Source organism: Zea mays, unplaced genomic scaffold, assembly GCF_902167145.1.
Source record: "Zea mays cultivar B73 unplaced genomic scaffold, Zm-B73-REFERENCE-NAM-5.0 scaffold_313, whole genome shotgun sequence".
Classification (NCBI taxonomy): domain Eukaryota; kingdom Viridiplantae; phylum Streptophyta; class Magnoliopsida; order Poales; family Poaceae; genus Zea; species Zea mays.
The window spans coordinates 17501-68340 of NW_023366941.1; the positions used below are offsets into that span (position 1 = coordinate 17501).

Genomic DNA, 50840 nt, shown 5'->3' on the forward strand with positions numbered 1-50840 from the left:
TCAGTTACGCAAGACGGGAAGAGAGTTTCCTTCTTCAGAGTCCTTTTATCCCACCCAATATTAAGGAGAATGTGTGGGCCTTTACTGAAAGAAGATTGTTGATCCCCTTGCCGACTCATTCCATCCTCCCCCCGGTGGGTCGTCCTCTTATTCACTCTCGCGAGCAAAGAAGAAGAGAGACAGCATTCAAGCCAGCAATGGACTGAGGTATGAGACGATAAAGGTAAAGAGAAGGGGCGGGCCGTCGTTGGTGCATAACAGATCTTTCCTATCTACGATCTTTCTCGGTGCATAAGCGGGGCTTCGCGGTCGAAGTACCACATAAGCAATAAAGCCAATAGACCTTGAATAGCCTGTACGAAATAACTTATGAAGAGGATTTACTAAACTAAACTAAACTAAACTAAAGTCTCAAAATCTTGTAAGCAAGTTGGCACAGCGCTTTCAATCAATCTCGCTCATCTGGTCTGCCCTGCCCGGTCAGTAAGAGGTTTACTGATTGCACCGTACCTTTTTTATAAACCTTCTATAGGTTAGCCCGATAGAATTAGAAGGCTATAGAAAAGTGAAGCTTTAAATTATGACCTAGGAATCGGTTAGCCATACGTTTGATTAATTCTAAAGGTTAGTGAAATGCCGATCGATCCCTCGGTCTACCCACAGTACTCGCAAAGAACAAGTTATGCTGGTTTTGCATCTTATTAGTCTTTATCGATTTCAATGTAAGATAAGAAATGTTAGATTTGTTGATGGATGTACACAGATATATAATATACTGGGACTTTCGATACAGAGTGAAATGAACTACCAGCTTTCCAAGGAATCCCGTCGTTCTTCCTTACTAAAAGACTATTGCATGCACCTGCATACGCAGCTAATTCTTGTAAGTAGTTACAACGTTTCCTTCTTTTATATATAGGCATTTCAAGAGGCCCTTCTCATTTTCTTTGAAGGAGTTGCTCTTATTTATCTTCAGGCTGCTTTATCTAAGAAGGATTCTTCTGCTCTTTAAAGGAGGTTTTTTGATTTAGGTTGTTAAGAATAGCAATGTTAGGGGAAAGTAATTCATTGATGTAGCCGACTTTCTTGATGATAGGAATCTACATTCGTTCTCAACGTGAAATCCCGTCTTATCTGCTTAGCCGCCTAGCGGAGTTGCCTGTGTGAGGCATCAAAATAGCCTTCCCAGCGAGTGGATGAATGGAGCGAGAAGAACTTAGAATTGATTTGTTTTCTACCATTCCGGAACGTCGATCTATAAATCTTCCATGCGTGGATGGATAAGCCTGAAGGTGCTACTAAGTGGTCTAACTCTAATCCCTGGTAACGCTTTCCTATAAGGCCTTTCTTCGGACTCTTTTACTTGGGTGGGACTTTTATAAATAAATAGTGGAGACACTGCTGCTACAACTCTATTTCCTCGCTGATGGATTCTTTCCAATCTTCTGAGGGGCGAGGGCGTATGCGTGTGAACGCTTGGTTCAAGCTCTTCGCATAGACATGATCTCGGAAGACTCGTTTTTAGACCGAAGCGATTCTTTGAACCGAGTTCTTTCTCTTTCTTGCGAATGCTGATGGTTGGATTCAATGTTCTGGATCAGGTCCCTTGACCTTAGCGGCCTCGTTCTTTAAAAAAAAGAACTACATTCAGTCAGTGACACAGCTATTGACTCAGCTGTGAAGGAATGAATGGCGAATCGAGGGAGGAATATGGTAAAAGCTATGCTCAAAAGTAGGTGGTCGACAACATTGGTATCCCTTGCCAACTCTTGACCAGAGATACAAAGCACCTGCAGCTGAGGCATATCTCAGTAGCTTGCAGGAAGAGAAAGATGTACTTAAACACTATAGATCTTCGCGTGATCCGCATCCCCCAGACCAGCCAAGCCAATAGAAGAAATAGAAAAGAAAGGCTTCATATACTACATTAGATAGCAAGTGGAAGGATTTGCCAATGCGAAATTGAATTGAAATTGAGTAGTAGGCACTTTCTTAATATCATGCGAACGGAAGGCTGGTATCGATGCCCAGGCTATATATACGCTATTAAATAAATTCTTGGTGTAACGTCAGTCAGCAAAGAAAATAAATAAGAATTTCATAAAGAATGAAAGGCAGGAAACAAGGAGAAGGAAGCTAGCAAACAATATGAAGGAAGACTTTAAAGCCTTATTCGTACTCCACGGGACCACGTATAATAGTTTCTTCTGAATGGAACCGTACCGATCTACTAAACGAAGGTGTTCACGAGAGGGAAGGGCTTATCTTCAAATTCGGTATCAACTGAGCTCCAAAATTTCATTCATAACAAAGGAAATGGCACCGAAACAACTTATCTGCAACCCTGACACCAGCAAGCACGGGCAAATTGATCCTAAAAACCAAAGGGCGTTAGCCAAGTCGAGGCTTTTGAAAAGCCTTACCTACAACGCGAGTCTCCTATTATCAACCATTCTAGTTTCAAAAAATGTTCCCATCAGTGCTGCTACTCGACTTTCTCATCTCCTATTTCTAGTTATCTTACAATTAGAGTAGAGTCAGGTAAAACGAATTGTGAGGATCACTTGCTTACCACTTAAAAAGTAACGAACCACCCACAATTAGAATTAGAGTTATACTAAAATAAATTTCCCGGTTATTCTAGAAGTTAACTCTTAAAGTTGCGCGGGTAGCTCTCAGGCCTATTACTCCAGGCACACTTTTCTCAAACACTACGTTGCTATAGCTATGCTTCCTCAGACTCTGTTTGACTCCCCTCTCAAGCAGGTAAAGAAGCTCTTTCCATTCTTGCCTAGTGACTAAGATTTTAACACTTGTTGTGTCAAAGATTTTATCATAAAACACTAACTGAAGTGTTAGAGGGATTCACTTTCGATAAGAATCCAAAAGCAAGTTCCCTATACTACCTTCTTTCCCTCCTCTGTTTCTGTCTTTAAGAGGCAGTGCATCCGGCAGGAATCGAACCTACTTTTTTACCCATTTAGCCTTTCTAGGTTGGTGGGCGCTTTCACCATTCAGCCATGGATGCTTTAGCGAGTGAACTAGGTTTTTATTTGAGAGCGAACTAGGTTTTTAGTGGTATTACTTCTCGAGCTTCTATTTCTTCCGTTAAGGGAGATTCGGGAAAAGATGGAATAGGAAGACGTGTTTCCAGAACGAACAAGATACGGGTAGAGAAGGGGAAGTTAGCAAAGTTAGACAAGATTGGAATGGGCATAGGAACATGTATTGATGTACCAGATCGGCTAATGCTCCCAGGTTGATGCGATGTATTCCACCAGTTGACTGGAGACTTTATTATTGGTATATCGATCGGTCCAGCACGGATTGAAATAGGAGCCGGTTCGACAGGAAGCTTTTGAAAACGCAGTGCACCCAGGTAAATAAGGAACAAGATGAATACAGAAGTTAAACGAGCATCCCACACCCGAAAGGTACCCCACATAGGCCTTCCCCGAAACCCCCCAGTCACTAACGTAAACAAAGTAGAAAAAGCACCAATTTCTGTACCGGTTCCGGAAGAGCGAAGAAAAAGGGGATGTTTTGTTAATGGGAACAAGGAACTGTTTATAGCTGTCGCGATATAAATAACTATACTCATCCGAGCCGCAGGAACATGTACATACGAAATACGAGAATTTCCACCTTGTTGAAGATCTGGTGGTGCTACCCGAAGACTTAAATGAATAGCCATCGCTGTTAAGAACAACCGAGATCCAATGAGAATTTGCGCGTAGCTTTTTGTCTTTGACATAAAAAAATAAGGTTGTAATAACGAAACTGACATTTTATTTTTCCTTGCCTTGCAAGTGGAACAAGAAAGACTATATAGTGATTTTGATTCTATAAACAATCAAAGGATTTCGCATGCTTTCCATGGAATGCCGGAATTCCCCTTGCTTAGTTTTCGCTCCGCTCGTGCGTGGCACTCCTTGCTTGCGGAGCGGCATATCGGAAAAAGAAGGATTTACTTTCTATACGGGCCCGTCCCCTCTTACCCCTAACTAACGATTATGCTGCTCTCGCCTTTTTGTAATCTTCTCTTTCCAAAATTCACTACTAATTTTGACTACCTCCTTAGTCACCCTATCCACTCTCGTCCTGTTTTCGGGTTCCCTTTCAGGGGATGAGGATATTTCGATGATTTCTCCCTCCGTAGGTGGAAAACGCGTGGGTGAGTAGAGTCTGTGCTTTGCTTTGGGGGGCACCGGCAAGAAGCTTCTCGGCCACCCTACTCTGACTTGATTAGCTACTTACTAGTAACTAGGATCGTTCAAACAGTCAGTCAGCAATGCGTACTTCTTTCCTAGTTGAGTGGATCTGCGTAGCAGAGCCCAATCTTCTACCACAAGCTCTGACCTGACTTGTTGTACTTGATTCACCCACGTAAATAGACAAGGGCTTTCATCCCATAAAAGAGAAGTGAGTCCGCATGTCGGCAAATGATTTGGAATTGGAACTGGCCACAGAGGAAACCGAAGCCCTAACTCCCCATTCTTTCTATCTTACATCGCCATCGAGCCCTGGCTGTAGAGTCACAGGTTTCTAATCGCAATGGATTTCTGTTTTCTTTGGCTTTTCCATTCGCTTCGTTCAACCGATAGATAGCTCGGCTTCTATTAGCTGAGAATGGTTTTGTCAAGGAAAGGTTTCGCTATACAACAACAATGAACTCACTTCTGATCAAATTGGGTGAATCGGTAATCTTTCTCTGTCTTGTGAGAGAGAGTCACTTGCTGTATTGAGAGCGGGTGGGTGACATGCATTAAGCGAAATCAGTTGTTATGTTTTTGATCTTCTTTGCGCGAGAAGACCCTTGACTGAGGAGACGTGTTTGGCTTGGATGATACCGCTATGCTCCTATTCACTTTCAGAGACCGCTCTGAGTTTGCCGCAGGCAACCCTTTCACTAAGAAAATTTTCGCCATTAACGAAATGCCACTATTCCACAATGCTTCTTTGATTTATGTGTAGGAGCGGTAGTAGTGAAGAAAATGGAGGGAGAAGAAAGAAAGCGATGTGACACGAGAATAGATCACATCCGACAGCCAGCCATGCCATTAGATAGATCCGCTCTGAGTCTTCTGCAGGATGAGATCCGCTTGGTCTTGTGATAGGGGCTTGAGGAGGAAGAAGAGGGGATTTCTGAAAAAAAGAATGAATCTCCTTATTTATAGGGAACAGGACGTGTGACTTCCTCAAACGAAACGAATGTGGCTTTCGTGATAAGGCAAATCCTTCGTTCGGTACAATCAACATATTGAATCTACGCTCGCTCGGCTCGGTGCTGAATGAACTCCTTCATTGATTCCGGGCTGCTCGTAGGGGGACTGTGAAAGCAAGCGTAGGAGATCAAAATGTGAGTCCGATGGGTAAAAAAGGGAAGCAGGAAAGGGTTCTGATGTGAATTCTTCTTGTTTGTATATCTATCTGCTTGAAAACCTAAAAATTCTTCCCTTATCACACTACACTTTCTCTTCCTTATTCCATTTCACTGAGCTAAGCAACACTTTTTCACGTATTCACCTTAGATAAATTGGTCATATTGATCTGTCGTCTTGTTCTCGATAGGAACTTGCTGCTGTCTTGGTTGGTTTGAGAGCAGGCACTGTCTATATATCCAAAACCGGAGGAGGGATCACAGACGATCGGAGATTTTGGATTGAGATGGATGGTTGTGCTTGAAGTTACGAGTCGGGTAATGCTAAGTTGAATCGGCTGATCCGTTTCATCCTCTTTCGGCAAAGGAAGTTGGACTTTAGTTAGCTAAAAAAACTGTACCAGCAGCCTGTCTGTGCCCTTTGAGTCTATAGCCGCCAAATCTAAACCTCGTACGGCTTCTTTTTTCAATGATCGGTGACAATGAATGCTACGAATGTTCGCTTCCACTAATGTCGTCTAAGAATTGTGAGGTGCCCATAGCTTCCCGGACCCGGAAGAAGAAGAGTCATTGTCGTTTCCTGACCGATATGGATGCACCCCTCGCCTCGGGAAATACCACCAGTAGAGTCTGCGGAAGGTGTCGTTCAGGAGAGATGCTGGGCTCTAGATATGCGAGTGAGATACCCGCCCTCGGTCATGACCTGGGTTGAAGAAGGAATCTATGTTCTTGGAAGCAAAGAAAGAACTCCGGTATTCCGGCCTTAGATTTTTGCTCTGTAGGGGCTACCCTATGGGCTGTTATCTCAAGGTCCTGGTTAGGCTCTTCTTGTTGTCTCTTAGAGGCTAAAAAGAATTGTCTCTTGTGGGAGTGCCCAATAAGGATGAAGAGACCTGGTTACTTGAAGGTACCTTTATAAATGAATAGTGAAAAGGTTACCTAGCCTATGATCCTCCATATCCTCCAGAGATTGACTACGAGCCACGGGATACATATTGCCCAAATTGAACCTAAAAGATGGACCAAAAGAGCATTTGGCGAGGTTCATCGCTCAGCGTGGAGATACTTCTGGAAACTAAAACTTGTTATTTAGGTTTAACCCTCGTCGCTTACCCACATAGCTTTCTCTTGGTATACCTACCTCTGTGCCTCCTAATTCCGTGAAGTCCTGGGAGCATATGTGCGATTTATTCAGGCGGATTCCGACCTTCCAAAGAAAGAAGTCAGTCACTACTGACGACTTGAGGAAATGCATCCAGGAACCGACAGAGAAAGCCCAGGAGTTCATTGCTCGATTCAGACTCTTGGCGATGCAATGTTCGGAGCCTATTCCCAAAAAACAAGTCTCTATTTGATTGCATTATGAATTTCGAATTCCTCTTGCTCCTGTCGGGATAACGACATTTGCGCAGTTAATAGAACGAGCTTCAGAATTTATGGATATTGGAGAAAGAGGTGAAAGCTATCTCATTCCGCTCAAACTAAGTCGTGACAGACGTTTCAAAAAAGTTTGTACCACAACCACAGTAGATGAAGAATAAGGGCAAAGAACATAAAGAGCAAAAGAAGTACAATTTCTATCTCGTTCACACTGAAAAGTTGTTTGAAGTTCTTATGTCCTTTGGAGCTCTCGAGTTGCCTGACTCCGATTAAAAACCTTTTCCAGGTGCTGAAAACAATTCCTGCTACTGTCAGTGTCACAGGAGGATGGGTCACGGCACAGGCTATTGTGGAACACTGCTTGATATTATTCAAGATTAGATTGCTAATTAAGAATTAGACTAGTCCCCAGAAGGGTAAAAAAAAAGATCCATTGCCGAATCTGAAAGAGTACAGTCCAGAGACGGGCAAAGCTGTCCAATTGAATGAAGCATAGTGCATCTTTCATTAAGTGAGATTCCAATTCCATCTGTTACGGCTAGGAAGCGGATGAGTGGCCGTATTCGACCACCTCTTTATCTTATCTTACGGCTAGTTCCTTTAGATTCGGGAAAGTTTTCCATTAGATTAGGGGAAGGGAGAGAAATTGTTTGTTTATCTTCCCTTTTTTTTAACCATTCTTCTTCTCGATAGCCAGATAGCATAAGAATATTGTTACTAAGAAAGCAGCAAATCCCTTCTTTCTACGAAGAAGCTAAATAGACTTAAAAAAAAATTACCTTGCAACAGAAGTTTTTTTTAGTAGTCCACTTTGACTGATAGATCCCAGATCTTCAATTACCAGCCCCACCCTATTTTGGTAAAATAAGATATGCGTAGCGCTTCATATGAACATGCCTCTATCAATTGAGAGGCTCTAACTGAGCTCTTGAATGCTCTTAGGCTACCGTAACGAGAAGAATGAATTCCGACGCGAGCATTCCATCTTACAGTAATCCCTTCCTTTTTCCCTATTGATTGATTATCCGATTTGAACCAACAATTCATCCTTATGGGGATGCTACTTTCCGTGTCGTGCCACCACTTGTCCTTGTACGCGGTAAAATATATAGTATAGTATGCTTTCTATGAAAGCTCGTAAGATCCGCTGACAAAACAGAAAACCAATTCACTCGCTCAGTCTCTTTGACTAAATGGTTAAAGCACTTAACCGGCTTACCTTTTTCAGCCGTACCGTGGGTCAAACTCTGTATGTAGATAGAGCCCCTATGCTCCTAATGTAGAGCTGGAACTACAACAAACAGTTACCGTGGAATCCGCGATCACACATGAGTTACAGTTGTTTTTCCGGTGAAGCTAGTACTTTACTTGAGTATACCATACTTTTTGTGTTGGAAACACCATTGTCACACGGGTCTAATAAGAATATTGACTGGCAGGTGAGCTAAAAGCCAACACCTGAGTCAGTCAGTCTTCCACTTCAGTTGCTGGTTGGGTAGGTCAAACCGCGAGTACGAGATAACTCAGAGGCACTGTAATACCTATCGATGTTGGTTGTCAGTCTTCGGCATTGATTTTCCTTGAGCGGAGGAAATGGTGCTTTGTCGATCCGATTTCTCACTTCTTCTCTTACGAGATTTCTAGTTTCATGAAAAGAGCGCTCTTTCTATCAACGCAGGGCTCAGACCTTTTTACAGCAGTTGAATGGGTTTAGCTTAGAATTGAATCATGCCCCCGCAAGATTGGCTGGCCATTGAGGACTTGTTCCGATGAGTTTAAAAGTGCCGGCGAGGCACGGGCTTAGTAAGTGAATCGGCAAGTTGGTCAGAAGTATGAACATGAGAAATACGCAATTTACCAGTAGCAACTTGATCTCGAACGAAATGGAAGTCAATGGCAATGCGCTTCATACGAGAATGGAACACGGGGTTGGCGCAAACATAAGTGGCACTTACATTGTCACAATAGATGACTGGAGTGGGTGAGATTGGAACTTTCAGCTCTTGAAGAAGATTCATGATCCAATTGACTTCAGCGGCAGTGGAGGCAATGGCCCGATATTCGGCTTCGGTGGAGGATCGAGCAACTGTCTTTTGCTTTTTATAACTCCAAGAGATAGGATTGGCTCCAAGGAAAACAACATAAGCTGAAGTGGAAGTTCGATCATTAGGATCACCGGCCCAATCGGCATCTGCAAATGCGTGAAGAGTGCGAGGAGAATTCTTACGGAGCAAGAGACCTTAGTCAAGAGTGCCAACTAGATATCGGAGGAGGCGTTTTACAGCACACCAATGAAGTGTGGATGGGCAATGCATGAACTGAGAGAGCTTGTTGATGGCAAAGGAGACGTCAGGACGAGTCAAAGAGAGATATTGTAAGGACCCAAGAGCTTGACGGTATAATTTTGGATCAGCCGGTGGCGAGCCATCTGATAATTTAAGCACTTCAGTAGTAGCAATAGGCGTTGAGACAGCCTTGGCATCAGCCATGTTAAGTCGATGCAAGAGGTCACTGATATACTTCCTTTGAGATAAGAACAAGCCATTAGCAGTGTAGTGAGCTTCAACTCCAAGGAAATAAGAAAGCTGGCTTTATAGAGAATCGTTTGGCAAGAGTAGAGATAAAAGCATTCACTTCAGCTGCTGCGGATCCAGTGATGATTATATCATCAACATAAACTAGTATATAAATAACCTAACCTAAAATGGGGAGTTAAGTATAAACAATGAGGAATGTGAGGAATCCTTCATATACTAAAAAGGTACGAAGCTCGTTATACCAAGCACGAGTGCCGAAGGCCATAAATAGGCTTATGCAACTTGCAAACATAATCAGGAGTCAAAAAGTCTGAAAACCCAGGTGGTTGTTCCATGAATACTTCATCAGTTAAAGAACCCTGCAAGAACGCGTTATTTACATCGAGTTGGCGAATAGGCCAACTATTAGTCACAGCAAGAGTAAGCAATTTACCTAGATGCCATTGACTTATTAATATTAATAAAAAAACAACATATGTTGAATCTGACTCGATCCAGAGGTATTTCCAGCCCTTGGAGTGTGCTATAGCGATAGCCGTCCCCAACCCACTCTGCCTGATATGCGAATCCGCTGCCCAACGAAAGCGCAAAGCATCCATGTACACTCTGCAGTTTCGAAAGATTCCTCCGGTCCTGGCTGACCTCTCGAGCATCCATCTGTATTAACTTGAATCCATCCAGGAGGTGGAGGTTGCCATAGAATAGAGTGGATCACCGGAGCTTTGCGTGGTTTCCCTTTAAGCCCCAACGCCCGAAGTCTAAGCAGATCAGTCTGCGAAAGTGTGCTTCGAGCCCAGTTGAGCTTTCCAAGTTCTCACGTGCGGATGGGAGGCGCGAATGCTATTTGCCAACTGGTGACCCTGCCCGAGCAGTTCAGAAAGTTCCTCTTCCGTCTTCTCACGAGCAGACAAAACTTGGGTCAACTTCTGGATAAACTTCACTTTGCTTTTCAATTCTCTCGCTGGAAGAACCCACTATATGACAGGCAACTGCCACTGGACTAACATCGGAACCGAAGACCCAGGCAAGAATCTTCTCTGTAAGAGACCTTAAGAGGTTCTCTGTTCGCACATCCGTTTTCTTGCTCCTCGGCTAAGGGCCTTCGTCTATTCTTGGCAAGCCTTCTTGTCTGTTCTAGTTGTTACAGGCTCCCCGCTCCATCAAACAGTCCGGTGGCAAGGTCGGAAACATGATTCCTCTTTTTTTTCAAAGAAAAGGTTGTCGATTGGTCCATATTCAAATAAGGCAACAAGAGCTTCTATCGGTTCTACTTGATTCTTCCTCTCAACCAGTTCACTTCTCCTTTCCAGCTCGCTATCCTAGTTCTGGCTTTGGAAAAGCATATGTTGGTTGCCTAGTGATGGTGGTTACCTTTGCCAATAGCTCCCATCTTCTTGTGCGTAACCGAAGTCGCGATCAGAAAGGTATCTTTCCGGACACAGAGGGACCAATCTTATCCCTTACTTAACTTGCTGCTGCTAGCTCACATCCTCTAACCTATCCAGCTTTACCAGTGAGAAAAGCTACTACTACAAAATATGGTCCTGCCCTGCGGGGCTAGTTCTTGTTTTCGCTAATCAGCATCCGGGGCCTCAGCTCCGCTCCGATTCGACCTGCTTCCTGGAAATCCCCAATGCACCAATGTACCATTGGCAGATCCTTCTTTCTTTTAAATATCATATATGATCGAAACTAAACCGATATGACTTTCTCCGGAGCATCGCAATCCGAGTTCCTGGTGTACCACCCTTGCTCTCCGAGGCATATGACTTTTCCAGCTAATCCGTTAATCCTATGACCGGAGGGCTGCCTTGCCTTATCGATTATCCCCGTTCGAAGTCGGCTTTGCTTCTGCTTGTTTTAGCTTATACCCCTGATCCGTATATCTGCCTTGGCCCCGCTTTGCATTCATAAATGTCACTATTCGTCGAGTGCTTCCTTACCTGTTTATCACCAGCTCCCATTGCCAACTCTAAATTACATGAATTTCACTAGTCCGCCAATCCAATTAGGATTGTCCTCCCGTCGGTTGCATCGCTCCTGCTCGCAGTAGTCGTTTCTTTGCCGGTGAATCAATTTCATTTCTTCTAAACAGAATAAGGCCGGCATCCTGCTCTCGACTATCCCTACCTTGGTTGGTAAAGTTACTACTCAAAGGATGGCTTTTCTTTCCTACCTACTATTGTATTTGATTCACTTCTTTTCAAATACGAGGGTGAGGGATATTCCTCGACCGGTTCCAATACGAGGATTGTTCCTTCTTTACTAAACTAAACAGTACCTGCATTGCATCCTGTTAGGAAGAAATGGAAAGATATTTCCATTTCTCAAGTCTTCCACGAGCTCTCTCTCTTTCGTAAACCGCCTCTTAAGGTCGAAGATATAAAAATCATACTAAATATAGTAGACAGAACCAACCATTAGCCCTGTCTCTTGCTGTGATTCCATTCCGCCAAGTTAGCTCGAAAGCAAGTAAAGAATTAGCTCAAGTAAACAGAAACAGAAAGAATCAAAAGAAAAAGAGCAGCAAAGCTGGAATGAACCTTGTCTAATAGTATACCTTCTTCGATCTCACGACCCAGGTAGCAGTAGGCAAGTAGTGAATCATACCCCATTCTCTAACTAGAACTCCGGGTGAGCTTTTCAGGGCTATGACGAGGTGCGAAGCAAGGGAAAGCGGTCTTCTTTCCTTTCATGGACCTTTATGAATCGATAATATGAGGAAACGGATGCTCCAAAGAGACAGAGTGGCAAAAAAGTAAAGGTAGAAGGGGCAGTCGTCGCTGAGCACCTTTCTTTCCATTTTTCTAAGAAAGGGGTGGACATCTTCAAGGCGATTCCCGTGGGGCCTGGTCGCACAAAGGATGGTAATTGCACAATGGCCCAAGTCTACCCAATTAAGAAAGGGAGCCAGGAATTGTGGATAAAAAATAAGAAAAGAGAAGTGTTTAGCCGTACCAAGCAGGCACTTCTGCCGCCGACTCCCGCCAGGTTGGTTGGCTACCTGTCCATTCGGGGGTGGGTATATAGGGTGCCCAAGGACTCCGGTCTAAGGGCGGCCTTCTTCGTTTCCCGAGTCAAAGACTGGAATTCCTGGATGGAGAATCTGCCTCAATACAACGTGAGCTACTATGCCCAATGGGGACTTCCCCTGCTCTATCAAAGAGGTTTTCCACTAGCACACGACCAACTATCTTTTCAGACTGTATCGCCGTTTATCTTCCTCCGGCCACGAAAGGGATTTTTGCTTTTGGTGAAAAGAGTATTCCTTGGAAGCAGTATCGTAACTGCTCTATTGCGACGACAGAGAAGAGAGGTATTTTGGTGTCCCCACGACTTATATACGTTACGAATTAAGTAGTTGCATCGAAACTCCTTTTCCTTCCTCCTTCAAAAGAAATGCATCCTTAAGCTCTTTCAACGTTAGAACTATAAGATAAGGCTTTGACTATTTGAATTCGACATCAGTAAGTTGGACCAACCTTGAGGAAAGAGAGTAGCTTAAAGGAAAGGATGGAAATATTAACGTATCAATGGATGGAAACAGATACAACCTTCAAGCCAAGCAAAGAAAAACAAGCAGTTAGCCGTATCTGGAATGGTGTCCACTTACAAAGAAAGAGATCTAGATCTGGAAATATTCTCATCTCACAACTCCTTAAAGGATACCCCCGACCCTGATATGGAGATAGTAGTAGCACACACAGTCGAGTTCTCTTTTCCTTTCGAGTAAGCAGCACCGAGCCATACCTAAGCTAAGATATGAGAGGCTAGATGACCTTGGTTCTTACCTCAACTGGGAGAATATGATATCTTCTGATTCTGGCATCCGAGTAGAGTAGTAAAGTCCTATACCGCAAGACCTGGGCAGCATATAACCATAGCTTTCCAATCCTGCTTCCTAGCTTGAGGAGAGGATGTTTTCTACGATATATTTCTTCCCTTGCCCCGTGCAGATATGGAAGCCAAAAATGGTATATCCTTGGCGGTTTATTTCTCACTTTGTAGTGGTAACGGGTTCATTCTTCGCGGAGATGAGCAGAAGAGATTCTCCGTTGAGACAAAGTTCTTTATTTCTGGCCCTCCGCTGGCGGTGAATCAAGGATCTATCCAGGATAGAGCTGCATTTTCTTCCAAAAACACAAGCGCAGCACTCTCCTAATCCTAATTTCTAACTAAAACTACTTCTTCCTTTCCTTCTTCAAAAGATAGGAGAAATGACAAGCTAAGAGAAGTATTGGTACAAGTATCGGTAATGCTAGCCTGTAGTGGGATTGCTTCCTTCGAATAAGAATAAGGGATGCGGTATCAACTCTAATGACTCCTATCTTTTGAAAACCAACTAACTCCCAAATTCCTGTTCCTCTTCATTCTCGTAAAAGAGAGGATGGATTGAGATAAAGTCTATCTCATATAGCTGTCAAAGTAGTACTTGCTATTTTAGCTTGGGAAAGTGGATTTCTTTTTGAAAAATGTTTGTGCTGGAAAATGACTCAAGCCTATTTTCCACAGGGAGAAGAGAAGAAAAAGTCTATCTCCCCTAGTGGGAAAACCACGGAACCCTATTTTCGCTTGGGCGGCAGGCTCGATTGACAAAAAAGTGTATCTCACCTAGTGGCAAAAGTAGTACTTTTGACCTATCAACTCAGCAACTTCCCTGACTTGACTGGAATTTACGTAGATGAGCGATGCGTTTTAGTAAGATCTTCTGAGATGAGAATCGACTGCTTTCCTGATGAAGTGAGGGTATAGGGAAGTATATGCACAGCACACATACAGAGATCCCTGAAACCAAGTAGATGACAACAAAAAGAAGTCCCTGAAAGCAAGGAAGACTTAACCTACATGGCCAACAACACTTCCTCCTGAATAAATGTCAGCTCTAACTTCTTCTGAGGGGAGCAAGTGAAAAAGCGCAAGTACAGATTCGTAGGTTCAGCTTTAAGCAAAGTGCTCTCATTTATGTGTTTTGCATTGTGAAATGAGTCCTACTTCCCGTTCCTAATTCCTCTTTTAGAAGAGATGTAGCTTGCCTTTAGTGGCTGGTTCCATCATTTTGGGGCAGCATAAGATTTTAAAGATGGACTCCCTTTTTTTCTCGAAGGTTGATTCCTTGCGGAGAACGATAATAGCCTGCCTCACTCAGAAATGGATGGCATACATATAAAGGTGAAGCTTCCTCCGAAAAGAGTTCTTATCGTGGGTGCGGGTCTGTGTTCCCATGGTTGCTTGGTTGAAATAGTCTCTTTGCTTTTCAGCCGGTTCTCATCTAGCCAGTTCGTTATTCATTTCTATATGATCAATGGAGAAGGTCGGTATCCTTCTTCCTAGCTTGATTGGTCGCCCTGATTTGATTTCGGTAAGGGAGGCAAGGGAAAGGTTTCTTCCGGGCGGCTTACCACTTGATTGATCCATATGTTCCAGGAACTTCGGCTTGGCCGGAGGATCAGATTTCTTTTGAAAAAACTGAGTCTCAATGGGAAAATCGTCCATTATCGCTTTTTCCCTCGTACGAGTCAATTTCAAATGAAAAACTTGATGCTCACTATACGGCAAATGTTCATTCTCGCTTTTTCCCTCTAGAGAGTCGATTGACAATTCAAATTCTTTATCTCGCTATACGGCGAAAGTCCATTTTTTTGGCATGAAATCATCCCATTTCGCTAATAAAAAAGGCTTGAGGACGAAAATCCCGGGATTCCATACTTGATTCTTTTCTTCAGACTCTCGTACGAGGGAAAATCTGGTTGATAGCGAAAATCACGGGAAAACGGACTAGGCGGAGGTGGGAACTCTACTTTACTTTAATGGGAACTCATTATAGGAAGGATTGGTAGGAAGCAAGTCCATATTGGTACCAGTCTTGTTGCGATGAATGGGATCAGGATCAGTCAAGAGAGAGTTCTCTTCTAGCGAGTGCCGGTAGTGAGAAGCCAGCTCTATCTCAGAAGTGAGCTCCGTAGACACCCGGGGAATTCTATTTTTGTTGTGATAGTGGGAATAGGCCCTGATCAAATAAATACATATATAGGGGCAGGCCCGAGTCGATCAATGAGGATCAGTAGCGTGTCCATAATCCAAGAATTTTTCTGTGCCAGCTTAGCTTAGAACCCGCATAAAGATGAGCCTTAACAGTGTGCTTGCTATTGAATATGGAAATGAAATGAACAGTCTCGAGTGTGGGTCGTGAACGAACCCTGTAACGTATCCAATCCAATGACAAAAAAAGAATAAATGGGTCTGTGACTACTTGACTTTGTTTCACTTCCAGTTTTGAATGGAATCGATGCCATCCTGTCCTTTCAATGCTATGAGGCTGATGGTGGGACGAGCACTAGCAAATGGAGATTTCTCGGGCCAATCCAAGAACTGCTTGCTGACTTTGAGTTTCCGATGAGCAACTCACTCCTATAAAGAGTTCCCAATTTCCATACTTAACTTAACTTAACTTAACTTATATAGGCGATAGCGCACCGAGCGCGGATCTATCTTAGGTAGAGGAATATGAAAGTCCGGAATATGAATCATGCCACTGTCTGTCTACGTCTACTAGACCCGCACCTACTATTCTTGAGTCAAGAGAAACCTTAGAACGGCACTCCAGAAAGAGAGATACTAATAGTAAATATCCAGATCCAGATCTACTTCCGAGCGAGCAAATAGTCACCATAAGGTTCCAATAGAAGAGATGGCTGATTTCTTGCATACCATAGTAGATAGCCCGGCACCCCAAAAGAAGGACAGTGGGATTTGGTAAGAACCATTAGATGGCAGTAGGAGTCTTCCACAATCTTCAAGATCAGCTAGGCGGCAAGCAAGGAAACTCTATTCGAAATTAGATACCCCGCCTTTCAAGCAAGAAGACTAACCCCTCAACCTATGCAGAGGAAACTGTCTTGAAAGCAGACTGGCCACCCGAAGTAAGAAACCCCTTGTTTTTGGATGATAGGAGATTTTCCGTTGATAGCCAGGGAGAAGAGAAGATCCATTTCCATATGTCATTGCGAGTCCACTATGAGAACTAAGATCGGGAACTACCACTCAAGGTGAGCCCTTAGAAAGCCAGATTTGTGGAGAACGCGAACATGCGCGGGAGACTGAACACACCGTTTATCTCTCTGGCACACCTTTCAATGAATTCCGTGCTACCTTACCGTCTCTAGTACGAGATTCTGGAGCACATCATTCTTTCATGCTAGCCCAGCGGCTATGCTCAACTTGATATCATTTGATACCGTCACTCCTACTTGCTGGAAATACTTGTTCTTGAGTTGGGTCGACACCTATCTTTCTTTTTTCATGAAATAGCTCAGTCCATGGAAGTGAGTTCTGGCATGATTGCTAGCACGAATGCTTTAGGGATAAAAGCGCTCTAAGCTCTACTTGATAGTCTGGGGTAAAGGCATAGAGATCACTAGAAGTAAGTTCCGGGCCAACCCTAAATAGTTCTTCTATCTGCTTCGAGAAGAGGAGATGCTTTCATAATCAGAATTAGTAAGGGAAAATCTGGTATTCATCCATGTACGAGATGAAGGAACGCAGCACACTTCCTTCTAGGTCGCGGGCCATAGGCCTTAAGAGAACTAAACTAGTCGAAATCATGAATAGCACAGGCACCCAGATATTTTTGGATTCCTCACAGTGACTCTTTTCTTTCTGGAATCATTAAATAGCTCTGGCAACCCGGGAAGGCCATCCCAACAAGTGGGAAAACGAACCTTGTAGGTGGGGTTTCATGGAAACAAAAGGATTCTAATCCGTTATGGAATATGCATCCTGTCCCGTATTGGAAGTAGAATGAAGTGAGTGGAAGGGTATCATTTCTGTTGGAACAGTATCTAATCCAATGAGGAACTACGCCATGTGACGAATAAAATAACTTTGGAGCTGAGCAAAGCTAAGGATGAATGCAATGCAATCCTGAATCCAATGAGGAACTACGCCATGTGACGAATAAAATAACTTTGGAGTGGAGCTATTGATTATTGAGGGGAGGTGAATTCCTTCTACCTATCTGAGGATTCGGCATAGACTTTTGATTGGACTGTACGAAGATCTGTCTTGTTTCGCGATGCGAGGAAGAAAGCTGCTCCGCTCTGAGAGGTAGAAGAATAATCCGTTCTCGAGTCAGGGAAGCACGGCATGGACAAGGAAGTCAAATCCCACGAACTTGGCACTGTATCTCTACCTATGTAGATTTATTTGGAATAGTTCGATAACCAAGGAGCACATACCCTTGTGGGTGAGATTGGAACTCATATCCTACCACCTCTCTACTCGTATTATTGGATTGGCCTGGGCCTAGAGCTGTAGAATCAGTAGTAGCCCGTGGGGAATCAGCGGTAAGCAGAACTTGATTTGAACGGGGCCCACTAGACTTACTTCTCTATTTCATGATTTCATGTTATAGCGCGGGCTTCCATCCCTTTTGGAAGAACCAACTGGGGACGGAACGTAAAGGCTCACTCATCTAGATCCGGCACATCACAATCCATGGCTAGGGCTAGATGATCACCGGCATCATCAACAATAACAGCATGACCCGGCTGGCATAGGGTTCGGCTTATCTGTCTTCTATCGCTCTACGAGAAGGCTCTATCGCTTCATCCTTTTCAGGATCTACCAATGGCAGTATTCGGTGATCTGGCCTGTCCTTTGAGAACAGTGACTGGAAGGATGTCCTACCGCTTAGGAGTCAAGTATCGGATATCTACTTGGATGAAATCCGGTCGGGTAGAAGCATTTCTTGTGATATCGGGAGAAGAGATGGGCTCATGCTTTACACTACTTCCCGAGGTCCACTAGAAAGGATCTTCTTACTAGAAAGGATCTTTACGACTGTTCCCATCAACACTTAGAAGAAAACGGAGAACTTTTTTGATCTCCAAGAACCGGCCCAGTAGCCCCCGAACTAAGGATCCATCCAATACTGCTTACTTCATATCTCCTAACCCAAATGGATTTTCGACTTCTGCATTTCAATGGGAATTTGGGCATCAACCGGATTTTACTTAAGAGATCGGGACAAAGAGTTCGAAAAATCGGAGTTTTAAGGATAGAAATCAGAAGTAAAAAGTTTTCCATGGCCCGGCTGAAAAGCGCTTTAGCACCCTTGACTCCGTGGAGATGCAACCTTTTTTCAAAACAATTGACCCTCCCAAGGTAGTTGGCTAGTCCTCCAGGCGCCAATAAAAGAAAAAACAGACCTACCAAGATCTGGAACTGCATATTCATAAAAAGCGTATCCCTGAAAAGAACATATATATCCGCGGGCACTCTACTTAGTTAGCTGAAAAGCGAATATGGGATTTTGCACCATAAGCAGATGCTGGTTTTTCAGATTGGAAATCTACTCTCCCAAGCTCCACTCGATCTTTTGCAACTCTTGGTCCCCTTAAAAGTTCTCGGGGGCGCTTAGGCCAGTCATAAAAAGAGTAAATAAATAAATATGTCCTGAAAAATGCCTTGAAAACTCTTCTCTCCTATCCAATGAGCTCTAAAAGGACAAGCCTTTTTCTATAGACGAATCGGGCCTAGAACTCACTTTTTATATCCTACGCTACATTCATTATCCCAAGAGGGGCTGGAATGGAACGACGGATAAAGCTTCTAAAAGCGGGCTTCTAGAGCATGTTCCATTATCCAGGTAAGAAAGAAAGACTGTTGCACTCGCTCTTTGAGCTGCCTGCGATCGACGAGGTTGATCGGGTGAAAATGAACCTCAACCTATAAAAGTGCCGGGACATTTCTCCAAATAGATATAAAATAAAATAATCTTTTAGTCCCTCAAAGTCAGAGGCCAGTCCCAAAACATTTCTTGCAGGACCACCTTTCTCCAGGTCTCTTTTTTATTGACTTTGGCACCCACACGTATAATGTGAGGAGAGGAATCCAAATTCGATGCATAGCTGTCCCTCTCTTCCCCGAATTCCTCTGGCAGGATCCCTTACTGGAAGGGGGGTAAAGTATCTACGCTCTAGTCGTATGTATCCTGAGAAGGGAGTGACCTAAAACGGAGGAATGCTTGTTCGTCTCATTCGGATATGTATGGCCGGGGTCTGGTAGCTCCCTATGACTATTCCTATTGGGATGGCAATCTCATCTCGAATCACATATCGTGTGTTCGATGTTCCTTTCGTTCGCATATCTTTGAATCGAATCAGCTTCTGCGGGCGGGGGATAACCGAAATAGAAGTGCTGCCGGGGTGATTGACCATTAGGATCCAGTCCTGTTCCTTAGTTTGGTTTTTCCTACCAAGGATCCAATCCAGCTATGCTATAAAGTTATGTTAGTGGCAGATATGGATAGAGTATGGATAGAGAAAGTAGCAGCTCGCTTTCTTTCGAAGACGGGGTTGAGAAGAAGGTAAGGCAGCTTCTTCGATCCAAATCTTATGAACAGATTCATTCATTTCAAATTAAGAATCATACGCAACCTCAAAGAAAGATAGCCCTCCTCTTTACGAGCTTAGTAACGGTAAGTCCGTTCCGTTAATGGATGGGCACGAGCGAGGGGCGGTGATTGGAATAGTGACTCATTGGCTATCAGATAAGTGAAGCCACCCAAAGCTATTCTATTATCATAAATAGAGGTAAGAGCTCCTCAGTTTCGTATATAGCCCCCTCCGATCCATGGTGGATTGTCTTGCTTTTCATCAAATAAGACCTAGCAGCTTACTTAAAGAAATGAAATTCTCGCTGGGCAAAGCTTTTTCTATTTATATAGGCAGCTCCATTCCTTGAAAGCCAGTCAATACTAGAGTAGAGCTCAGAAATCCTTCCTGGGCAGCCTGGTTCCAGCTCCCTTCATTCCTCTGTGAGAATAGTTCACGTATAATACTTTAGAGCGAGTAACTAGTCTTTCTATTCGCCTTTCTATTCTAGTAATTCTACGTTCCTCATTCTATATACGATACGTTCCTCATTCTAAAGCTAAAGTAGTGACTCTAACTAGAATATAAAGACTTCACCTTCAACCCAAGCCAAGCTATGAAATAGGGATCATGGAAATCGGGCACACCCGAGTAAATCTAGACTAGATGATCTTGCGAGGCGATGCCAGACCCAGAGTATAATGTCTCCGGGACTAGACTGGCTAGAAGGCAGTGCTTATTAATATCGGAGCTGAAGTGCGGATCAGTCGTGAGAAAATAAAATCCTTTGAATGGATCAGTGAGTGTAGGAAAGCCGGTTCCGCAGGATCACTTATGTTATGTGATTTCGTGGGAGATGCTTCTGAATCAAAAGATGCTGTAAAAGCTCAGAAACGAGGCTTCTCAAATTCTTTTTGGCATGCCCCCTCTACTTCTACCTGTACCGATTCATGGAGTTGACACTAATCCATTCTTTCTATATTTCTTTCATTCTCTTTGATTGGTCAACAAAGAACTTTGACTCGGGCTCTTCCCCTCCCTCTTGGAGGAATATAGCCATCCATCAAGCCTACCCCAACATAAACAGGAATCACCTGATAAGCTGAGTGATAAAGCTATCAATCTATCCTTTGACTGGCACTTTAGCAGAAAATCATGAAATAAACCTGGGCCCACTAAAAGTCCTTATTTAGGGAATCTTACTTACTTAAGAAAATAATCAACTGCCACCACCACATCATTAAGGCCTGCGCCTTCAAGCCCAGTGGAATTCTCGTTCGGATGCTATTCTCGCTCAAAGATCTCAAAATGTCGTATCGAATCGAAAGGAGAGCGTCAATTCTCTTATTTCAGCATCAATCTGAAAGAGTCTTAGTCCCATAAGGCCGAAACTTGGAATTGACTTGATAGATCTTCTGCTTGTCTCTCGAGAAACTTTGTATTGGTCTCCACCTCAGCCCAGTCTAACTCTGCTGATAGACTGTGTTTATATTCTTCTACGAGTAGCCTGCCCAGCAATGGAAACGTATGAGCGTTAGTTGGCAATGGAAATGGGTGCAATAAATCAGGTATCTAATCTGGCTAGAGAAAGGCTAACTTCAAAACTCAGGGCTTCTCATTGATAGCCATAGTAAGAGGTTTGTCCTGTTGGTGGTTGATTCAAAACTACTTCCTCTTGCACAACTATAATGGGAACTACTATAATGGAATGGGAGAGGAGAAAATACTCGAGGAGAGGAATATCAACTACGTAAGAAGCTTCCTCAATAAGAGTGGCTGTGCCAAGAGACCCTTGTTGGAATTGATCTACTGCCAAAGTGGAGTGGGAATATATAAGAAAGTCGAATGGATCTGTGGAACTCCCCCGAATAAAGGAATCAAAGAGTGACTCGCCAGACTGGCGATCAAAACAGAAATTATCCTCCGGTCATCCACTTTCCATCGAGGGAGAGTCGACTAGCTTAAAGAAAGGTGCCGGAAGAAAGAAAAAGATCCTAGTCTCCATTTCAGAGAGTATAAGCACAGGAAGAAGGTATCAGGAATGCTGGTTCGGCGGAATAGGGTGATTGGTAAGGCTTCATCCCTAAAGTTATTCAACACGTGGCTACTAAGATAATTGGATTCCTTTTTCTAAAGTTATGCTCGTAAAGCTGCAAAACTAGTAAACTTATCGACCTGTCATCCGTTCTTACCCGAGCTGAGTCTTGACTTCACTATCTGTGACTTAGCCCCACATTCTTGTGCCAAAGAAAGACAGAAGGAAAGAAACCTAGACTTGGAATCCCGGCGCCTTGACTTTATATGACAATTCTAGATGAACTGGGCTAGCTAACCAGACAAGAAGGAGGTCCCGGGCCTGGACCGGCACGATTCTAGTAATTATACGTTCCTCATTGGATCTCGTGGAGTGTACTCTTCCCTTTGTTTAAGAAGAAGTTGGTTTAAAGAGTAAGAAACACTTATAGACCATAAATACTCTTTCTCACATAAAGATCCAACTTTTCGGAGCGTAGCTTAAGGCCACACCTGTAGAGCCATGGCCCTCAATAATTCTATACGCAAACTTATCCTTGCGGAATGAGCCATTCTGGGCATCAACGAAAGAATCCATAATCATTGACGAAGAAGACAGCTGTTCAAGCAGTAACTGAGGTGTTGCATTGAAATAAAGTAGCATTGCGAGATACGAAGAAAGAAGCCGGAAGTCTATATGGAATACGCTCTTTAAGGTCGATTAAGGCTTGTGTGAATGTTGAACATCTGCTACCAATCAATCCCATTCCCATTCCCATTCGTATATGGTATATGACGCCTTCTTAATTGAAAGCATCTCCCGTCGAAACCGCTGAAGAATAGATAAGATAGGCCCGCTAGATTGGCACCCCCGTGGAGTAGGCTAGAGGCTCATCCGCGAACGTGGAATCAAGAGGGTTTTTTATGGATGTGACAAATATATCTCAAGCTGAGGCCGCTAAGGAAGTGCCAGCACAATCATGAACTGCGCCCGTCAGAGCTTCTTCTAGCAACCCAAGAACTCCGGCACGTCTGAGAACCCGTGTATTCCGCCGTGTATTCCGTGTTTTCTTCCTGCTTTCTGCTTTCTTGAGGAGAAAAGGGGCTCGTAGAATTAGATTCAAATAGAATATGAGTGAATATCTTTCGCTGCGCACCAGTTTACGAGCAAGCATCCTTCGTGGATCGGGAAAGGGAATTCGAAGAAATCGTATCTTTCATAAGTCCGATCTGCTCAAAAATAGAAATGAAATGGTGAACTTGCCTTAGAGAAAGAGGAATTCTTACTTCCAATCGGAATCGTTTTTAGGCAATACAGGGAACCGTCCCAAAGGGGCTAAAGTATGTGTGGGTCTCTCTCGTCGAGTAGACCTTTTCTCGCTCTCTTTTTCTTGCAAGAGTTGTACCAGCTTTGAGTGAGGGGTTGGATCAAATCAAGAAGCTCAGCATTGAGGGATCAAGTCTTGCTTGAATCGATTTTCTTTGACTGCCTGAGTGCATATCCTCACTCTGTCTCCAGCTTTTCCGAAGGATTGCTTATCCCATGCTTTGAGCGCTAGTTTGGTCTAAAACAGTTTCTTCTTTTTTCAGAAACATTGGATTTCCTGTGACCGGGAGCTTTCTTCACTACGGGGTGGGTTTCCACATGCTCAATTCATGGCTTTGGTCCAGAGCTGGCAGCCGGAATAAGACGAGGATTGGGGCATGATCACTGCAGCCCCGCGTAAGATATTCAGCACAGGAAAGGAAGCTTCATGCTTTTGGATCCACTCAGGATTCACTAAGGCTCGCTCTAGTCTGCCGACGATGCGTCTGGCCCCACCGGATGGATTGCTCCAATAGAGTAAGTGCCCCGAGGAACGAGATCGGTCAGGTTCGCATTCTGCAGACAGTCAAGAAATCCATGTTTCTGGCACCTTCTACCGGAGAAATAAGAGATTCTTGAATCGAAATCAATGAATCGGATTTTACCTTTGGGATGGGAAGTAGATTGCTGGAGCAAAAACTTCTAGAGTGAAATGAACAACTAACACCTAGGTTCTTTTACCTTACCTCCTAGGCTGCGCTGCGAAAAGCTTAGAGAATCAAGAATCATCCTCTGAGACTAGTTCTGTACACGCGCTAAAGTGGCGCTTGCTTCAAACTGGGTTGCCAGAGCTGGCACTTATCGATATAGAAACAAGAGCAGGGCTTGATATGATACAAACACAATCAACTTCCGCATTCGAGGGCAGAGGTATCGGCACTTGTGGAGTAAACCTGACTCCGTTCGTGTTAGGACATCCATCCTTCCACTCACAGCTATCAATCCGGTATTGGAAGCTAAAATCCTCTTCTCTTCCACTCCACATGTCGAGATTGCATTGCAGTAATAAGTTTGTCTATGAAGAGCTAATCTAATTGTATTAGTTTCTATAATGGATTTCTTATGTGGAATACTAATGGATAGGGCCTCGTTGCTAAGTGCTACAAGATCTAGTGCACTGGAACTCGTGGTTATGGACCCGAATCCTTTAGTATGGAACATTGTCTTTTCCAAGTAAAAACCCCTAGTATATGAAAGAATGAAAAGGTGCTTTCGTTCTTGTGGAATAAGAAGCCCTCGTACCTTAATGAAAGGAAAATAGGAATTTTTCGTTAGGTATTTGACCAAATAGGATTGTCCAGTTCCTATAGAACCTATCACTAAAATACCCGATAGGGCTAAGCGGAACGAAAAGGGTTTTCCATGAGATGGTAAATGAAAACGATTAGCCCCACACGAGGTTTGGGAATAAGTGATTGTCTGATAATGAGCAAGGAATATACGTCTTTCTGCTAAAGAGAATCTATTAAACTCATAATTCATTAGATCCTTGTTAGCAATGTCAACTAGGTATCATAAGTAAATGGATCTCGGTTGTTCAATCCTTTGATAACCAAGGTCATTCTTTGCTAAAGAGAAATGATCACTATGGGTCAGACTCAATAGAATTGGATCCATTCCAAATAGCGAGAATTAGGATTCTTGATCCCTCTCAATCTCTCTTTCAATTCGAGGATCCGGAGAGGTGTTTTCATAGTCATCTCCGAATATTTTCGATTTCATTTTTCTATGATATGTCTTTCTATATGAAAATTGGTTATTTACGATGTACGATGATCCCTGTTAAGCATCCATGGCTGAATGGTGAAAGCGCCCAACTCATAATTGGTAAATTTGCGGGTTCAATTCCTGCTGGATGCACGCGAACGGGAACCTTTGTCGTACCCCGATTTGTTGGGGTTGGCACGTACCGACCGACGGGGCCACAGAAGATGAAGGAGAGTGCCGAGAAGATTCAACTTATTCTAGATTAAAAGCTGCTCAGGACCAGGTACGCCGACCACGATATTTGGAGTTTGCAGTAGGTGATCATGCTTGACTTCGGCTTGAACCTACAAAGGGTGTGATGCGTTTTTAAGTGAAGGATTAGGTATAGCTGACCGATACATCGGACCTTTCTTGGCCCATATACCCCTAGCCCTTACTCCCTTGTTTCGGTGGTTGGTCTCTACCTTTTTCTGTCTCTTGGCTAGTTTGTCTTCCTCTTCTTTATATTCGAATAAGTGGGCCAATCTGGCTTTGAACCGGATTGCTAGCCTAAAGCTAACAAAGAATTCCCGCCCCCTTGTAAATCCAATCCCGGAACTACAGCTGAAAAGGATCGTGCAGTGGATGTGTCGGGTTCGAAACTTGCTCCCCCACGTCCTGAGGACAGAAATTATCGCTTAGCGCCCTGGGGAAGACTTCTAGACTGCTGTGGGAGCTCGAAGGAAGCAGAAGCAAAACCTGCTTTCTTTCCAACCTCCATGGGTTCCTCCCTGTATGACATAGTCCATTGGATTGGGGCAATGGTACGCACCTATGTTTGGTGTCCCCTCTCTCACTTCCTCGTCAGATCCTGGTCCCAAAGGGCAATACATTGAGTCGGAAAGACGGGCTTTCGTAAATTCCATTCTGTAGCCGAACTAGCCCCTGGATCAGCTCTCATAGTGGGGGAATCAGAGTCAAGTTAGGCGCAAAAGAGGGGGTTGACATCATTCGTCGTGATTGGATCAATCAGACTCCCCCGCAGGAAATGCCAAGGGGCGCCCTTTCTCATTATCATCTACCGCCCATTTCTTCATCATCTGCTGCTGCCTTAAGTGCGTAAAGTAGGCTCAGCTTCTTTGGTTTCTAAATATCTTGTGGTAGCCGAAGGGTCCGCTTGTTAGATTGAATTGAATCTTATATAACCTACGTAGCTAAAGAGAAAATAATAATAGTCTAAGTGGACCTCTCAAAGGTATAAATAAGTAGACATTAGTCTTACAGGTTCGGTCTTTTTCTTTTTTTGTTATGATGCCCACATTTCATACTTCTCAATTCTTATTTATTCAAGGGTTCGTATGTACTGAGTGACTCTAGGTCTATTCAGATGCAGCTTCAAGAGAGCTTTATTCGGCCTTTGTATGACCGTCTTCCCTTCCTGTCTATCTCCCTTCGGTCAGGTAGTTCTGCTTCCGATGCCGGAGGAGCAGGGTGGGATAGAAGGGTAGTTTCTGAGTTCGAGATGTCTGAGCTTGGAGGTTCCGCTTCTCTAATGTGATAATAAAGCAACAAAGCGCTCATCCCTTGCTTGTTGACCCGAGGGATCCCTTCGTGACGGCCTCTAGATTGAACTAGGGCTTTGCTTCGCTCGCCTACAGATGATAGTCTTCACAGCCGACAAGCCCATTCCCATTCATTCCTTCACAGCTGAGTTTGTCTTGTGCAGGAGATGGAATGTTCACAAAGCACGTGCATCCGAAGACTCTGAGGTTTGATTTGAATAGTAGAAGCTTGTTTCATAGGATAGGATTCTATTCTATTTGCTTGCCGGGAAAGGTTTGGGTTGGGAAGCTTAGCAGAGGGAGAGGTATCATACATAGAAGTCTTGAAGAGCATGGGGCCCCCAAGGTGAATGTGAATGGTGACGGGGTGACGGGCAAGCCTGCCGCTGGTTAAGAAGTGGGAAACTATCCGGAAAGTAGGTATGCACTCACACAGAAAGAAAGAGTGCCGTAGGAAATTGGAGCGGGGATTCTCTAGTATCAACTAGACCTTTTTCCGTAGTGCCGTTGGCCAGTGTACCATTGACCACGGGCGAAGCGCCAGGTTATGGGGAAGTCAGAGTCGAAAAAGCATAGGCATTTCCCATTTCCATAAGGTCAGATCTCTATCCAGTGCCTGCCGTGCCGGGATTGTCTAGAAAGGATTAGTAGTGATTTGACAGTTATACGAGCATGAAAACTAAAAGTATGACTCAATGATATATATGTGAGGTTTTCTTTAATAGAATGTAAGGCAGCAGAGTCGACGGTGTCACATTCTATATCTGTATTGATCGTCCGATCGCAGCAGACGAAGCATCAGTGCTGGTCACAAAGAAGTCAGCTCTGTTGAAAGCATAAGCGCCCAAGGAATAGGTTGGGTTGTTTTCAAGTTGCCAGAGATAGATTTCTTAAATCAGTTCAAGTGGCTAAGAGGAAGCTCTTTTATGAATTGGGACATCGGCAGGTATATAATACGTGTGGGAAGTCCAGTCCTGGCACTTACACTTAAATAGGAGCTTGAAAAGAGATCTATTCTATCTGAGAGTTGAGGCTTATTCTTAAGTAAGTAGTATCCTCTTAGAACAGGCGGGTCTTTAGTCGCGAAGAGGTCAGGTCGAACAGTGGAAAGTATTGGATTTCCATATCAATAATATCTCCCAAAAGAAGGAAGTTGTTCGCCAGAGGAATCAGAGTCTGCGGGGGTTCTTCATCAGGAGGAAAGTAGAAAGTCGTCTGGCATATGACTGTTACGAACTAAAAAGTAGAGATGAGTCACCGACTCGTGGGACGATGAACCAAGTCGCCAATTGGCGATCTGTTTTCTAGAGAGTATTCTGTCCTGTGTTGGCTATCTTCTGGCACTGTCTTTGGTCAGGGATTTGCCAGGCCGGAAAAAGAAGAAGGCGTTGTTCCGTACATTCTCTTTATTCGTTGTCCATGCTGCGTTCTATTATTTAATACTCAAGTCTGCCTCCAGATCCAAGGGAAGAAAGAAGTAATGGCTCTCTAAACTCTGTTTATAGATTTATGGATCGGTCAGCATAGCTTTTGGCCTAGAATTTCAGAGATGCGAGTGCTTTAGCGCTAGTTCAATGAGTTTAAAGTTACGAACAAAGAAAGAAGACATATTGCCAACTAAGATGAGTTTATTTTTTGCTATTTTAGCTAAGCTAGCGTCATATTACTGAATTCATAAGGTAGGTTGTCCTGCTTATTCTTGCATATCCCTACCTAGGCAAGGGAAGGAAGAGTGGGTTAGCGGGCTTTCTTCACATGTTTATTTTTTTTCCTAAAAGGAAGAGTGGGAATGCGGGCTGTTTCGAAAGAAACTATGAAAAAATAAGATTTATCGTCCAATCGGACAGGGCTCGCGAACCTAGTCTAGTATAGTGGGATGAACTCCGCGCCTGCCTGAAAGCATGAGTGCCGAGCCTGCCGGGGCATTATCCATTTTAAGTTTCCCATCCTGTTGGCTGCCTTCTTCTTAGCCAACTGAAGAATCGGTTGAAGTCCATTGATTGTGCAAAACGAAACACACTTTCTTCTTTTCCTCGTACCGTCCATAGAGGGCAAGAGTGATGCCTAAAATCACGGGGAAATGCAGTTTTCGAAATCCATATTGTGGTTTCCAGAGGTCAAATCTGCTTACGTGATTCATGTGAGAACCAAGGCCAGCTCAACCAAAGCGTGCCATAGACTTCAGTGCTTCTTCAGTGCTTTAAGAGAATCAAAAGTACGATTGTATTTGTGGTCATTGGACGGAATAGGCCCGTCACCTTTCGAATCGAACACAGGAATCATCTGAAACAGGCTCATGAACCCTTGTTTTGGAAGCGGAATCTATCATTCCTACTCTTTTTCTGGTCTCGGGCCATACCATAAATCGTTAGAAAAGACGATTTCGATTAGTGAATGGGCGCGCTCCTGCTGATCCTGCACTTGATTGACCTTGCTTCTGGACTTGATGGAAGGAGAGAAGTCAACCTTTCCTGTACCCACGGATGATATCCTGAATGCAAATCTATGGATGTATGAAACCACGAGAGGGAACTGTCTACTAGACCCGCACCAAAACAGAGCTAGCCTTGGGAATGGATGAGATGAGTTCTAGTCCGTATTTTAGGAAGGCCAGTGCTTGAAATGATGTTTTCTAGCTGGAAAGCAGTTGCGCTAACGCTTTCCTCTTACTCACTATCGCGAGTCTAGCACATCCTAAGTTTTCTTGCTTGGTTCAGCATCCAATTAGGGAAGAACCCCGCCCCGAAATGAGTTTGTTTCTATGGCAGAAATGAGCTTAGCTTCCTTTCTGGAGTGAAGTGGAAGCATGAGTGCTTACACGAACGGAGGAAAGCGAATTACTTACTTGCTTGGGGCTCGGTGGAAAGCTATTCCACTGGCCGGATAAATAGTGGCTATCCCGGCACCTTGACTTGAATTGAGTTGACTGCTTCTTAGCATTGACCTCTTAGCCGAGTTCTGTCACAATCGCCGGCTAGGCTGCTTACTCGAAAGGGACTGACAACTCTTTGAGGCCGGTGTGAATCTACCCATTTCTTATCCATTGGCCAGGTCCCTGTTCTGTCTTTCGTATTCTACTCGCATTGAGTGAACTGACACATTGATTGGTATTGGTACCAGATGTGAATGAATGAGATCATTTCTGTTTGTCGGGATGGGATGGGAGCTGATATCGGTCCTTTGGACCTTGATAGGTGGAAGGGGAGTTCATGAAGTCGGAAGTTTGATACAGCCTAAGATTGGATCTCTTGATATCTGACCTTGTTTCCAATTCGGCTGCCAGCAGATCAGAAAAAGTGTGTCCAGCATTCAAGTAGGCAACCCTATTATTCCAAGCGTGGGCCGGGGCAATCATTCCTTGCTGCTAGAGACTAGAGAACAGACAAGAGATTTGAACCGAGGCTGCAATCAATCAACGGCTTTCCTCCCTTCTTCGTGTAGTGTAGATTGGCAGTACGGGAGACTGTTCTTCTTTTGTTATTGGAGTCGAGGTACCCACCACCGGGAAAAGGAAATCGGCCTTCATTCGTTTTTCTTCGTCGTAGTCGTTTTCGTCCTCGGCTAAGGTATCATCAGATATAGAAGAAGCAGAGAGTGGGGTAATAGCAAAAAAGGAATATAACTCGTCCGAGGAAGTGGGCTGTGGCAAGGTCTCTTTCGTAGAGAGGGTAAGTTCTTGCACCAGCATAAGCTTTTCTTGCACCTTCTTTAGCATAGGGTTGGGTTGGAGGTGAAGTTATGGCTCAGCTTTCTTGATCTGCTTTCTTGAGTGACAGTAGTTGTTTCTTTTCGAATAGGAAGTCACTCGGATTCGGATAAAGGAGAAGGACCACGATCAGAAAGAAAAGGGGAATGCCGAACTGGATACTCTGCTTAAAGGAATAAGCCTCCCTTGGATAGATCGAAGAAAGAAGCACTGTGCGTTACCAGGTGTAGTGGAGAAAGCAAGGGCAAAGGTTTCATCAGAAAGAGATGCTCGAGCGATACCAGGATCACGATACGATTAATCTGATGGCGCAGCACGAACAGGAAATAGATAACCGCAAGGAAAGGGAACAGTTTAGTCCCTCCGATCCGTCAATCAACGATAGGGTTACCCAGAATTCTAATTAATAGGAAGGTTGGACTACCTCGAATGGCAACATGCTCGCTGATTCCTACCACTCCTATCTACATAACTGCTCCAGAGAAGGGAAGGCAGATGTCGAACCAGCGATTGAGTGTACTAGTTCATTTAATGATTGCAAAGCGGAGGCTAAGGACATAACGAACAGTGCGCAAAGAAGAAAGCATGGGCATGGATACGAGACCAGAAGGAAAGAACGATCACCGTAATGCGATTAACCAGAGTAGCCGCCAGGGTGCAGTGCACCCTACGCTTTGAATTCTTCTTGGCAGCTCAAGACCTTTCTTGTTCGTTCCTTGCTCCCAGCAAAAGAAGCAGCTTCTTAAGTGGATTTATCCGGGACTGATACTCTTTTCCGAACTAATAACCAATGATTTCCATTTTGACCAATGGATACAGCTCATGGTAAGACAACATATGGCTTCTTCCTTGAGGGAATGTTCTAGCCGCCTCCTTCCGCCGTGCTTCCTCCGATCAAACAGCTACCTAGGCTTCCTCGCATACTCGGCTTTATCTAGTTTAGGATTGACTATTCTCTGGTGGATTATCTGGTGTCATAGTAGGAATCACCCCTTTCTTCTCAGATGGTCCAGTATATTGGTCAAGGCAGCTTGCTCCAATCATGCTTTGTTTATTGAATGAAGAGTTCACTCGTAGAAATGTCCGTTCTTTCCTTTGAGCATATCCGTTTGATTGCTCGTAGCGCTAACTAGCATAGCATCCGTTTTCTTGCTTGGTTTCTTTAGTATCACAAGCCACGGATTGAGCAACTAGCGCGGTCGGGTAGCTGCTTTCCTCTTTTCCAACCTCTTACCAACTCGGGATGGCCTCCTCTCGGTCAAGGATCCGACCTTCCCCTCGCTCCGGGGTTCTATACTTTCGATGCTTCTCTCGATAGCTATCCCCTGTTTAGTTTCTCGGCTTCCTATCTCTTAGGAAAGACTAGCTGGATCAGGTTAAGGGAAGGAAGTACGGGTCAAGTAAAGAAATACAACTGTTATCCACGAACAACCTTTTCTCATATGAATACCGTGCGCCAGTAAGTAGTCCATCAAAGCTAACCCGGGTTAACTACTCTCTAGGAAGCTTCCCCGTCCTAATCTAAGGAATGAATGAGGGAAAGTCTTGTCTCTTCTTTTCCGACACCCACTTCTGGATTGCCAATTCTCAGATTTCTCGGTTCCTTCTTTGGCTCGCCTTGACGGATTACTTCGATTACTACCGGACTTCCAGATTAGCTGCTTTTTACGCTTCACGCCTTTCCCTGCTGGGGTGGTGTCTTTCGTAGTCAGAAGCCTTGTTTGGCCATCAGGCATTATGTAGTTGGCACGGGATGCGTACTCCTCTCCTCCTAAGAAGCAAGGCAAGGGATTTTTCGCAAACTAGCGCGTTGTCGACGATGAAAAGAATGCGAACCGAAGACCCCTTCCTCTCGAAGTGCGGTGCGTGCCATCGTAAGTGTGACCCTCCATCTCATATTTATTCATTCAGCAGAAACATAAATCTACTCGAGGAATCACTCCTTTCTTCTTCATTATATATAATCTAAGGTGATAAAGAGTAGGATTTGGAAATTCCTGATCCCGCCAAAGCAAAGTCCGTCCCTCCTTCCTGACGAATGCTTATTTGCCATCTAATTTCCCAGAAGAGCAGAAGTATATCTGGGGATCGTCCACATTGAGGACTTGCCATTTGCATCTTTCATCTCAATGAAATAGTATTTTATCACGTTGAGGATTTCCCCGGTAGTTGTTTTGGTCTAATCTTGATTACTAATCATCTGGCTTAGCTCGACCTACCAATTTAACTTATCCTAGGGACTCGTTCGTTCACCGTGGACTATACTCTACTAAACTCAGAGTCGAGGTCTCTTCTTCTGGAATTGATCCTTTTCTGAGTTCGCTTATCAACTTATCTTTCCTATCGTCGTACTGGTTAAGGGTAGAAATCCAAGGATAAAGGAGAGGAAAAAGCGTTCATTCTGCCCAATGCCTTGAACCCGTTCGGTCTCCCTTAATTGTGATTGAAATGACGATGGCAACAGGTTTCGCTTCTGCAGCGGGCATATTATAAGCATCAGCCATAAAATCTAGAGATCGCAATGCGTTACCCACTTTTGGATCCGTAAAACGGAGAACATCAGTCCATAGAGGGACTTTCCTGAATTAGTGATACGAAAAAGTAAACGAATAAATGTGGGAAAAGTTGGGGACAGAAAAAGTTCCGTAATCGTCCTATTTTTTCGTCCTTGTGGAAGCGAGAAATGCGTAACGACTTGATTTTTAGATAGAGGATATTGGAAAGAAGTGCGTAGGTAGGCCTCAACGTGTTCATTGAGTAGCTTGAGGAAGTTTGCCATTGTGAGACGGTTAAGGCCACCCCTAAACTCCTGGACCAGTCTACCAGTGCTAATACTTTTCCCCCACATCTTTAAAGGAATCCTAACTTTGATGCCCCCACTATCTGTAAAAGAGACAAGCAACCCTGTCCCACCAAGAAAAATGAGAAGTTTCTCAGAGGTAATCTCCTCCCAGCAGGTCTAACTTATCGCAATAATTTTTGAGTCGCATTAAAGAAATTTGGAATTCGTGGAATGCCTAACAAGATGGTGATCCACAGTAAGAAGATAGTATGTAACTAGAGGGCGAGAGTTGTAAGCCAATAGGGGGAAGTAGAATGCTCAGGTGGGAGGAATCCAAGCCTAAGCACCGGATAACTCGTACAGAAGGATAGAGGAAGAGAACCGGGTGGCTTGACACCTGGTGATGTTAGAAAGAAGACAAGTGCTTATGCTTATAAGGAACCCCAAGGTTAGCTTATAGCTCTTGAGTCTTATCTTATCCCTCCTTCATCCCTATTGCTTCATGCTATGCTTGTACGACTTCTTACTGATTCCTATCTTCTCGGCGTTGGCTTGTACTTCTGCTTATAGGGTACCTGCGTTCTTCATCAATACTGAAAGCGGATGGACTGTTGGCCAAGCTAAGGCAAAGCCGAATCTCAACTAAATCTGACTTATTTTCACAGAGGAAGAAGCTTCTTTTTAGCCTAGTGCTTAGAACGAAAGCCATTGCAAAGAAGCGAAGGGCGCTAAGCGGGGATGGTCAAAAAGTAGAAACTTATACTTTCTGGTAAACAACTGGTTAGAAAACCGTATCCCTGCCCCATTAAGCGTGCTTGGGAAAGACTCCAGCTTTATGAAAGAGGTAGGCCCCCGTAACCAATTTGAAAGGGACACTGGCCTACTAGGAATTTGCAAATAGAAAGCCAGGACATGAAAGTAAGACAGATAGGAAAGGGGATACCTAACCCCCCACCCAGGAAAAAAACTATGTGTGGTCATACTCTCTGCCACAACTTTACTTTACTTTTGCCCCTTTCCGCCCTATGGTTCTTGCTATTTGTGGGTCCTTTCCAAAGGGTTTCAAGTGAGATAACTAGTAGTGTAGTGCAAATAGTGGGCTCGTAGCAGGCTGTCTTAGGGAGTTTGACAAGATCCCAAGTTTGATTCTTTTCAAGTGCTCTTAGCTCCTCCAACATGGCCTCTTGCGGCTCCTACGAGCTTAGCTTACTATCAAACAAACTTATATCCTGCTTTTCATCTGTAGGTTTTCCCCCATTCATAGGTCATCTACTTCGGCTTTTCCTTCTTCATCTTGTTGTTGAAGAATATCGTCTCCATCCATTTAGGGAATTCATACATCTGGACTCGTTGCCCATTCATTTCACTTCTGCTCGCAGCACTTCCGTACGGGCCAGCAGTGCCTAAGTCAAAGCCTTTGATTCTTCTCCCTTAGTGAAAGTGGGGCAAGATTAGACCTATGATGAGACTACCTATTAGTGTGTTGCTTTGGTGCAAGAGGTGATCCTATTTTATCATTCGTTGAGGAGAAGAAAACTGCGAAGGAAGTGATAGATCATGGCACCGGGGATGATGCGATTCAAATATTAGGGAGGCCACATCCAGTACCACACATTTTCTTCCGTGGATAAGAAAGCCTATTATATTATATTAAGTAAGGGCCTATGGCTTGGGCTACTGTGACATCTGTTTAGTCATAACTGCTTTTATAATTAATAAAGGCACTGCGGCATCTGTAATGGACTACCTTCCGCTACTGTTTAGTCTGTTCTCTTTAACTGTCCCTTTATTGTTTATAGGACTCGTATTGAAGTCTTGGAGTTTTATTTTACTTGATCTTTCTCACCCACTAGACTCTTTCAATATCATATAGAAAGGATGAATTAAATATCATTAATCAAGGCGCGTAGCGATTAAGGTGAATCAAATCCTCACTCTGTCCTTGTGTTCATGATAGCCCTAGGCAGCATAGTTGGTGTCCTGTAGGAATGGTTGTAGAAGGTAGGCAGTCCCAATCCTAGCCCATTGCTTTTACTTAGTCCATACACTCCATGGCTTACATGACATATCGGACATACTACAGCATGAGGCATACTGGACAGACTGCATAGGCTTAAGTAGTAGACTCATGGCTTACATACTGGACAGACTGACTCCTGTAATGCTTATTGCCAATCTAGCTAATGGGCTGACTTCATTGGCTTGCTCTCCTCACCTATGGATTCGTATTGAAGTCTTGGATGATGTAGTTTATCAATCTTAGAGCATGGTTCGTACCATACCTGTAGTGCCGTTCCTTGTGGTTCTTCTCCTGTGGTTGCTTTAACGAGCTGGAAGCGCCCTTCGACCGGCCCAGCGTTGCCGAAGAGGATTCGAAGACAAATGGCAATGAAAGGTTGTGGGAAGAGCTTATTTGAATGAAAAGAGCAGAAAGAAGCAAGTCGGGGTGAAGAAGACGTACGGTGAGACAAATACTGACTTGTAATCGCTGAGTCTACTGACTTGTATTCGCGGAGTCTATAGTATGCTCTTTTCTCTCTTTCTTGCAACTTCGTTCTTTTCTTTTTTGCATCCTTTTCTCAATGTCTTATTTGATCTCTTCCACCTTGCCTATGCCTATCGGGTATCCTGCCCCGGTGTATGTACCATAATGGATTTTAGCATAAGAACAGTGCTCTTCCTCGTTGGCTCGGTCCCCCCTCTCTCGTTGTCAGTTTGTCCACTAATTCTTCTTACCAAGGCACAAATCTGCTGCATCTATTTCAAGAGTTGCACCTCACTCGTCACCACGCCATATTGGCTTTTCTCTTTCCACTGCCTCAGCCACCACTCCTTAGCTGCATAATCCTTGACGAGATCGTAATGTTTAATTAGTTCCAGCCACGCTGTGTCAGATTTCATTCCTGATGCATTTTTCTTTTATTGTCTGGTGATTTTGAAAAGTCGGCACCCACAGATCTTCAGTGCGAATATTAGAGCAGACAACTCAAAATCGTGCGTAGGATAGTTATGCTAGTGGGCAACTGGCCTTTCCCATAGGCTATGACACAGCATAAGAAGAAAGCTTCGCTCAGCCTAAGTCAATAGGGTATGATCCGTCTCTGGCACGGGCATGGCTAGAATGGGCACGAACTGGTCATTGTCATAGGGATGCTAGCCATGGTGTAGTAGCATGATTATAATAGGGTTGAGGTCAAACTTTCTATTTGAATAGGGACCAGTTAATATATACATTTTGAAACTAGAAGGTGTTTCCTTAGCTTCAAAGTCTGGGTCGAATAAAGAGAAACTCCACTGGTAATGTGAAAAGAGCCCTACCCGCCTTCATAGAAGATAAGACGGAACAAACTTCTTCTTTGAAACTAGGCTAAGGCTTGTATTCTTTAAAGTATTTGTTTTCATTCTTTACCTTTCTTGCAGCTTTGGAAAGAGTTATCCAGCAAAATGAGATTCAAGTCCCTTGCCCTGGTACTTTCCTTATGATAGATGGTAGTTCGGTCGTTTATTCGCCCTCTCCCTAGTTTCAGTGAAGAATTGCTTGCTCTACCTACTACAAGAAGAACCTATCGTAGCATACTATGGAAAATTGAAGGGTGTGCGGACTTAATGACAAAGATTAAGGCCAGTACCTGTGTGTACTTGTGGTGTGGTATAGTAAGTGGTAAAAGGCAGGCTACTAAAGCGTCCGATGTGTGCACCTTTTTCACTGCTTCTACTAAGCCTTTTTGCATGGATTACGAACAAGACCCTCCTTCATCCCTATTGCTTCATGCTATGCTCTAAAAAAGCATTACCATTCATCCTCTCATTTTCCATAAGAGCAAAAGCAAGCTCAAAATCCAGAAACTGCGTTCGCAGCGGAACGGAAAGAAGACCCTTCCATTTTACTTTGAGGTGAAATGCAGAGAGTACACCAATTAATGTCTGCGAGTTAGGCACCAAGAGCAATAAGAAAGCGTTGGAAATGTTGGCTAATGGATGCAAATCTCATCCTTTGTCTTTGAGTTTATCTCTACCGCTGACGTCCACAACACTGCCTGGATTGAGACTCATTATCTCCTCCTGCCCCTACTTCTATGAGAGAATCATCCCACTTTAAGCCATATATCCCCCACATTGCTAATTAGTTTCCTTGCCAAAGTTTTTATTTCGGTATGTTATTTGAATACCGAACTTCTGTTCAAGCTATTTTTTAATAACCTTCACTGCAACAGGATAGATCCCTTTCACTTGAGATTCTTATTAATTATAGAGCTATCCAACCTTTTCTTCCTTCTTTCCACATCAAATCCACAGCACGCATGCTCAGGTTGAAAAGTCTTAAGTTAGACCATCTTCGCCAACTTATGCATGGATCCAAAAACGATATTCCTGCTTGACACACTTTGCCTTTACCCAGGATCACTCTTCTTCGGAAAAGCATACTCCATCTACTTTTTAATAGCTCCACTAAATGCTATTGCGTGAGGGTACTGTGCACCTACTTACATCTTAGCCTTGTACTGCGCCGGGTGCTTTGCTCACTATGAAAGCTGGTAATAAGATTCGATATAAGGAATGACTCAGCTACGCTTCCTTCTTCCGCACCAGTAGCTTCTAAGTCCAAATAAGGTTATTTCCTGGTCAATCGATCACATGATGACTTCTTCAATAACTCTTTGACCCTAACTATGTATGCATCTGCTTTGCCAATAATGAGATTTCCAAGCATTCCAGGCTTTGACACCACCTTTTTCTAGGCCATGTCAGAGCTAAAAAGAAGTTGTTAATTGATAAATAAAAGCAAAGAGATTTGAGCCATATGCATAAAGCTTAAACTTACTTATTGGCATACGAGCAGAAGCACAGGAAATGATGAGAGGCGCGCAGCGATTGATTACTAGCATATTCAATTAGACAGGTTTCTTTTCAATCAACACAAGCAGCAGGCGTAGCTTTTCATTCACTCGCTCTAAGCACGGGAATAGAATAAAGGTATGGGTCCCCCACCTTACCATCCGTTCTGTCAGACCAATTGCTAAAGAGTTTTATTCGATTTGAGACAATCAGGAGATGGGCCTTTCTCAAATTGAACAGCCGGCCGCTACTAAGCTATACTATATATAGGCTCTAAAGGTCTTACTTTAAGAGTACTCCTATTATGTATGGGTGGATCCGCTCTACGTAATGAAGCCAGCCTAATTGGATAGCAGCAGGACTTGCGAAGTACCCAGGCAGGATAGTAAGCTACTCATAAGGTTTTAGGGAATGGCGTTTGGACTCCAAGTCTATGCCTCCAACCATGTTACAAGTGCCCAAGTCTAAGTTCTTCCAAGAGTTCAGACAGGGGATAGGGTATTTACCGGTAAGCTCTTTCTCAATGCATATTTTAAAATCGATGGGGGTGGGTCGGATTTGAAAAGAAAGGACCCCTATTACGGAAGTAGCTCAGTCAGTCAGCTATCTTGAACGTTCTTTGCAAGCACTATTGAGCACTAAGCAACTCTTGCTGTCCCTAAAGGGCCCTTCTACCTTTTCAGAGATAGCTGGTACATGACATCCATTATATGCTATTTTGGAAGTGAGAGAATGCACAACATACTGACAGATAGGCCAAAGGCTCCCTTGGCTCCAAAAAGGAAGGACGGTGCCCTCTTTCTCGCTACATCGGTTTTCGTTTGGTTTATGCTTGCTTTCGTACTGTGTGTGATCTTTCCGACCTCTTCTCTTCCTTTCTTTTTGGCGAAGCGAAGAGAAAAAACGGGACCATGAGCACAGGAGCCGCAGGCGAGGGTACATGGACCGCATACAGGGTAGTTCCCCGCACTTGAAGCATAGCCCACGAGCACGGCGATAAGTTCGTTTGGTAAACAAACGGCTCTGCCCTAGCTTCTACTTCCTAGTTTAGTTGATATCTAGGTTCCAGTGTAGTAAGTCTTCCAAATGTATAAACACTTTTCTGGTGTGGTTGAACCTATGATTATGATCGGTTGGGCGATCCGCCTATAGCCAGCCTTGGTCCAGGGCGAGCATTCACAAAGGTTTTTCTTCTAAAGGAAAGAGGGCTAAGAAGTTCCAGGTGAGCGATCTACTCATCTTCCTGCTAAAGGCAATCTCTATTACCGGAACGTTTTTTCTTATTCTTTACCCAGGCAGGCCTATCTCAGTTCCGTTAGTAGTTAAAGAATATAAGGTACCATGATGTATTATTAGTTGGAACCAAGCATTATAGAAAGTACTAGTTATTACAAGCCTAGGTAGAGTGCTTTTATCCAGCCAGGTGAAGCTCCACTCAACAGCTTCCATCCGCTGGGCTCTTCTTTACAGTACAGGCCATCAACAAGTAGAGGAAGGTCGATTGGATCATGTCCGAATCCCATTGCAGAAGAGTGAAAAGCAGATTTATGTATACATACCATATGACTGAACAACTCTTTTGACTGCAGACCCGTAGGAGGAAGGTGGAGTTAGTTAGATGAATTGCACCCGACATGGCTCGATGCGTCGCAGCACGCCATCCGTGGAAGAACACACATGAATAGAATAGGCCTCCATACTTGCCCAGCCCACAGCAAGCATCAGTGGTGGTCACAAAACCTGCACATTGTAATTCGATCATAATGTGAGTGCTTCCCCAGAGGCAGAAGCTGAGTCTACAAAAAGGTGGGAGCATAAAATGTAGGTGAGTCAATTGCGTGTGGCCTTCAAGTATTTCGTATTGTAACAATATTCAATCGGCATCCAAACAAAGGTGCATGTACGGTTCCTAAGGGATACAATTTTGTCCTAATCAACCAAACAAGCAACGGATTGAGCAACTAGCGCTAGGCGCATCCGTTTTCTTGCTTCATCGAGAAAGATTAAATAAGTTGATAGCGCGATCTCGTACTAACACATACTCTCTAAATATTGAAGAACTTGCATGCGGCCACAACCGCGGTATGAGTTCTGATCTCAGACTTTGTTTGGGGGCTGCTTGCCCCTTCGCGTCGACAAGGAAACTGTGGACGACAATGGGTTTAGAATTAGAATAGAACGAGGACCCTATCGAACAAATAGAGGAAAGGGCAGAAAGGGGCAAAAGTAAAGTCTAAGCGACATATGGCACGAAAAGGAAATCCAATTTCGGTAAGACTTGATCTGAATCGTAGTTCAGATCCAAGTCGGTTCAGTGAGGGCGACCGCGAAAGTCACCGAATGGGTTCGGTCCGTCTTTTCCTGATCTTTGTTTGTCCCCCCAAAGGCGTGAGAGGACGTTGCAGATGTCCGGGACGGACACGACTTCTTCTAACGCTAGAAGACCACAGGAAGAAACCCGGGACCAGAGCATGTCGTGAAAGACGCACACGGGGCGGGCGTGCTTCGACCGTGTCTCCGGGGCACAGTTGAATGTAGATATCATGAACGCGAGGATAAGGATACCAGGCCGAGAAACCCGGGCAAGTACTCTACTCCCCTAATGTGCCGATCGCTAGCGCATCCAGGGCCCCGGCGCCCAGCTCCGCTGGAGAGGCCGTCACTGATCTTAAAAGTGCGTCTGCGGTTCGGATAGACTGATTCTGCGAACGCCTAGCCCCAGGAATCAAGAAAAAAACAAGTGCTAAGTTTCATTTCAGATCAGTGAATAAACCGAAAAAAGAGACCTTTTTCGCTCGGCGCCGCACTATGCTCCGCTTCAACAAATGAGAGTTTTCGGTGGAACCGGTGAACCACGCGAGCTGGTTAGATGCGTGGGGCAGAGGGCTCGTAGTACCTGATAGCGCAGCTATGCAGTGGAAGGGAAGGAGCCTAAATCGACCCCCTTCTTTCTTTTTTATTCAAAGACATAAAAGCACAGTACAAAGAGATTGGACTCTCGGATGAGACCTTGCAGCTACCGTTCCGACGCGCCCCTGACCCTATCTTGATTAAAAAAAACCGAAAACCCTCTCTAAGGTGGAGCCTAGTTGAAGCTGTCATTCAAAGAAAAAATGGGAATCAAAATCCACTTTTAGGGATATAGATGAAGTCTCGCTCAGTAAAGAGAGTTGTAGATTCGTAGAAGAGGATCAGAGTACGCGCGCTACAAAAGGCAGCTAGCCAATGAAAGTAAGTGGAAAGAATATAGTACTTTTGTACTGACCCCTCCGGGGCCCCCGGTTGTTTTGGCGCGCCCTACCCCAACGTTAGACTATTGCCTTTTTAGCCTACGCTTGCTGCTTGCAGCATGGATTCGATAGATCTATCGAATCCATGCTTCCCCCCCCCGAAGCGAGACTCTATCCAGATCTCAAAGAATAACGAGCTAGGCGGCCGGCGGGCAAAGAAAGGGGGCGGGCCGGCCGGTCGGGGCCTTGGCGATACGTTCTTCTTTCGAAGCGTTTTGCCAATAGAGCGAGGGCGTCCTTCTGGGGTGGGGCGTTTACTTGAAAATGACAACCGCCTGTTCCAGCAGCGGGGGCCTTGCACGAAAGCAAACCGCCCGATTAAGTAGCAGTTGCTTCGCTGATGGGCCCTGCGAGGGGGGCATTGTCCCTCAGTTCTTACCAACCTCAGGTGTGTAATCGACATCTAACTTATTATCTTCTATTTTTCATGCAAGCTACTGAGATATGCCTCAGCTGTCCATTTCTTATTCATTCAGGGCGCCCCTAGTGGACTTGGCGGTGCTCCTTTCTAAAACCAGAACAACTCTGAACGTTAGGGAAAATAAGGGAAGACCACCTGAGCGAACCGACCGAAGGGACTTTCTTACTTATCCGAACCGAACGTTAGCGGCTTAAGCTAAGCCTATCACGAGCAGCGTTGCTGCTTGATCGGCGGGGAGGAAGATCTCCAAGTATGGGGCAAAGGATCAAGCGCTTTTACTTTGCTTTGTCCCCCGGGATCCACCACAGGTTGGGTTTGAGAGCCGTGTGATGGGTGACTATCTAGCACGGTTCAGAGAGCACGTGTATGTAGTCTGCGCTGGTGAATGGAAGCCCCCGCCGCAAAAAAGAAGCGGCTTTTCCCACGGCTCTGTCACCATTGACTCTATTTATTATTATGGTAAATCATTGTATCAAGATGTCAATCTTAGATCTTATTTCAGTTCGATACGTCCACCTACGAGACTCACCTTTGGCTTTCGTCTCGGTAGGTGTATTATTCTACATTTTCCCAAAAGGACATTCATTCATTTCTTTCTTCCCCGTCGACCACTACGACTAAAACGACGCGACAAATCAAGACCCGGAAAGGATAAGGGCCGGTGGTGGGCATTTGGGAAAGTCGGGCCGATCGGGTGTCTTCATTCAAGCGAGGGTACAGAGGAAGAACGAAACGAAGTGAGAGGCCGGGGGGCAGGGAAAAGAGTCGAGTCGATCGACCGGGAGAAGCAAAACGAAATCAGGATTTGGCCGAAAAAGATGCAACGTTATGGATACCATGACCGATCACCATCGAGAAAGAAGAATTTTTCTAAATCACTTCGGGTGAGCGGGGCCTTCAAGCATCCGAAATACGCCGGGGTTGTAAATGACATAGCCTTCCTGATAGAAAATGACGACTCCTTCATAAAAACAAAGTTATTCAAGTTCTTTTTTTTACCAAAGAAGTCCCGCTCTGACGGCCCGACGAGTCATCTACTAAAAAGGACCCTCCCCGCTGTGCGCCCCTCCTTGAATTATTCGGTCATGCAATACTTTTTTAATACAAAGAACAAAATGCATTTCGACCCCGTCGTAGTTCTCAATCATTTCGTGGCACCGGGTGTGGCTGAACCATCTACGATGGGGGGAGCGAAGGGAGGAAGCTTAGATAAGAGAATACGCTCTCGCATCGCTTTTTTTGTAGAAAGCTCGACCAGCGATAAAAAGTGTTTGGCCCGAGCCAAAAAGAGGTTGATCCACTTCATTCGCCAAGCGAATGATCTTCGCTTCGCGGGAACAACAAAAACCACCATCTCGCTCTTTCCTTTCTTCGGTGCTACCTTTTTTTTTTCAAGGGATGGGGTTGGGGTGTATAATAACCCATTTTATGAGTATGCCCGGGAACAACTCCTAGGTCAATTAAGGATCAAATGTAGGAACCTCATGGGTAAGGATAAGGTAATGGAATTGATAGAGAAATTCATAGACCTAGGTAGGATAGGCAAATTGATAAAGGGAATAGAGATGATGATAGAGATCATACTGAGAAAGAGGAGAATTCCGTACGGGTACAACTCTTATTTGAACGAAGTGCAAAAAATGCGATCTTTTTTGTCTAATAGAACAAACACTAATACCTTAATTGAGTCGGTAAAGATCAAATCAGTTTATCAAAGTGCTTCTCTGATTGCTCAAGACATCTCTTTTCAACTGAGGAACAATCCAATCTCATTTCGTTCCATTTTTAGTAAAATAGTTAAGGATATTCCATTAATAATGCCAAAAGGGGTGGAGGGGATACGTATTTGTTGTTCTGGTCGATTAGGGGGTGCGGAAATAGCTAGAACTGAATGCGGAAAGTATGGAAAAACATCTTGTAATGTATTTAACCAGAAAATCGATTATGCTCCTGCGGAAGTATCTACTCGTGACGGAATTTCAGGTGTCAAAGTGCGGATCTCATATAGTCAAAATAAGAAGGGACGTGCTATATCCGAAACGTACGAAATATAGTAAATATAGTAAATGCAGATGTAGTAGGGGTCGCGAACCGGATGGTACACAACTTGGTTTTGGAAGATATGGCACCAAAAGTAGTAGAGCTGGTCGTCTTTCATATCGAGCCATTGAAGCAGCGCGTCGGGCTACAATCGGACAATTCCGTCGTGCTATGAGCGGACAATTCCGAAGAAATTGTAAGATATGGGTAAGAGTTCTCGCAGATCTTCCTATTACGGGGAAACCCGCAGAAGTTCGAATGGGAAGAGGAAAAGGAAATCCTACGGGTTGGATTGCTCGTGTGTCCACGGGACAAATCCCATTTGAAATGGATGGTGTGAGTTTGTCAAATGCTCGACAAGCCGCTAGATTAGCGGCGCATAAACCATGTTCGTCAACCAAGTTTGTTCAGTGGTCGTAACGTAATTGGTTAGTGGGGAAAAACCGGGCCGGGACTCAAAATAATTTTACGAAGTGTTTGTTCCGGAAGTGGAAAGACAAAGAGGGATAGGGAGCTCGCCTCCTTCTTTTTTGTAATCGCCGAAATGGAAATTGTACGACGACCCTTCTTGTTCCAGGCATACGACCCTGAGACGTGACGGTGTCACTTTTCCGGCCCGGTAAAGTGACAGTTATATAAAAAAGAATAAGAAAGAGAAGCGTGATGTTGTCAGCAATCAAATTATCGTAAATAGATAGTATAGTACGGTTGCGTTGTTTCAATTTCTGTTCGTCGGTCCTTGGGTTACGAAGAAGAAGATGCACAAAGACTCCCATGTCTTTCTTTTGGTTGGAAAACCCAACCTGCGATTTCAGATAAGTCTTTCTGCTTAGAGCAAAGCAAGAAGCGGAGCTACAATCATGCTTTCTTAAGTATGGAGAACAATATTTTACTTAGTTCATTTGAAACGTCAGTACTACTCTGTGCTATTTGTACTATTATTTTAGTAGGCACGGCCACGTGCAGAAGATTAAGGGGGGAACAGACCTCACTTGGTAAACGACCGAGGGAAGATGAAATTCTTGACTTACCCCAAAAGCGAATTTGGAAACGGGGGAGTCATCATCCTCCGGTCAACCCGGAAGCCCCACAAATCGAGGGGGTCCCGGAAGCCCCTCAACTAGAGGCGGGGACTCCAGTGGCTTCCCCCGTCCAAGTAGAAGAAGTGAAGCAAGAAGGACACCAGAAATGCAGGGACATAATTGGAATTCAAGATGAATCACGGTAAACACTTGTAGATCTTTCAGCTACACCATATGACCTAAAGTGAGAATAACTATTCGTTCTGGTATCACCCCTCTAAGCACCTCTTAATGATCCTAATTACCTAAAAAGAGAAAAGACTGGGACCGTCTCAACTGTAGCAGGGGTAATGTGCCCAAGAGCTCCTATCCTAGGCTTTCCCAGGCACCTAACCTAGCCTTGACATAGCATTCCTGTCTACACCTCTAGGCTACGAGCAAATAGTATTTCTAATACATAAATTAGAGTGCTTTGTTGGCTGAAAGACTATGGAATTAGAGAAAGAAACAGTCTCCCACTGGCAATTCTTCACAAGTTCGAAACTTAACACGAACCCTTGATCGCTGTAGCTGAAGTGGTAAAACAAGAAAAATTGGTTCTTTTAGCCTTTCCTTCCCTATTTGACTTTCCTTATTCTAAATGGGAATCTTTCTTTGAAGAAATAAGAAAGGACTACTTGGAAAGTGACACAGACACTGGTACATCAGGAAAACCTTTAGAACTCACCGTTCAACTTGATCTTCGCAGGAAAAAGCTTCTTCTCTATTAGGACCTAATAGCAATAAATAGACCAGCCAGGCGAGTGAGAAAGGAGGAAACATTACTCTCTTTCTGCAAAGTCCGAGTCCCATTTGATGAGCCAAAAGAACCATCTCTATCTCTTCTTATATTCCAGAGATTACTCGCTCACCTACAATGCTTTGGGCCCAGTCTTCTCTATGCATGGATGGCTTTGAAAGAAAGATAACTAGAATCAATCTCTTCTCCTAGGAAAAGAATCGGATTTCTTCGAAGAGCTGCGAACTTGACCAGAAGAAAGGTCAGTGTAGAGAAGCTCGGTCAGTGATAGTCTTCCCCCGACCGTATTCTGACTAGAAAATCTGGCTTCTATTACAATTACAAGTTCCGTTCCTAATGAAACTACTCAAATAAAAAAGTACGTGTACAATACAGAATTGTTATATGGGAAGTTTACTATTGGATATAACATGAGAAGAGCAAGCGGAGAACCTGTGCCCTTTATCATAGGTCATGCTATTTCTCTTTGGAAGATTCAAGTGGGAATGCTGCGCCCAACATGGATGTCTATGCTATTATTGAGAAAAAATGAATCAAAAAAGCAGCAGAATACGAGAAGGATTTATTTTCTGAAAGGGTGTATACATTAGAGTGTACCTGCTTGGTAGGCATGAAATCACTGACAAAGAGTTGCCTAGCTCCGATGAAATTGCAAGCATAATTTGGAATTTAATAGAAGCGGGCATAGCTAGGGGTGAACCACGAGAAGTTAGAGCAAGAGCTCCGGGTAGGTATCGTAAACATCCTGAGTGTATCACGGCATTGAAGCAGAAGAAACAGAAATGTTTTCCTTTCATTGTAGCCGATATAGAGACTGTTATACTAAATAATGTGCTTGTACCTTATGCTGCGGGGCTCTTAGTGGTGAATCCGGGGGATGATGTGGCTGCCATGGATGATCAAATAGACACATATTTTTTTGAAGATTACAATTTGATAATACCTTCCCTTGAAGAAAGGAGTACTAAAATGTTGGTAGATTTTATAGAGCGTATAGCCAAACTGGGATCTACTCACAAGGGCGTGAAAACAGTTTACTTTTCGAATCTAATTTCTCGATCCGATCGACTTAATGAAGTTTTTAGCCAGTCATATGGTCGAGTACACCATCAAACCGCTGATGAGGAACAAGAAGCTTTACCAGTTATCAATTTATAGGAAAAAAAGGGGGAATAAGAAATTGGTGTTCCATCTACGAGATTCATACACTCAACTCCCTAATAGTCTAGAAACATTGGCTAAGACTTTATGTCCGCACTTAGGTTCAAAAGGCTCAATAGCACATGACGAAGTTCAAGTGTCTTCTCTTCAGGAGAATAGAGCCCAATTGTTGGATTATATGGAGCTGGATATCAGTCTTTTAGGTGATGTGATGCTTCGGGCTAAATCAATTTATTGGACTAGATACAATGTGGATATCGGGGTATGTTTGACATTGTCATCGCTAGCTAAAAAAATATATCGAATGAAGTATTTGCAAAATATGAATGAAAATGAGATTCACGAAGGGATTTGTGGCAGCCATCAAGGAGCCAGAACCTTAGCTAAGCGAGTCCTACGAGATGGGTTTTATTGGCTGGCCTACTTTGCGAGCAGAAGCGTAATATTTAGTGAGTCTCAGTTTGAAAAGTGCCAGTACCACAGTCGTATGACTCACAGACCTCCGACAACCTTGACGAGTATAGTGACCTGACCCCATGGCCGTTGCTTTTGAACCTGGGGAGTTTGCTTTTGTACTTAAGCAAGGGAATTTGATGAAAGTGATTGAGCTGACCTACTATCTATAGTAAGACATGCCCTTTCCACAGGAGTGGAGGAGCTCCCACGTGATGGTGTAGTGTGAGGCTGTTTGGAGACCCCTCTGGAACTTGACCCTAGCTCCATTTCTTTTCCTCTTAATAGCAAGATTTTCTTTGTCGTAAGACGGTCGATATGGGTCTTTCCATTGCATCCACACCTCACTGGCATAAGCTTATTAAATGGTTAAGGGTGAAGATCGGGCATGGCAAGGACTGGGCCGTATACATAGGTTCTTTGAGCTGCTGTAAAGCTTCTTACGAGTTCTTTTGAAACAGTTCGGTAAGCGGGCTTGCTGATCTACCCATACCCAGGCGCTTCTGAACCGATAATATCTTAGCCTGAACTCCTTCATTTAGTAGCCGAACATTTCACATTGCCTATATCTTCTGCCGGGTCTGGACACCCTCTGAGGCGCGAAGCGGTGAGCTCAGCTCTGAGACTTGCGCCTTTCTAGCTAATAAAACCTCTTCGACCAATCCCCACATTAGAACTCCGCGTTGTGGAACTACGACATATGTCCCTCCCGCGTATTCCCTAATAGTGCTTCTCGGAAGGCCGTCTTAACTCGGATTGTCCGTCCTTTGAGAGTATTCCCAATTAGGTTAGGGATTTTTATTGGTTGGTGAGGTATTTTTATCATTCCCTTCGTATTGCAGGAAGTATGCTATTACCAATGTGTTGCTTGTACTGGAGAAAAAACCCTCAGATCAGTTGGATTTTTTAGAGTCACGCGTTAGGGTAGGAGTCTTTGATCATCTCTGAATCAAGTATATATTTTGGAATGAAAAGAGGATTTTCCTAGTAGAAATCCCTTATATAGAGTAAGTATAATATATTAGTAGATCGCCATTCTTTCTATCTATATCATTTGGAGAAACTCAAGACTTTGTGAACTGGATGACTACAGCCCCGGGGTTCCCTCACTCAAAACTCTACCAAGTGAGCTGAATTGAGATACTCTATATAGATTTCGAATGAGCTAATCCGTATAGTGAACTCAACGCCTAGTTCACTTCACTCTTTCGCTTACCAGATGTGAACCAAGCTTCTTTTCTTTCTCCCATAGTTCTACTATCAGTGTTTTGCTTTGTTCTTCAATCCATTGATTTCTTCTAGTTATTAGTACAAGTAGGGCGTCTTACTTTGCTTTTCTTTCCAAGCAAGCGGACCACCTATTCAAAGAGATCTGACTTCTCCTACTACTACTTCTTCCTAGGTAAGCAATTCCACTACTTCTCAAAAGCCTGACGCTCCGCGCCTCGTGCCTTTCTTCAATCAACTCGTAGGCTCCTCGCTTGACTATATTTTATTAGTGCATATATTTCTATTTTCGTAGTGATTCATTGCGACTCGTCCCGTTTCATTAAGGTCATTGGAAGGCTGCCGGAGTAGCAAACTTCTCTCAAACCAGCCCCCAGCCAGAATTTTGATTTACCTTATCGCTAGTGCAAACCCAAAATACAATACGATCTCATGTACTCTTAGAAAAATTATATGGTTGCAAATAGACAACAGCTAGACTAGTGGTAGTAGTAGCAAAAGTAATGGGTTGCTTTGAATGAAGAAAATAATACGAAGCTAGGCCTCGGGAGATGGGAGTTATTAAGAAGAGAACGGATGACACAATCACCACCACTGGCTTTACCCAAATCCCCCCTTTGCCCTCGAGAACCACTACAAGAATACCGCATCTTATGAAAAAAAAAAGAAGATAATTACCCACACCCCAATCATGATTGAATCGTTTCATCATATCATGAAAACAAGAATTAATGATTCTCCTTCTAGGCTGATCCCTACAATGGCTTACCATTACTGTGTCTTCTTTCTCTCTCTATGGAGCACTGTTACTCTATTATCTTCAGAAAGGATAGTAGATGGAACAAGAGACTCTCGAAGAATTTGCTATCGAGCTCTAAGTTGAACGATAAGTAACGATGGGTAAAGCAAGGTATGCATGGGCTAGACTAAGAGATGTAAAAGGATTACGAGGGTTTGCTTGAGAAGGTTCTAATAGGGGATCGGGATTCAGGCCCAGAAAACAAACCACTGACCGACCAGACCAATTCAAGAAAAGAAGGACTCTTGAATTCAAAGCAGGATGTGGAAGCTGAAGGAAGGCCCAATTCATCACAGAGCAAGCTTCACCTTCTGTTTTTTCTTCAACCGAAGCACTCTGGCATAAACGTTTGTTTAGGCCATCCCTCCAACAAAGTCATCAGTCATCTGTTCTATGAGAGGAGAATCCCAGTCAAGCCAGATGATCAGCAAAGTTGTTCAGCTTGCTGTCAGGCCAAGGCACACCGGATCCAGAGACCTAATCTACGATAGAATCACTCTAGGGTTTGATCCTCATAAATACACATCGATTCACTCATATCACTATGAACGCGCGCATAGGAAAAGGGAGAGGACAGAGCTCTCCATTCCTTCTTTGAGAGAAGAGATTGTTGAGAAATCCACTGTGAGAAGGCAGGGACAGGCTAACTGGTTGGTCAAGGGCTACGACTCAGCTTAAGAAAGCAGCACACTGGACCTACATGCGGGCCATCTGAGAAGAAGAAGACGCATCTGAAAATACGAAATACCAAAAAGAAAGTAACTAAGAAAAGCAGTCCGCACTCCCATCCCAGAAGCAAGTCCGATCGGAATTCCTACTCCTGCGTATTGCCTCTCGCAAAGTACGAGTTTAGTCCAAGAGATGAGGGTTCTTCCTTTCTGCCACTCCGTCCAAACCACTCACACGCTTCTTCGCTGTACTCTCTATACTCCTGCCCCTGGTCTTTATGCATTAGTTTCTTCGAACCTTCTCTTTATTCTGGGTGAAGTAGCTCTCTGGAGTACTAATAAGGGGCTGGCTTTCCTAAGAGTTATTTATAAGTCAAAGTTTAAATTATAAGGTAAAGTAAAAGTTGTAGTCACTCTTGTGCTTGCAGACTCTTGACAAAGGTTTCTTTCCATTGACTAGTGAGATGACAGGGCGGGAAATCCAGGTAGGTGAATCACTGAAAGGAAGATTTCTATCACTACAATGAAATTTGTAAGCCCATCTTATTAGCTTATGTCATTCTTCCAAGTAATAAGCCAGCTTTTAACGCCTAAAGTATACCTTGAGTCTTTTTACCTATGGGCAAGCAAGCCCTTTTTCCATACAAAACTCATGTTCCGTAGGACAGAAAGAAACTGACGGGAAATACAGCACGGATTATAGGGAGTTATACTGCTATTTCTATTCAGCCGTAGACCTTAAATCTGAATTGGAACCCTTAAGAGCCCCTTTTTTCAGTCTCAACTCACCCACATCGCCAATGGAGGAGAAGTGCTTGTGGGTGGCCAATCCCTGGCATGCATTTCCACGAAATGGAATAGAATGCTTAATAGGCAGGCCCCTCCTTTCATGTTAACATACGTCTAAGATTTTAAGTTCGAATCGTTGGTGCATAGATTTGTATCGCATTTGCTAGTTAGTCTTATGTTACCTGACCTGACAGAGCTCAGTGGCTTGCTTTAGAGAGTAGAGGATCGCTTAAAATATTGCATTTCCGCATAGATGGACTCATGGGTAATCCAATCCCCTGACAGAAGCGGCTTCTTCTCCTTGTCAATGACTTTATACACCATTCTCACCCGTGCTTGCTGGTGAAGCTACCCTTATGGAATAAGTTGACAGGAATGATACGTGCACGCCTAACAGTAGTCGATTCTAATCATTGTCTTGTACCCAACATGCATGAAGAAAGAGTTTAATAGCATTTAAATAGTTGTACAAACACTTCGTGCCTGTGGCCTCTGGAAGCAGATCTACGAGACGGAAATGAAATGATTGAGAGAGAGAAGCCCTAGTAGT

The 50840-nt window shown here is 43.9% G+C and overlaps 1 protein-coding gene across 2 annotated transcripts; it reads left to right on the forward strand.

Moving 5' to 3' along the window:
- Positions 1–39846: 39846 nt before the first annotated feature.
- Positions 39847–44015, forward strand: LOC118474725 (ribosomal protein S3, mitochondrial). 2 transcript variants are annotated; one of them, XM_035963747.1, is made up of 2 exons: positions 39847–39939; positions 41781–44015. In XM_035963747.1, exons 1-2 carry the CDS (start codon positions 39866–39868, stop codon positions 43384–43386), a joined length of 1680 nt encoding a protein of 559 aa, XP_035819640.1. In that variant the 5' UTR covers positions 39847–39865; the 3' UTR covers positions 43387–44015. The 2 variants fall into 2 exon arrangements, with proteins under 2 accessions (XP_035819640.1, XP_035819639.1); XM_035963746.1 differs by lacking the exon at positions 39847–39939 and having other exon boundaries at positions 41647–44015.
- The last annotated feature ends 6825 nt before the right edge of the window (positions 44016–50840 follow it).

Coding starts and splice junctions, on each gene's coding strand:
- LOC118474725 (XM_035963746.1), top strand. CDS start 41,662: ATGGGTGACTATCTAGCACGGTTCAGAGAGCACGTGTATGTAGTCTGC.